This window comes from Pantherophis guttatus, chromosome 1 (assembly GCF_059756535.1).
Source record: "Pantherophis guttatus breed Tessera chromosome 1, ASM5975653v1, whole genome shotgun sequence".
Lineage (NCBI taxonomy): Eukaryota > Metazoa > Chordata > Lepidosauria > Squamata > Colubridae > Pantherophis > Pantherophis guttatus.
The window spans coordinates 55,863,678-55,935,766 of record NC_142063.1 but is presented as its reverse complement, the minus strand read 5'-3'; the positions used below and the strand labels follow the sequence as shown (position 1 = coordinate 55,935,766).

Here is a 72,089-nt window from a genome sequence, read left to right as displayed (position 1 = left end):
GAGATGAGAAGTCAAATTAATGAGTCCTCAGGACTGTAATTAGCTGTCAATTATCTCAAATTAATCAACTTCTTGCCTAATTAAGCATTATCTGCAGGTGGGCAAAAAACAGCCCATTGTGTGGGAACCATGAGAAAAGCATAGCTGGCAAACTTGGTTAGTATCAGCAGTGCATTCCCTGCCTCACCACATCACGGATAGCAGGACAGCCAAGCAACTCTTAAAGGCATACAGCTCTCTTTATTTCTTTTACCTCCAATCCCAAATTCTGGTTGTTGGGGAAAAATTACATTTTTTATGGCCTTGTGATCACACACTATCACTGGAATCTGGAGGGTGAGACCATTTTCTCTCAGTTCAGCTATAGAACAGCTCAGCTTGCAGGGACTGGGGGCTGATCTATTTCCATCTGTGGGAGATGTCATGAACTTCCATCTTCTGACTGCTTGCCTTCTCCAGCTTTGACGCTAATGACCTGCATTATTTTTTCTTCTCTGCCTCAGAATCAAATATAGTCCAAATCAAGTATGACTGCAGAAAAGTGAAGCACTTGCCTTGGGAATTTGGACACTCCAATTTTGGTGCTTTGTATAAATCACCCTATTCCAACTTCTTACAACAGCTAGGACAATCACAGAAATACTAATTCGGAATAGTTGGAGAGTGACCATAGAGGCTCTCTGGTGGTGTTCAGTGCCATTGCAGCAAAAGAAGAGGGAATGTTAAGTTGGCAGAGGGGGGAAAAGCTACAGTCTCACCTAGATAGAAAAAAATGATTGATGGGATCCACTTTAGATCTCTCTTTGGAACACCATCTCTGAAGTGGCTGGAAAAAAAGTGTCAGATGTAAATGCCTTATTCTCCAATGTGTAAATAATGTATATATGGAACATCAGAGGTTAACTTATTCTTTGGACTTTAATGTATTCATAACTTACCACTCCCATTCCTAGCTCCACCCCTTGTATATATAAGGAGCCACCCTCACCATTCTCGTTGCTTCTACCTTGAATATTCAGTGAATATAGAATGCCTATCATAATTAAAAAGAAATATATTTAAAGCTTTAACTTCTATTATCTTTATTGAGTCTGATCCTGGAAATATTGCAACAAGCTGGTAGCAGAGGATGGTTAATTGACTCAATAAGTAATTAAAAATGTCCAAGAAAGATAGGCCCAACACCAGGGCCTACAGCAAAGAAATAGAAACTGATCAAGAGATGATCAACGAATCCACCAATGCGATTTCGAGAGAATCCGAAGAATACACCACTGAAGAAGAAGAACTAATGAGTGAAAATAATGACCAGAAAGAAATCGAAATAGAAAATAACGAACTCAGGTCAGAGATATTAAAGATACTAAAAAGCCAAAAGAATGATGAAAATCTCATCGCGGACCTCCAGGAGATGCTAAAGAACAGCGGAGCAGCGAGAGAGAAAAACGTCATTAAAGAAAAACCCAAAGATCAAAAAATCGTAAGTGAGATGACTACTGAGAAAATAGTTGTTAAAAAGAAAAGATGTGATCCCGCGCGAAATTTTGAATGGCAGCCATCTTGGTTTCAACGAACTTCAAAAGAGAATGGAGCAGAGCCAATCAAAACGCTCAGTTCAAAATTTCTGGCGCGAAAAACACTATCAGACGAAGAAAGTGAGAAAGAAGTCTCAAACTCTTCAGATGATCCAAAATCAGAAAGTGAAGACGATTTAACAAAATCTCAAGTAAAATCAGCAATGAAAACGCTTTTTGCTGCTTTTGGGCCAAGACTGAAAATTACCAAGACATCTACGAAGAAGCAAGAAATCAAACCGGCGACTCAAGACCTGCACGCTCCCATCCTGACTTCGAAAGCGACGACGCCCGAGCCCAGAGAGCCATGCCGATTTCGCCCTACACCACAGACAAAATCGAATACCAACGCACACAAAAAGAAGAAAAGAACCGTCACCACCACCAGAACCCCAAAAACCGAGCCAGAGACCGACTCATCTGAGGAGGAGCGGATCGAGAGAGCTGAAAGGGAGAGAACCTTCCACGACGCCACCAAAGAAGAAATGAACAACGCGCATGTGCGAAACTACGTAGACGACCCAGAAGGACTTGAACTGGCCAGAGAACCGCGCAGACTCATTGCAAGCATCCCAATGCCGTTCTGTAATTTCCTGCACTTGAGAGATCACGGACTGCCCCAGGTTGTAAGTAATGGACAGAATAATGTAGGTAACTTACCCAGTGACTTCCCAAAACTTAGAATTGATGGCATTAATTTACAAGAGTGGTATCAACAGCTTCAGGTTATTTTCATGAAAGAAAATTTACTATTCTTTATAACTAGCCCTCCAAGAAGACCTTGGACTTTAAAAATAGATTGTTTACATCATAGAGCATTTTTCATAATAATATCTAGCGTGTCTCCTGCAATGTATCATAGCATCAAACCAAACCTAACTGTATCAGAAATAATTCAATGCATGTTTAATCTATTTCACAGCGATAGCGTAGCTACAACCACAAGAATGTCTAAGGATTTCTTTTCCTCTAGAGTAAAACCAGGGGTTTCTATAAGTGAGCATTTGATAAATCTAAACAAAATAAGAGCTGAGCTACAATTGAGGGGGGAAGTGATTTCAGATCAAACAATGAAAAGTGTTATTATCAATTCACTTGATCCATCATGGGATAGCTTTATGTCACACTTAGATACCATTAATTTGGGATATTTATCCATAGAAAGTCTATCTAACAAATTGATAGCAGAAGACAATTCAAGAAAAAATCGATCCAGTAACCAAACAGACCACAAACCTTTTAGGAAAGTAGTCTTTCAAGATAAACATAATGAGACCTTTAGATGCTACAATTGTGGATCCAGGGAACATAGTAGAAGAGACTGCCCCAAAGTCTCAAGAGAGAGACATAGACCAGAATATAGGAGCAAATATAATTACAGACAATCTTCCACAGATAGACACAAATATAGAAGCCCACCAAATTACAAAGAAGGTAGAGGGGGTAGAGAAAATTCAAAAGAGAGGAAATCTGGGTCACTGAATGGGCTAAATAAACAAGACAGCACCAGAACACAGCAGGATGAGAATAACAATTGGCTTATTGATTCTGGTGCAACAAATCACACCACCAACAACAAAAGTATATTATCTTCATTTATAGAAGATAAGTTTGTGATAAAGGTAGCTAATCAAGAAAAGGTTCAAGTACTAGGCAAAGGAAATGTGACCTTGCCTGGTCTAGGGAAAATAGAGGGGGTATTATTAATCCCAGAAATACCTCACAACATACTAAGTGCCATAAAATTAAGCAGAGAATCTGATATCAATATAGTTTTCTCAAAGGGGAAAGCAACTATAGAAAAGAACAAAACAAATGTAGGTACTGTAATGATAAAAGGAGGTCTACCCTATCTGATAACTAAAGAAAGATGTTTACATAACATTGATTCAAATATGGAAGATTGTATTGAAGCAGATGATGAAAATGTCAGTAACAGTGACAATGATGAGTGTAGAATAACTCATGATCACAAAAACACATACAAGGAAAAGAAACCAAAAATAGGTAAACCAATTCATGATGAGTGTGCTCACATCTTACACAGGAAGTTAGGACATGCAAGCTTTCCTGTAGTACAAAAAATGACTGAACACGCAGAAGGTGTCAAAATAAAAAATTGTGAAAATTATTTGGAATGCTCAGTATGTAAGTCCACCAAACTAAAAACCAGTCCCAGACCAAAAAAATCTAACAGATCAACTAACAATATTTTTGATTTGGTACATATGGACTTAGTTGGTCCATTAAGTCCCTCAATTACCTATAGAAAACGTTACTTCCTAACAATAGTGGATGACTACAGCCGATATGGTTTTGTTTACACATTAAAGCACAAGGATGAAACATTTCAGAAATTTAAGGAATTCTACAAACGTATAGAAACACAACATAATATCAGAATAAAGCAAATTATGACAGATAGGGGATGTGAGTTCATGTCTAAAGAATTCTCCCAATGGTTAAAGGATAGAGGAATGTTACATTTCACGTCCAATCCTTTTTCTGCATTTCAAAATGGAGTTGCAGAGAGGAAAAATTCCACACTACAAACCATGATTAGGTGCACATTAGAGGATGCTGGTTTAGGCAAACAATTTTGGTCAGAGGCATTACATTATTCGAATTACACTCAAAATAGAACCTGGTCCAGTATTGTGAATAAGACACCATATGAGGTGATGTACAATAGAAAACCCAAATTATCACACATGCACATATTTGGAGTCACTGCAGACGTACACATACCTAAACAATTGAGGAGAAAGGGAGAAAACGTATCCAGGAGATTAAGATTCATGGGATACGAAACTGGAACCAAAGGGTACAGATTTATTGATAGTAATAACAAATTTATAGTATCCAGAACAGCTGTGTTCCATGAACAGGCCAATTGGTCAAAATTGCACCTTAATGAAATATTTCCTAATAAATGTAAAGATAAGATATCTTGCGAGGAAGGAACAACAGAAAATCAAAATATTAACAAAAGTAAGAACAAAACCAAAACTTGGACTAATAGTCAGCATAAAATAAAGACAGACACATTAACAAAAAAGGAAGCTAGATATTTGCATGATAACCATAGCAAGCCTGAAAGAACTATTAGAAACAATAGAAACCAAATACCAAATAAATACAAAGATTACATAATGCATATGAATGGAGAACAAATAACACCTAATACATATGAAGAAGTATTGAAACTTCCACATGAAGAAAGAGAAAAATGGGAACTAGCTATGGAAAAAGAGATGGAAAGTTTACAAGGATTAAATGTATTCACACCTGCGATCGCACCTAAGGATAAAACAATTATAGGTACCAGGTGGATTTATAAAATTAAGAACTTAGAAGGAGGCAATACCTTATACAAGGCTAGACTAGTTGCACAAGGCTATGCACAAAAATATCCAGAAGACTATACTGATACATATTCACCCACAGTGAGAACAGAGAGTGTCAAAACAGCCCTTGTAGTAGCATCTGCACTCAATCTGGACGTATTCCAATATGACATACAGACCGCATACTTACATGCAAAATTAGATAAGGAAATATATGTAAGAGCACCACACAGTCAATACACTAATAAGAACGAAATTTGGTTATTAAATAAGAGTCTGTACGGATTAAAGCAATCCGGCAAAAGATGGTACGATTGCTTGGTAAAAGTACTTAAGACCATGGATTTCAACGCCACCACTGCTGATAACTGTTTCTTTGTAAAAAAGAGTAATGATCATATTGAATTTGTATTAATTTACGTGGACGATATTTTATACATTGGAAAGCATAAAGAGAGCAGGGAAATCTTTGTAAATAAGTTAAATGAACACTTCTCACTGAAATCTCTGGGTAAAGTGAATAAATACCTTGGTGTGCAAATTAACAAAACTAAAAGGGGATTCAAACTTACACAGAAAGATAAAATCATCGAACTCCTAAACAAATGTAACTTAAATAATGCTAAAACCTGTGACACCCCTATGCAAACTGATTTTCTTAGAAACACTGATGAATCTTCCCCTGAGTTTAAAGACAACACATTTTACAGATCAGTTATAGGTTCACTCCTTTATATATCTAATTGGACTAGGCCAGATATTGCATTACCTCTCAATCTATTGTCAAGATATGTTAGTAAACCAACCTTGTATCATTGGGAAGCTGTCAAAAGAATTCTAAGATATCTGAAGGGTACATTAGATTTTTGTTTAATGTTGGAACCCAATAATGACAGAGAACCAAAAATTACTTGTTATGCTGATGCAGATTGGGCTGGTGATACATCATGCAGAAAGAGTACTTCTGGTTATGTTTTTCTATTGAATGATTGTCCAGTTTACTGGTATACTGGTAAACAAGAACTAGTAGCCACTTCTACTACAGAAGCGGAATATGTTTGTTTGTCCAAAGCTGCAAATAACCTTGTATGGTTCAATGATCTGATCACTGATGTTTGGAAGAAACCCACCTTACCATTTATTATGCATGAAGACAATAAAGCGGCCATTGAAATATCCAGATCCGATGCAATTGGACAAAGGTCCAGGCATATTGATATAAAGTTTAAGCATGTGAGACAACTGTCTCAAGACGGATTCATTAAAGCAATACATTGCGATACTTCTGAACAATTAGCTGACATATTAACAAAACCCTTACCTTCTAAACAACACAAATATTTAACTTCTAAATTATATGTATTATATTGTCCTGAATCAGAATGTAATTGGTGTTGTGTAACGAACCGGCATTTAGAGGGGGATTTGTCAGATGTAAATGCCTTATTCTCCAATGTGTAAATAATGTATATATGGAACATCAGAGGTTAACTTATTCTTTGGACTTTAATGTATTCATAACTTACCACTCCCATTCCTAGCTCCACCCCTTGTATATATAAGGAGCCACCCTCACCATTCTCGTTGCTTCTACCTTGAATATTCAGTGAATATAGAATGCCTATCATAATTAAAAAGAAATATATTTAAAGCTTTAACTTCTATTATCTTTATTGAGTCTGATCCTGGAAATATTGCAACAAAAAGATTCATAACTGAAAAACCACAACACATAAAGTATATATGTATATGTGCATCAGTGGTGGGTTGCTACCACAGCCCTCTGCAAGCAAAAACGGAACTCATAAGTGCCGCCTGTGGCCCTCCCAAGCTCCGTTTTCACTGGCAGAGGCACCGCGGGCCGGTCCTTGCTGTTTCCAGGGTGACCCTGCAGGGCAGATTTAAGCACCATGCGGGATCCGGCCCCGGGCCTTGAGTTTGACACCCCTGATTTAGCCTGTGAGGTGAGGAGGAAAGAGGACACAGTGTTAGTGCATGAACCAAAAGTCAGAACATCCATTCTAATGCAGCACTTATAAAGACTCAAGACCTGGTAAAGGAGAAAAGAGTAGAGACACTTTTTCTGGGCTTTAAAATCCTGATGATAAACCAGAAGCAAAGATTTAGATCAGCATTTCTCAACCTCAGCAACTTTAACATGTGTAATTTAAACTCCCAGAATTCCCCAGCCAGTCAACACTCATTTAGATGTCTCTGTATCTATTTCCTAACATTTAGTGGTCAGAGAGATTTCTGCAGTGCATATATGATATGCCAGGAGGAATGCCACAAACACAACTGCTGCACTTTACTAAAATACTCAATACTCTTTGCATTTAAAAAAATTTTTTTAGGCCAAGTGCATATGTTTGCCTCCGCCTGCTGCTTGGAGGGCTGGGCCAGCGGTTGCAGCACTCAAACTTGTGTGTTGTGCAGGCTGCAGCTGCTGTCAGACATCATTGGCCCCCATGTGCTTGCTGCCTCCTGTGCCGGCCACGCCCACCCCCCTGGGCTGATTATCTTAACTGGTGCTTATTTTTCAGGTAGGACCTATATTAGGATCACACTAAAACTAGGTCTTATTTTCTGGTTGTTATTTTCAGGGCAACACGGTATACTCTGAATTTTATTTATTATCTATTTGAATTTTTTCTGCCTTTATTATTATTTATAAATAACTGAAGGAAGTGAACATATCCCACACTCCTTCCCCTATTTTCTCCACAACAGCCCTTTGAGTTGGGTTGGGATGAGAAAGAGTGACTGGCCCAAAGTCACCCAGTCTGTTTTTAATGCCTAAGGCAGGACTAAAACTCACAGTCTCTTGTTTTCTAGGCCAGTACCTTAAGCATTACACCAAATTGGCTCTCATTGTCAAATTTATTAATCCAACTCTACAATGAATCTGAGTGATATACAATAAAACTAGTCATAACCTATGTTATGTTTCTGGTTCATGCCATAATCTTTTAATTTTGATTTTCAGATCTTAATGCTTTGTTATTTTCTCCAATTCTTTGTCTTCTATTCCACCATTCCCTAGTATTGCCATATCAATTATCCACATTTTCTTCTTTTCAATCACAGTAATTTCTGGTGTGCATTGAGACAAGACTGTGTTCAAAAATCCCACAATATTTTAACCTGCTCCTTTTTTACTAGTTTTTCAACTCTATGTTCCCACCCATGACTCATTACTGGTACATAAAAATTTTTACAGATGTTTATGTGAAACATTTTGGCAACCATTATTACGTCATTATTTGTGCAATCAGTTTGTGCAATGCTCTTGCACAAACTGAGTATGTGATCTACTGTTTCTTCTACTTCTTTGTACAATCTGCACTTTGAATCATTTGATGCTAATATATGGAGTATATTCTCACTCAAAACCATTATCTATCAATATTAATTGAAAAAGCAATTTTGCCATTAAAAATAGGTCATTCTATAAAATAAATACATACCTTTATGTCAAATTGAAGGCATCTTCCTTATATTTATTTATTTATTTTATTTGTCAAACACGTAAGATAACAGATATGAATACAGGATAAACATGAACATAAACATGATTATGAATACAGGATAAGGATACGAATAAATGGGGACAGTAGGACCTAGAACATCTGGACTAAATTTTGTAAATGAAAATAACTTCAGAGAAACCTACATTTATTATTTTACTTGGAGCAAAATTCTGGGATAAGACCTAATTATATGCAGTTTGCGTATAAAGAAAGAAACATGTCAAAGTATAGAAGCCAGAATTGACTTCCAGAAGTAGAAACTGGATAGAAGCCATTCCTATAACAGGTTATATGAACTAAGTAGTTTTGAGTCTATTAAAGCCAATTCAATATGTAAAGCTCTGTCAATACCAAAACAAGAGCACTAGGGATGATATAGCAGTTATTCCTAAATAACATTTTTCCCTCTTTTTAACCCAGATTGCATACACACACACACGGAAAAGGCTTTCCCTTTCTTCAGAGAAACACAAAAATCCAGTATCTGCTAGTCAGTCTGGAGAGGACTTATACCATTAGTAAACCTGCACCAAATAGTCTATGTATGATATGTCAGACACTAAATAAATAAATAAACTTGCACCAAATACATCTTTCTAAAATAGAATTATGAGTTTGTTAAGAACATGCAAGAGCAACTATATCATGGCCATTAGGTTTAAATAAAAAGATTAGAGCTCCAGTGAGAACAAAGACACAATGGGTAGGACAAAGGAACAATCGGTAAGGTGGTTAGTGAACTTCAGGCAAGCTTTAAAGGAAATCAGGAAAGCAATCTGAGTTGATCCCTCAAAATAAAACTGAACCTGGTGCCACTCTTATCTACTTATTGATTTTAGAAGTCTGTATGATTTTTTCCTGTTCTAGAATATTTCCATCTATAATTTGGAAGAGGGGGACTTAGATATTTTTTCCCTTTTGTACAACCAATCACTCTCGCAAGGAGAAATTCCAAGGAGCAAGAAAGGGAACAACAACAAAAACAAAATGTCCTCCCTTGCTACTTAACCTCAAGGGGAAAGGAATTGTTCTTGATCAGGCATTTGAAGTTTGCATTATGACATGTTCCTGTTGCACAATGAATTATTTGATAAAATTAAACATCAATATATTATATATATTCCAAAAGATTATTATTCTTAAAATAGGGCATTTGTTTGTTTTCTGCGTTATTATCCTAACCTTGAGATTCCCTCATCAAAAGGTGCTATGTCTCTGCTCTCTTTATGTATTAATTCCTGCTTGTTTTAATCTTGATTTACATACAGATCTAGAAGTGGGCCACGCAGTCACTTTAAAGCTTGTCAGTGACTCCCTCAATAATAAAGGAGGAAGCAAAAAAAAAAAAAAGGCTTAAGAAGCAAATCACTTGCATGTTAATGAGACTGTTTGCTAGAGTCAAGAGAGAAAACAGCAAACAAACAAATGGACTGAATTCCAGCGGCAGCTGTTTGCTCCTTAATCTCAGCTTGTCAGAGCTGCCCTTTGATGGGACACAATCTACACAAACGATTGTGCTAAATCTTCTAATCTACGTCCTCATTATTACATCCCTTCTTACGCATGTAAATCAGGGACAAACTCATTTTAATATGTAGATAGATTATAGAAGGAGAGAGGAAAAGGAGAACTAAGTAATGGCGTCTGTGAATCAGGGTCTAAAGGAGGGAGTTCCATCTGTGGAAAGGTACCAAGAGAAAAAGTGAATAGCTTGTTGGCCAAGACAACAAAGCTTTTTTGGGGGGAAGCTGTCATTCCTCTTGGGGGCAATAAAGCTAACTGCACTTTAGCAAGGCATGTAGAATGTAATTCAATTAAACAATATGGCAAGTCTACAGATGGGGGTGGGGGCTGAAAAAGGCAGAAAACACTACCAAATAAAATGAGGTTGACTATTGGATTAAGTTAAAGTAGCAACAATAATATTGAGAGCATGCTAAAGCAACATTTTCTCCAAAGGCAGAAAGATAGAGGAAGATAAAAAAGACCTCTACTTCATTTTATAACTATGCCAGTAATAGGAAGTTTTCAATTTCTGGAAGAAGACTGATAAATTGAGTATGTATCAGACTGAGTATAAGAGTATAAGACTGAGTATCATGCTATTATTTAATTTCCAGTTAAATGTAGGTGCTATATGAATGCTGTTATTAAATAATATGCAGATAGGTCAATGGATAAGCAAAAGCAGAAAGAATGTGGTCCAAGAAATAACATATAATGCTACATATTTCCTTCTTTTTCCAGTTTTCAACAAGGTCCTCCTATGATGCTGTCAATTCAATGTGAATGCCCCACTAGACTGCTGCATGTTTGCTTTTAAGAACATTGTAGTGTAGGAAGTTAGCACCCACCCCTTTCCTGGAAGAGTGAAATATTTTAGGAAATATGAAAAAGGCAGAATATTATATTTCCCTGGATGAGAAATATGAGAAGCATATTTTACAGACAAAGCAGCTCCCACCTTCCTGCCCCCCACCCTTTGTCAATGGGCCATTAAGGCTTGGGCCAGTCTATTCTACATAACAAAGATTTACCTCCTTCAGGCAGAGCCATAGTAGGAATTGCCAAAGATCCAACAAAGATAGGATTAGCCCTCTACATAATAGCAGCAGAAACTCACCACATGTGACCTGGGAAGCACATGTGACCATCAGCCAGCAAGGCCCCCACCCCCTGGGAGTCTGACAACCAATCAGGATACTCTTTCGGGGCCCCAAGAAATGCAGAGCCAGAGAGAGCATAAAAACCCAGGGACTCACTGTATCTGCCCCTTTTCTGTTCAGGAACTCAAGCCATGTGATCCTGTCCACCATTAAACCATCTTTCCAAGCAGTCTCCATGTTTCCAGTGTCTTTTTCCCCACTTGGAGCAGAACCTAGAAGGATGTTTCTTCCAACAGTAGCATCTCATGTTGCTTATAAATAAAGGTTTCCTTTGAATAGAGAAAGGATCAAATCCAACTCCTTCATCCTTTTTTTTTTTAAAGTTAGAAAATGTCCACATCTGGATAGTCTTTAAAATTTTGTACTTGAGACAAGTTAGTTGCACAAAAAATATTGATTCAGAAGCACACCTGGGGATGAAAAAAATATTGACCTTTGCCTAGAAAACCCTGCTTCAAATTATATTAAGCCTCAAAGGAAAACTACTGTAGAAAAGTGTATAAAAATAAAAACAGGACCCAGAATAGGGAAAAGCTAAACATTAAGAAAACAGTGAGAGGAAAAAATCAGGTTGAAAAGGGGAATAGTGGTTTACCAAATAGCTGTGGATCAGCTTTATTGAAGTGTTTTCCTTCATGGAACTTCCTAGATTGTTTCTATGAGTTTTTTTTCTTGGCACAGAAAGTTTCGCTTTTTGAGAATGATGAAAGAGCAACAGTGCATTCACACTTGGTACTTTTTATTTTTATAGATAAAATGTGATTTCGACATGACCAATTACCTTGTGAGTAGGTGAATCTACCACAACACACATTTAGAAATCATTTGCATAATCAGCTTAGTTGTTTTAATTAATATTTAAAGTGATACTAAAATACTTTTCTGGCTTGTGATGGATTTAAATGGAATAAACTTAGACTATCAATCTTTACACATTTTCATATATGCTTTACTGAGAAGAATAATGAATCTAGATAAATGATAATCCTCTATTCATGCAGGCATGTGTTATCCATCATACTAATATTGTTCTTTTGGATAGCCAGCCCCAGGCAAGCATGGCCAGGACGGAGGAGATACTTCCAACCTTCTCTGTAGTTGTTACATGTTGCTTCTTGCCATGTTCTACAATTTTCTCGCAGGATTGCTCCTCCTTAGGTCCATAATGATTATCCTGTACCTTCTCATTGGATCTGCTACTTGTCCACAAGATGGCTACAACATGTTCTTAAGAACAAGTTCTTCACTCATTCTAGGAGTCCCTTCTGAAATTTAGTATCTCTAGGAAGAACGATATTCAATCTGCCTCACATTACTTCTTAGCTGTGGCTGTTCAATGTTTGCATTAACCTCTTTTCTTATCACAATCTCTCAAAACACATAATCAATTTTTCTAAAATGTTTATGAACCATGCCTTGGCTCAAAAGTTTAAATGAAGTGTCAACTGCTTATAATTTTCTATATACTACCATTACAAAAAATATTGATACACAGTCAATGTTCCAATGCAAAAGCAGCAATCTATCATAACATTACTTTAGTGAAAATATCAAAGCACAATATCCACATGCTATCTTCACATGACTTATGATGACATGGGTTTAAATCCCATATTTTTTACCAAGAGAGCTCTTAATGTAACTAGCAATTTAAAAAGAAGAAAAATCTGATCGAAACCAGTAATTCATGTTGAAAAGCCTACCTCCAATTTTGGGCTATAATCCTCTGTGTAGCTGTAAGATTGTCACATGTAGGCTGCACTCAGCTATGACTGGCCTACTTAAGTAGGAACTTACACAAATTGAACTTAATGAGAGTTCTGAATCAGCATATATAGGATTATTCTGCTAAAGTATTTTTTAGACACTTTCTGGCTATTTCTTGATAAATTGTGGAATGAAGAAGGGATTTAAATAAAATAAATAAAAATAAATAAATAAATTTACCACCATCATTTTAGAAAAATACACAGAGGATCCAAAATGAATATGATCTTGAATTTGACCAGTCATCCTCATAGAAAGAGTAGACCCCCTCACCATAAAAATTAATACCTCTCCATTACTTTATTCAGAACAAATCTAGAATGGCCCCCTGATATTAAAGAAAGTAGAAATGCAGAAACTCAGTTGCAGTTCTACATGTATCTTAGAGCAGGAAAGCCATATTATGGCAGTACAAATTGTCATTAAAAAGTATTCTTTAAAATGCAAAAGAAAACTGATCTAGAGTACGTTGGGAAAAAATGATGTATGTAAGGTGAGCAAATGCTATATAAAACATTACAGTACACAAGAAATATATGTCGCCTTTTGCAACAATCCAGTTTGAAACAATCTGACACAACCTATTTAAGAATCCAGATGCTTAGATATTTTGCTGACCTGCTCTTCTTTTTCCTTGTATACATCTGAGAGCTATTGCTATTGATGTTGACAAAATATGTCAACCTCCATATTTTGATGATTCAAAGAGTAGATAGCAACAAAGAAATGTGGTTAATTATACAGGAACTCTGGTCCATTGTTTCACTGCTCCTGAGAGCAGGAATTTTGAACTGTTTTAAATTTTCACTGTCCAGAGAAATATGGTAGTAGTCAGATTTGGAATGAACAGTTGGGGGAAAAAAGAGAAAAGAATGAAAGAATGTAAATAGAGACAGAAAGATGATGACCAATTTTTAAAGTGTTACTGAGATTATAAATCTCCTTAATTCTTCTTTTTTAAGTCCAGTCACATCTCTTATTACATTCTGGAATAAGTTCACTAACTGCAACAGTTTTGATCCACAACAAATGATCTGAGGATTGCATTTCTCTAGTCCAGTGATGGCTAACCTTTTTGCTGTCGCGTGCCAAAAGCAGGGGAGCATGGGGAGGTCGCCCACGTGTGCCCACACCCATAATTCAATGTGCCCCGCCCCTGTGCATGTGCTTTTAGCACATGATGGCACGGTGGGCCTGGTAGGCTCATTTTTCACCTTCCGCAGGCTCCAAAGGCTTTCTAGGAGCCTGGGGAGGGCGAAAATGGTCTTTCCCACCCCTGTGGAGGCCTTCTGGTGGCCGGAAACAGTCCATTTCCCAACTTCCGGTGGGCCCAAAAGGCCCAAAAATCAGCTGGCCGGCGCACACATATGTGCTGGAGCTGAGCTATAGCAACACTTGCGTGCCCACTGATATGGCTCTGTGTGCCACCTGTGGCACTCGTGCCATAGGTTCGCCATCACAGCTCTAGTCAATCTTAAAGGTAAACACTACAGTGAGGAAAATAACAATCTGAATGTTTCAGCAGTAAGAATGCAAATTTCCATAATAGTAATTTAAATATGAAAGTGATATCATTATGTAGCTTCTACTTTGAGGAAGCTTTAAGAAAGCTTTGAATCTAACTTTATCCAACTAAAGTTTCTTTAATATGGTACAATATCAGATAATCTATTAATTCAGTAATTTAAATGAATTGTCCTTGATTTGAAGGTTTTTGAAATGAACTACTTGCTTTGGAGGAAACGGCTGCTACAGCTTCACACTAAAATAGGTCTTGTATAAATAGAGCTAGAATGTTCTAGAGCTGTGATGGCAAACATATGGCATGAGTGCCACAGGTTCCATGCAGCACATTCTGTGGGCACACAAGCCGTTGCCCGAGTTCAGCTCTGCTGCGCATGCGCATGTGCCTCCCACCGGCCAGCTGGTCATTGGATCTCTGCCACGCATGTGCAGGCCGCATGCAGGGCGGGGCATATGGGGGGGCTGGGCACATGCAGGGGGTGCATGCACTTGTATTTTGGGGGTTCGGGCACAAGTGCGTGCATTCGCGCGTGTGCACTTTGGGCACTCGGTCCAGAAAGGGTTAGCCATCACTGTTCTAGAGTGTTGCAGATTATTTATTTATTATTTATTTATATCCTGTCTTTTTTATATAATCATGTATTCTACCTAGATTCAGAGTATAGTGAATATTCAGATCTAGCCCAAGGGAAAGTAATAAATAAAACAGTGAGATGTTGGTATGCTCATCTGTTTTCCATATGTATGTGTATATATTTATTTCATAAGAAATAAATTAATACTAATTAAATAAAAAAATTGTACACATAACTGTTGAGGAGAGGCTAAGGGAAATAAACATACCAGAATGTCCATCTGCCACTTATCCTTAGAGTATTAAAAGGGCTGATTATACATTTACAGAGTTGCTGGCAGCAATTCTGTTTGGAAATACGAGGGGAGTAGCCCAGATCTAGGGAGGATTTCAGGGGAAATCCAAAAGCAATTTACTCTTAGCAGTATCTTTAGCATGAACTCCTGATGTTGACTCTTCATATACAAAACAATGTGGCTTCCAATGCAGAAAGAAAATGGTGTTCACGTAATATGTTTCCTGTATGAGGCAAAAAAAAAAAAAAAAAGAGTGACGAATGGCAACACAGAAAAATTAAAATGAGGAAAAGGGCATGGTAAATACAGTGGTGTTAAATTCGTTCACAGAATTGAAAGGGCCCATTTAGGCCATGTGGTCATCTCCTGTTTAATGAAGGAATCCAAACCGCAGCATTCTTAAAGGTAGAACATATCTGGTAAACATCTTAGAAGTTGCTGGGCGATTTGTTTCATTGTTGAGCTGCTATCACCTTGTGAGAGATGTCATAACTGAAAATATCTTAATCGAATCTTCTTGAGATTTAGCATGTCCTCGAGATAACATGCCAATGTTGATTTTTTTGATTCTAACTTTCTATATTGATTGTCTTACATCAATATAGTTTCTTTCTTCATTAGTTTTTATCAACCAAAGTCAGTATCTAGTAAGCAGAATATGATGGGAAACCCCAAATACTAAAATCCTGGAAAGGGATTTTAGCTGGTTAGTTGTATTGCTTTTAATGAAGCATGCCAATTCATATGATCATTTAAAATATTACCACACTTTTTGTGAGGCTCTGAACAATTGCCACTGTTGTGGCCTACAGCTTTAATGCCATAAAGCAACTGCAGCGGTCCCTAAAATTAATACAAACTATCCATTTGGGTACCCTGGTCCACTTACTCTAAAATAAGAGCAAGTTTCAGCAGGCCATGAATCCTGAAAAGGAAAATATATACATAAGGGATACAACATCGAGATGTAATATGAATGTTGTGTCCTGTCAAGCACTGATGCCTCCTTTGCAAACCAGTCAAATGTAATTGTCTACTTGTTGGAGATATGAACTCAGCAGGAGCCTTTGTGAAAGAAAATGCTTCTGAACATCAGCAGAATGCTAAAAGAATACTGAGTAATTAAATAGCAGGACACTCCATTAAAAATGTTCTTTGTTTCCTTAGCAAGAATTTGGGCAGGGCTGACCTCAAAGCCAGTATATTGCCATTAGTGCCACTGTGCTAAGGATATGTAACAGTTTTCTATGTTTTCCAACTAAGGGCTGTTCATTTTGCATCGTTTAAATTGAGATTTGGGGTTTTCATCTTTAATTTGTTTTGCCCATATTTTCTTTGGTGCTGTTCACTGGACCCTCTACCATACAAGTCATTTCCCCAGGCAGTGTTTGGCCATTCTGCATATATGTTCAAACAATCTCAGTTTTTATAATTCATCCTCAATTGTAGGTTGTTCACTGCATCTCAGTCTCATTTTATCATTCTGGAATGAGTAATGTAGAAAGCTCACAATATTCACCATATATACCACATTAGGAAAACACGAAGCTTGTCTAAGTCTGCTTTTAATACAGTTCATTTCGCAGAGCCATAAAGGAAGACTGGAAATAATCAATCAAACATGTTAGTGCTATTGCGTTCAGACAAACTAAAGTACCAGCATTGACAGTAACTGTGGCAAAATTCCGATGAAAAGTTTGCAACTGACCAAAGAATCAGGCATAGAACAAAGCATAAATTTATCATGTCAAAATTAGACATTGCTACTTGGAATGCATGCACTGAAGATCATATTCATTAAAAATAAATTATTGCCTGAGAATACAAGTTACAAAATTTCAATAGTTGGATTCTTTAAACTGAGACTAACTTAATTAATCACCAAAACCACACAAGTATCAGACATCAATGAAAAAGTAGCACTGATGTTGAGGCTCTAGAAAGAGTGCAAAGAAGAGCAACAAAGATTATTAGGAGACTGGAGGTTAAAACATATGAAGAACAGTTGCAGGAATTCGGTATGTATAGTTTAATAAAAAGAAGGACTAGAGGCAGAGGTGGATTTCAGCAGGTTCTGACCAGTTCTGGAGAACCGGTAGTGGAAATTTTGAGTAGTTCGGAGAACTGGTAAATACCACCTCTGACTGGCCCCACCTCCATCTATTCTCTGCCTTCGAGTCCCAGCTGATCGGGAGGAATGGGGATTTTGCAGTCACCTTCCTCTGCCATGCCCACCAAGCCACTCCCACAGAACCGGTAGTAAAAAATTTTGAATCCCACCATTGACTAGAGGTGACATGTTAACAGTTTATTTATTTATTTAGCATATGGCTGGTCACACACAGTATTAAAACAGTTCATTTTTACAGGTTAAAAACAATTAAAACAATAAAAAAGCAGTAAGAAAACCTAAAAGGAAAACAGAAATAACATTTCAAAGTTTAATGTCGAGTTTGGAGATCCAGTCAATAGCTGCCGTTGTTATGCAGAGGAAGTCCCTAGAATCTCCTGGATACCTTCTGTTAGGGCATTCCCTCACTATGTGCTGGATAGGGCCCCGCAATCACATTGTGCTGAAGGTGTCTTTCCCCATTTATACAGGGAGTCAGCACACACCCCATGAGTTGTTCTAATTCTATTATATGTCACCCATATGTGTCGGGGTAGGCTAAATCCTGGAGGTATACTACTAGGACTGATATGCTCGGAGACATCTTGGGGGGAACAGTTATTCCACGCCTCCATCCACTTTTGTGATGATCGGCCATCAACTTACGCGCTGTCAAGATTGGTGGATTTCTTGACTTTAATCGGCATCTTAAGAGATCAGGAATGTATCCATGTATGGGTAGAGAGGAATTTAACAGGATCTTACTATAGTCCCGAATGAGAGCTTCTTGTCGTCGTAAGTGCGGGGGGAGTATGTGACTAAGAACTGGTAACCAGTAACTAGGTGTAGATTTTATGCACCCAGTAATTAGCCTCATCGTATGGTTAAGTTGAACATCAATAAGTCCTGTATGTGAGCTGTTTATCCATACAGGTGCACAGTATTCCGCTGCAGAGTAGCAAAGCCCGAGGGCTGCACATCAGAGTTGGGGCTGAAGCTCCCCAAGTTGTTCCGCATAGTTTTTGTAGGATGTTATTTCTGCTGTTAACCTTGGCAGCCATATTCTGGATATGTTTCTTAAAGGACAGGGTTCTGTCTAAGGTGACCCTCGGGTATTTTGGTGTTGCCTCGTAAGGGAGCAGTTTGTTATTTAGGTATACATTGAGTTCTCTTTTTGCCAATTTGTTGTTGAGGTGAAAACATGATGTAACTGTTTTACTTACACTTGGGATTAACCTCCATTGGTGGAAGTATGTGCTCAAAGTTGTAAGGTCAGCTGTAAGTACACCTTCTGTAGCTTCGATGTCCTTGTGGCTATATACTAATGCCAGGTCATCAGCATAAGAGAACTTTTTTGATATCGTGGGTGGTATATCAGAAATGTATAGATTAAATAGAGATGGAGCCAGCACGGAGCCCTGAGGGAGTCTGTTATTCAAGTGTCTTTGCTTACTGATTTTGTCACCCATGACTTGAAAGGTCCTTGCTGAAAGCATGTTATTTATTAGGCGGCCCATAGTCCTACAGGGGACAGCGTGGAGGAATTTCTTTAATAGGCCCTCCCTCCATACTGTGTCGTATGCTGCTGTGAGATCCACAAATACAACAGATGTTTTCAATTTATTCTGATAGCTGCTTTCAATATGGCTTGTAAGACTAAGTACCTGATCAACACAGCTCCGACAAGATCTAAACCCAGCCTGTTCAATAGGTATTTGTTTGTTAATTTTCTGTCCGATTCTGTTAAGTATCAATCTTTCAAGTAGTTTATAACAGACACTTAACAGAGCAATGGGGCGATAGTTTTCTGGCTTATTGCTTTCTTTTCCGGGTTTTAATATGCCGATTACCTTGGTTCTTTTAAATTCTGGAGGGAGCCTACTGGAAGTTAGGATATCTGTATAGAATTTTGCCAGCCATTCTCTTGTGCGAGGTCCAGAATGGATGATAAATTCTGGCATTACTCCATAAAACCAGGAGATTTTCCAGCTTTGACATTCTTCAGGGCAGTGTCTATTTCAGCTGCTTGGAAGGGTCAAGCGTATTCCTGGTAAGGCAATCCCAGAGTTTTTAGATGCTTCTATGCATAGATGCATCTATGCATCTATGTTAACAGTGTTCCAATATCTAAGGGGCTGCCACAAAGAAGAGGGAGTCCACTTATTGTCCAAAGCACCTGAACAAGACAAGAAGCAGGACAAGAAGCAATGGATGGAAACTAATCAGGGAGAGAACCAACCTAGAACTAAGGAGAAATTTCCTGACAGTTAGAACAATTAACCAATGGAACAACTTGCCTCCAGAAGTTGTGGATAATCCAACACTGGAGGTTTTAAAGAAGTGATTGGACAACCACTTGTCTGAAATGGTATAGGGTTTCCTGCCTGAGCAGCGGGTTGGATGAGTAAACCTCCAAAGTCCCTTCCAACTCTGTTAGTCTGTTATATTCTGCCTTGCTCTGCGACAAAAAACACCCAAACTTTCACTATAGATGGGAGCAATTAAAAGTAGGTTGGCATTTTAACACTTTTGAGTTGCCTAGCAATCTTAACATTTGCAGACACAGTCTCAATATATGTGTGTCTATCCACATTATACTGGATGACATTAAAGATGATTTTTACACACAACTTCAAAAAAACTTTCAACTGTGTTCTCATGGAGAATTTAATCAGAATGGCTGGTGACTTCAATGCCTGTAGAAGAATAGATAGGAGATTGGGAAGAAACTCTTGAAAAACTTGGCCAGGGATTTCAGACAAAGATGTCAGACTTGGGCTTATTAGTAGAAAACAGCCTCTTCTGTCACCCCCAAAAGAATTGGCTCACATGGCGCATCCCAAATGGGAAAGATACAGTATATGGTTCTAGTCTACACCAATCTCTGATTATCCATTAAAAATATGTTCACAATCTAGTTGTCTTTAGTGCACACTACGGGCTTAGCTCAGCTATCCGTGAATGCTAATAGATACTAATATCTGAAATAAAAGCTAGATTCATTAAGACAGATAAAACTAGCAAAGCCTCACTTTTACCTAAACTATCTTGAAGAGAGCAAAGCACAAGATAGACAATAACAGGAAGTCCCTTTCAGTGGTGGGTTTCACTTACCTTTGCTACCGGTTCGCTCGTGCACGCACGCTTGCTTCGCTCGCGCATGCGCAGACTGTATTTGATGTCATGCGGGTGGGCAGAGCCTCCCGCCGCTGCAGTTCAGGCAAACCGGTAGCAACCCACCACTGGTCGCTTTGCATCTTAAATACAGAGATTGATTTAACTAATAATAAGGTAGATGACAGAAGACCCTTCCCAGCATCTATCTCTCACCATCTGTCCCAGAGGTCAAAACAACTCAGAAATGAAAAGAGTTGCTGCAGACACCAATATTACTGTTTTGTTAACTTTCCTTTCCTCACTTGCTGTATGTGCTACATGCCCTTCTGTATTTTCCCCACTTTTGTCTTTTGTCTTTCAAAGCAAAAAGAAGAAATGGACTATAGCTCCATGATGCCTTTTGATTTATTAGTAACCTAACAGAAAACTTACATTTCGGGCTGATCAGTCCAAGAAAGAGATTTTAATTATCTTCTCTCAAGAAAGCATTTATCCCAAAGTAAATGGCTCAGTAAAGGACATTTAATGTATTGTGTTGGTGCTAAATGCTAAAAATATTGCTGAATTTTTACAATTATGCTCTTCAAGGGGCAGATTATGTCTGTTTTCTCACTGTTGCCTCTGCCTATTTTTATACACATATTTAGTGCTTCCAAACTAAATTCCATGAAACATGCGCTAGAATTATACCACTGTTGCTTTCAGTTTATAATAACAAATAAGTAATGATTCTGACAGCAAAGGGAGCCTCCTAAGTGCTATTTCTGCATTACATTTGGCATGTGAAATTTGGCCTTTGTGCTGTGATTATTGCCCAAACTCTTGCAAAATATGCCAAATTGAAAACAGAATGTAATTTTGACTACAGCTTGATTCCTACGCCAGAACCCAAAGGACGTAATCACTTGTGGACTGGTTATTGAAGAAACATGTCTGAACTTCTCTCCCAGAATGGAATATATGGGTTGCTGTAACCTTCTTCTAAGCCTTATCTCTGCTGCTGGTGGGACACATCAACCATCTGCTGAATTCATTGCTACACATTTTTTTAAAAATTAAAAAAACAGAAATAAAAGATCCTTCATTCACAAGCTGACCATGGATAAGGATTTGGTGAGCACAAAGCACAACTACTGAATGAGACTAGGGGCCTTTATTGTCGCAGCTTCCACTGGCACTTCAAAAGAGGCAGTTAAGGAAAAGCACTTAAGAGTATGAGCAGAAATTTGACAACTTGCCATTTTAATATAAATTTGTATGTCACAATTCATAAACTTTTTAATGCTCTTTTGTTTCTCTTTTACTTTAGGCAACCTAGAGCTCTAAAGGAATTAAATGGCCTTGAAATTGGTTAAAATATATAAATATAAATACTTCCAATATCAAGCTCTTCTACCAATATGGGCTCTGGCCCTGGGATTCAAAAATTTTTACGACTGGTTCTGTAGGCATGGCATGGCTTGGTGGGTGTGGCAGGGGAAGGATACTATAAAATCTCCATTTCCACCCCACTCCAAGGAAAGGATACTATAAAATCTCCATTCCCACCCCACTCCAGGGAAAGGATACTGTAAAATCTCCATTCCCTCCCCACTCCAGGGGAAGGTTACTGCAAAATCTCCATTTCTTCCCAATCAGCTGGGACTTGGGAGAAAGAGAACAGATGGGGGGGGGCAGTCAGAGGTGGTATTTACCAGTTCTCTGAACTACTCAAAATTTCCGTTACCGGTTCTCCAGAACTGGTCAGAACCTGCTGAATACCACCTCTGCTGCCTATGCCTGGAGTAGAGCCCTCATGCAAACCTTAAAACCAGTGGAAGTTGTACTGACTTAAGGAAACAAAGTTGATGATGACTAGAAAAAAAATAGTAGAAATTACAGAGTGACTCACTGTTTATTTCAGTGAAAGCAGTTTATTTTTCTGCTCCCATTACCTCTGCCCAGTTTCCTCCAGATATGCTATTTCTCATGATAAATAGATTATGAAATTCTAATCCAGTCTTCCCCATCTTGATGCCATTCTTCAGGTTTACAAAATAACAATTTCCTTATGATATTTTTATTTTTGTTTTAATATACAAAAAGGATAATAAACAACCACAAAAACAGCAAGAGATATAACAGCAACAACAAAAAAACTCTGGTTGTACACAAGAAATCGTACAATTAATCATTAATCCTGACCACACAAAATAATATTCACCAGTCTCTTCATTATGTCAATAAATAGCCTGCTTATAATCAGAAAGTGAACACATGTGTAATGAAAGACCGTAAATTTAGAGTTACTCTAACTTTTCAGGATTGCACAGTAATTTTGTTTTGCTTTCCACAACGCTTGATAACGTTGATATGTTGATAAACATAAGTTTTCATACAATAAGTGTCAAGGTTTTATTATGAAAGCATATAATTATTCAATTGCAAATTTATTCCTGAATTAGATTCAAGGCAAGTCTGGTTTCCATATTTAAATCTACCCTGTTGTACTATTTTAAAATGAACACTATTACAGTATTTTACTGGAACTGCTAATTTTTATTTTACATTAACTTTTACATTTAAAAAAAGCTTCTAAATAATGAAATAAAACATAAATAAAAATAATTTCTATTGAAAGAAGAACCTTTTACCTATCATGGTTTATTAGAAATAACTGCATTTATTATGCGCCTTGTCATTTTTATGTACTCAAAGAAGTTTAACATCAGCACAGTTGATAAACACGATAATTTTCTATAAGGCAAAGGTGCTATTTCATTTGAAGGACTACATCTCCTGCTAAGTATATTTCTGAATAGTCTTAATTTTGAAAATATCAGATTATACAGTAACTAGGTTCATACATCACATTAATCTAGGCACAAAATTTGGTTCCATAATCTCCTGTCTTTGGCTATGAAAACTCTACCTGGAGAAAGTGAAATTCAAAATATCTGCAGGATACCAGATGATTTACTTCTGATAAAGTGCTTGATTCCATAGAGTTATTGGATCTGATGTTCTCGTTTCTGTAAGAAAATGGTAAAAGTCTATAAGACTGATTAAGCTGACAACATTCTTATGTACTCTGAGGAATTTTTAGAACATATCTAAGAGATATCTCGAGACAGGCAATTGATTTTTAATTGATTCAACTGCCATGTTTTGTCCATGGAAGAAAATGCCATTCCTCCAATTTACTTTCTTATGGAAAACATCAGTTTTCTCCTCAGAGAAAAACTCAGAGCTGAAAACTATACAGCATCCAGCAGTTCTTAGCCTTGATAGAACAGCAATCTTTCAGCTGCACCATTTCCTCTTACAGGAACTACTATATCTCCTTTTACTGCTTTCATTTATTCAGTTCTTCTCTTCCCAAGACTGTTTTGACCTTGAAACCACTAGATCCTGAAAAGAAGCAGGGACCGGCTCGAAGAGATTCCTGCTTAGGTCACCAACCTGATAAAAGCTCCTCCCACACTTCTGTGCACCACTGTTACTCATTTACATAAATTGGTTCTATTCAATTATCTGTCCAGATGTCCAGACTGTGCCATCAGTGATCTGTGAATTAATTAAAAATGGAATATAATTTAATAATAACTGATTAGAAAGAGATTAGTTGTTATATAAAAAGGAGAAACCAAGAGATAGCTAGTTGTCCTTAATACGAGCCAATCTACAATAATTATAGAAAATAGTCCCTCTCTCTCCCACAATCCACCTTGAATCCTCCCCTCCCCTCTTTTTCTTCGTCCATTTATATTTTTCTTTCTTTTATGTTTATTTGTTTGCTTTCTCAAGTTTCTTCTGATTTTTAAAAAAACTTTTTTTCTTTCTTTTCCCAGGCCAGCCTTATATCGTTGTTTCCCTTTCTCTTCTTTATTACACAGGTCTTTATTAAAATGAATAAACACTAAGCTCTTTCATAAACATATGTTCATAGCAGAGCTATGACTAAAATCCAAGGCAGAAGAGATTTTGGCAGGGTCTTCTGTCCAACAATTATTTCTTCAAATATTGCATGTAACATTATGATATTCTCTCTTTCTTCTCCTAACAGCTAAGTACCAGTAGACTTTGTATACTTACTACAAACTGCATTTGCAATCATACACTGTGAAATACAGTTTGGTGGGATTAGTATTCATGCTGGACAGACAACATGGATGGATGACAAATAGGTAACAGAAATTGGAAAATTGTTAGGAAGGTCAGGTAGCAAAAAAAAAAAAAAGGTACAGGAATGATCAGAACTACAGAGGTGTAAGTACAGAGTAAGAACTGCTCCAGTGTGGAAACATTGTGGGCCAAGGAAGGAAATAGCAGATAAACAGGAGTGCGTACAATAAAACAACCAAGTAATAAAGTATGGATTTGGGAAACACAAATGGTGAAGTCTACAAGCAATAACAAGAGAGAACAGACTATAGGTTAGAAGTATCTAGTTTGCTATTTACAGAGCCCTATAATTCAGCAGGCTGAGGATAGTACAAAAAAACACATGCTTAGAATTAAAGATTTCTGAACAGAACTAATGGAACCTGCATTTCTTCCATCGCAGCAATATTGCTTAGTTTCCTCTTCCAGTTTTTTTAAAAAATTGTAGTATAAGTCAGTGCAAGAAGGAAGAACAGTTTTGCTGTTGCTATAGCTAATGATGGGGGGCTCGACGTATTTCCTTTTTCCTTTATATGCAAAAAGAGAAAAAAAATGGAAGAGGAAAGGATCCTTTAGATCCCGATCTATCATTTGCATACCCATGGATGAGAATGTTGCAATGTGTAGAGAGAGACTTGAGTGTCTTAAAAGATGATATGATCATGAAAATAGCAGGGATGAGAAACGATTTTAATCGTGGCACTGTAAAATGAATTAAGAGAGGAATTTGACAAAAGGAAAGCTAACAGAGAAGGGGAAACACTTGTTTAAACAAGATAAATCAACAACGTGCAAATTGATAAAAATTATATTGATAAAATTGTTGCTGAAAAAGAAGAGCAAGACTTTGCAGCTGACATCAGTGAAAATACTGCCAGATCTGGTGACTGTTTGAGAAGAGAAAGAACAAAAAGGAGTCAAATCAAATACCATCCTGAAGACTAAGCTTGCAAGATGTTGGGAAGAAGATAACTCTTTATTTGTGAAAATATTTGGAGCTAAGACTTCTTAGATGAGAAGCGAAACATCTTCAAGGAAAAACAAAAAAAATCCCATTGCCTTTTGAAAAAGCACCTCTAGGACAACCATGACCTGGATGACTGAGAATCTCCATAGACATATGTGAGGGAAGAAACGGAATGGCTTCTGTGCACACATGTGCACACACATACACATCTATCCATGGGAAATAAAATGGTTCCATCTTTCAAGCAGGCTATAAAATCATTCGAGTTTACTTAACTTCTGGAAGTTTTTAACATGAAAATATTTGAATTCCATTTTTGAGATTTTTAAATTTCTTGGATGTTTTGACAGGAGGGTTGGGTCCTATGGGGTGGGTGCAGTTCGCACCACTTCAGGAGAACCAGTTGTTAACTTTCTGAACAGTTTGGCAAACTAGTTGTTGGAAGAAATCATTAGGGCAGAGAATCAGTTGTTAAATTACTTAAATCCCACTGTTGGGTGGGTGGATTATGTGCCTTTGGGTTGAATCCTGGTGATTCCCTGGATTAGTCCCTGCAGTTTCCATGGTAAGATTTCAGAAGTGGTTTGTCATTTCCTGCTTCCCAGGGCTGAGAGTGACTGGCCCAAAGTTACCCAGCTGGCTTTGTGCTTAAGGTAGAACTAGAACTAACGGTCCCCCAGTTTCTAATCTGATGCTCTAACCACTACACCAAACTCTTTTGTCAGAAGTAGCGATATATCATTTTAAATATATATAATTTGTTATTTTATCAGATCACAAAACAATACACTCTACATAATATTGTAAAAACCTAAATTCATTTTCTAAATATGTTTATATAAATAAATAAAAATAATCAAACTTCAAAATTTAAAAAACCTGATGTAAACAGAACAGTAGCAATTGGGAAGAAGAGAAGAATCATGGAACAGTAATTGAAAGGGAAATAAAGAAGAAATATTTTTTTCTTTGTAAATCATCTTAGCTTTCCTTGATTTGTAAATCTAGAGTTTGTGCTCTGTCCTGTCTGCATTTTTTTCAAAGGACACTGGCTGGAGTCCAATTAAAGACAGTCACATTTAAGTCCAATTGAATTTAAAGTGTTTTAACATAATTGCAATAACATTGACTCATTGATTCCAGTAGGACTTAAGCACAACTAACTTTAATTAGATTGAAATCATTATTTTTAAATTGGAAGGTATACAATGTATACAGTTTGAGCCTCTGGACAAATGAGACAATGCTCAGAAATGTGAATATTAGCAAATTTTGATCTGAGTTTTCCTCCAAGTAAATGTTATTTTTATCTAATGTTTCTTATTTAATAAGTGAAGAATACAGAAATAATATTATTTAATTTGTTTGAATTGATGCTTTCAATAACTGAGCCGTTTGAAAATAGTTTGAAGAAAAGATTTTATAAGATAGCCAATAAGTTATTTAGATAAGCCAGTGGTACAGTACAGAGACTGAGGCTCCATGTAGAACGTTCCATGTAGAAAGTAGACGTTCATGGCAGTTTGGTTGTCTAACTGGAAAGTACTACCTAATTGTAAAGTCTAGATGAACACTTTAATTACCTTTTAAAAAAAATTCTCAAACTCTATCACTCTGTTAATAATGGGTTATGGAATGGAATCCTACACTAGGAACATAGAACAAGAGTAAATTTGCAGTAATACAGACCCCACAACCACAAAAGTACATCTCAATTAAGCTTCCACAATGCGATGGTGAATATAATCAATTACTCTTTTAATTATTCATTTGGCTGATACTCTGTCTTTCCATCCTGGAAAGTGTACTCCATTACATATTCAATGCTAAAGCATCTAGATGATTTTTGGAGTCACAGAATATGTAACTATGGCTAAAGTCAGAGATCCGAAGCATTTTCCAAGTTGTGGTAGCTGAGATAACTGTGGAAAATTATCTTTTCATTTCTGGATTTCAACCACTGATATCATCTGGTATTGTATATAGCCACTGTGATTAGGAGTTACTGATAATTTATCATTGCTACCTTCTCCATTTCCTTGAGGTAAGCTTTTAAAATCTCAGCTCCACAATCATATGTAATTGGTGTACTGTATAAAATAAGACCTCTGAAGCATTAAGGCCACAGGAATGATCAAGTGCACTTACTGTTACAAAATATCCGATGTTTTTGATATGATTAATAGGCTTGTCCAACTGTCCCCATATCTCCCTTGCACTTTGCTCCATCATCTCAAAAAATACTTACTTGCCTCATAACATAATTTTTATCTCATTGCAGACTTCAAAAGAAATTAATATGCTGTTCTTACACAAATTGAGTAATTAAGCAATCCAGTTAGAAGTGGCCTCAAACATTTTCCAGTCTGAACGAAGCCAGGCATATACCTTTGTTCCACTCCATCCAGGAGACTGGCAGGCAAATCTTACTTCAGTTCTGGAGGTAGAACAAAGTTCTCCACTCCACCTAAGAATAGGAGTCTATGTGACAAATACAGCTACGTCACCTTCCCTTTGACACCTCACTTTTCCAAAACCTTTGCCAGAACTGGTTACCCTATTTGGCAATTATTGGCAGGATTAGAAAATAATAACAATAACAACAGATCTAGCCCATCATTTTCATCCCCCCCTCCCAGGAACAGTAATAAGTAGTGACACCTTCTCTTCAAAGGTGTAAGCATCTCTTGATAGAATTTAATTCAGAAGAATTATGAGTGAAAGAAAAACAGCAAGATTCTTTATCTGGAAGTGCCCTAATTGTGACAAAGATGCAGGTAGGTTTTTCTGCCTAGAATGAAATGAGCATATTGTGCAAACTACAGAAAGGCTACCAATGGTATGCCAAATGTTGCTGAATTGAAGTTTCCAGCCTTTCTCATTACTGACTATGTTTCCTAGGGAGACTGGGAGTTGTAATTCCAGAACACAGGGTGTTCCATAGTTCAGCAACTTATTTAGGCACAATCCTCCAGTATAATGAAAATAAACTATAGATTTATTCATGATTATTCATAACTTGGCTGCAGATTGCTAGTAAGATATATTTGGCAGAAAAAATGTAATTAGGCTCAAACATTTGAACTAAGTTTCTCTTAGAGAACTTTTAGTCATGGGGCATTTTAGTTTAAAGCACCAGTGCTGGGTGAAAGGCACAATAGTGTACTGTAAAAATTAGAAAAAACTGTATCCTATTTCACAGGATTATTATGAAGAAAATAATGGAGAAGTATTATATATTTTTCTGTGTGTTTTATATTTCATTCTTCTTTCAGATCATGAGTCTACACATAGACCTCACCTATTCCAATGTTTCCCGGTAACAACAACCCTGGGCTGAGAGCAAAGGTGGGTTTCAGCAGGTTCTGACCAGTTCTGGAGAACCGGTAGCGGAAAGGAAATTTTGAATAGTTCGGAGAACCAGTAGTAAAAATTCTGACTGGCCCCGCTCCCATCTATTCTCTGCCTCCCAAGTCCCAGCTGATCGGGAGGAAATAGGGATTTTGCAGTAACCTTCCCCTGGATTGGGGAGGGAATGGAGATTTTACATTATCCTTCCTCTGGAGTGGGGTGGGAATGGAGATTTTACAGTATCCTTCTCCTGCCATGCCCAGCAAGCCATGCCCACCAAGCCTGGCATGCCCACCAAGCCACGCCCACAGAACTGGTAGTAAAAATTTTTGAAACCCACCACTGGCTGAGAGTGAGTGATAGAATGAAAGCCACCTAGTAAGCTTCCATATCTCACCATGGTCTTATCCAACACTCTGTTTGCTTTTCATCAAATAATAGAAAATAAAAATAAAATAAATGTGAAATAAACTAGGGAGCAGAGATTGCAGAGTAGTTTAGAGCAGTGCTTTTCAAACTTGGAAACTTTTAAGATGTATGGAGTTCAACTCAGCATGCTTGCTGAGGAATTCTGGGAGTTGAATTCTATACTGTACATCTTAAAGTTACCAGGTTTGAAAAGCACTGCTTTAAAGCCATCTAACCTAGTATCTAGACCAGTAATGGAGAACCTATGACATGAGTGCCAAAGGTGACATGCCATTACTTTTTAAAGGATGAATGTCAGCATTCACCAACACTCAACTATACTCAAAAGCATGCCCCATTCTGGCATGATTTTCAAAAGCATCAGAGTCTGCATGAGAATGGAGCATGCCTTGGGTAAGCCGCAGTGCCCTAACAACAGAAGTGAATACCCTTGAAGGTAAGAGATACCTAGTGGTAATGGTGGCACTCAGGGTGAAGTCAATGTCTGGGCTCAAGTTCAAGCCCAGCCTCGGCACTGCCACAAAGTGACCTTCTTCAGGATGGACTAGAATGGGGGAAAAGATAGAAAATTATTTCTCTTTTGTTTATGGGATATGTGTGACACTACAGCAGTCAAATTAGGCATTTTCCAAATTTGCTCGCCATCACTGATTTAGACTAAGGAAATCTGTTGGGTCCCATTCATTCACCATCCAGCCCTTGGTATTTTTGTTGACCAGATTTGAGAAAAGGCAGTTCTGAGTTTAAGGCCTACGGACAGATAGCATTACTTTTTTTGGGGGGTGGGGGGGTGGTGATCATCTGGAGGGACACAGTGGAGGTCTCATCAAAATCTGCCAGGCAGAGCACTGGTTTGACAGAAACCTGGGACTGGAAATGGAAAAACGTGGGTGAAGGCCATGACAAACCTCTTCTGTAAACTTTGTCAAGAAATGTACTTGCATGCAGTGAATAGGAATTCTTACCTTATAAGGTTGCCATATATGGACTGCAAAACTCTTATACTCCTTTAGAGTTTACACTCTCAAACTACCTTAGAAGCAAAACATTTCCTGCTCTGATCTCCAATCCTGACGTTACAGTCTCGACGCTTCCAGCCCTGCCTTTCCCCCTCCCCCCTCCTCTCTAGCACAGCAACAGCCAGCTAACCGGCCGCCGAGCCTCCTGCCGCTTCCCTCCAGCAAGACGGGGAGGTTCCCCTTCCTATTTTCCAGCAAATTATTAATTGATTCTTTGCCATTTGCCTTAAATGCTGCTAATACGAGGGGCTCCGTGTTTGCGGTTAACCTGCGCCGAGGCCGAAACTCGGTTTTGGGGCGGGTGGAGGCGAGCCCAGGGAGGCGACCTCAGCAGCGGAGCGGCTGTAATTATTCCCCAGATAAATCTCTGCCAATCCAGAAGACCAGGGAAATCGCAGCCCATATTGCACGGCCTACCATCCCCACCCGTAAGGATAATTTGAGACTCAAATCCCAGCAAAGTCCTGCTACAAATTGCTGCAAATTAAGCTGATTTTGCCCGAATGAGGGATTTTCTGCTGCAGATCAAGCCTTCCTGAGAGTTGATGAGGCGGGGGATTAGGGAAAGGGCTGAAATCAAAGGGGCAGGACGAGGCGGGTGGCTGAGTGGGGAATCAGAGGGAAGGGAAGACGGCAGATTGGCCTAGCAGTGAAAGTCCTGGAGCATTAGCATTTGATCGATTCTTACTTTAATGACATTTTATTCCATTATCAAATTTATGATTAGCCTAAACAAAAATGGAAGGGATGCAGAGAAGACTTGGACATCGGGGTTATTTTTATTTTATTTTGTTTTATTTTATTATAAAAAATTTCTCACTTTGCCAGTTTGTGCCCTTTTAAAGGAAAGACCAAATGAACCAATTCCCTCAAACATCTGTATCTTGAATTTATTGGCACTTTGTCAAGCAAGATCTCTGTACTAGTCCCAATACAGGCACTTAAGACTGCTGCAGTTTTCATTTATAGGAATGCAGTTCTTAAAAGTAAAAATGGTATTATTGGAGTTATTTTGTGTGAGAGGCTGTAAACTAAACCCCTTCTTCTATTTTGTATCTTTCCTGCAATAAACTCATTTTTCCTCTACTCTCAATAATTGTGTTTTTTAACTCAAGAGTTGATGGTTGAACTCTGTTTTGTTGTACAGAGTATTCTTTTATTTGCAAAATTATCCCACTATTCGCATACATTTTTTATTATTTGAAAAACTTTGATCAAGTTTCTTGACCAAAGATAACAATAAGATAAAAATAATTAGTAGTTATCAAGATTTTCTTTTTTCTATTCAATAGTATGTGATCCTCAGAGAGTGCTTGGACAAGTCCCTGCAGTTTCCTTTGCAAGATTTTTTTCAGAAGTGGTTTCCTTCCTAGGGCTGAGAGAGAATAACTAGCCCAAGATCACCCAGGTTGCTTTGCGTTTGAGGTGGGGCTAGAATTCACAGTTTCCCAGTTTCTAGCCTCATGCCTTAGTCACTTCATCAAATTGGCCCTCACATATTAAATAATAATGTCTTTATCATACCGGTATCAGTATTATTCTACCTTAAAAGTTATGGCTGTTCCAGCAGACTAAAAGCCAATTATTTTGTAACCAATTAAATCAATTATATTCCCAATTCCTAATAAAGACATATTTTATGTCTTTTATCAGGAATAAAATCACTGTACTTTACTGAAAGGTCAAACACAGGGACTTTACAAGAATAAGACAAGAATTTAGCCAAAGGATCAAATAGGCAATAAAGGAAACCATTTATTTTTTATTCTTTCCCATCTCAACTGTATCCCTTACTTTTCATCTGTTTTAAGAGGGATGCATGTTGCAGCTATTTGCAATTGCACCATTAAAGATTTTATGCTGTGCATGTTAAAGTTAAAAAGATATATGTACTGAGAGTCACTATGAATGTAATCAACTTGATTTAATACTAATAGGAAACAGTAAATGGAATTTATGACTTTAAAATAAGTGATTTTTTAAAAACACAAGTACTTTGTGCATAATGGGAAAAAATCTCAATCTGAAGAGTTTATTAGAGTCTAATCCCTCATCAACAAACGAAACCAGGGCTGCCCACCCAATAATCCGAACTGCCATTAAAATATTAAAAATAAATCTAATCGTCTCTTTATCCAAAATAAGCAACTTTTATATGGAGAGAAAATGTCTAACCCTTTTGGAAGAGAATTATTCCTAGTGTTGTAAATGAAATTCAGTCAGGAAATTGAAGCTGCATTTAAAATCAGATGAAGCAGTATAGTAAGAGATAAAATATAATATGACAAATTAAAAATATTCATTTAAACACACTAAATTTCCTCTAAAAATTGTAGTGTTGCAAAAGAGACTCCACTGAGATTCTTACTCTCTGCTTATTCAAGGGTGATCTATTCAGGTTTAGAATTTAAAAAGGCTGGATAGGATCTTGGGGGAAAAAAACAGTTATCCAAACCATGCGAATTATTCTTATCTTCTGAAATTTATTCTTACATATTGCATGGTATTTCCTTCATTGCTGGCATATCTTCACTATTGACAGTTCCTGGGAAAATCAAATGGCGTGCATAAGTGCACCAGTGTGCCTACTGTCCCTGTCCTAATATTCCTTTTTACTTACTCTTTTCATGTATTCAAATTATGTTTATACTTTTACCTGTTATCATATATATGCTTGACAAATAAAACTTATGATTATGATCCTTGAGTGATAGAGATGTGCTTTTCAAACTCAGTTTAGATTTTGCTTCGGACTATACTATACTAATTGGGTGGCCTTACAGGGAAACCTTAGGTCAGGCTTTTTCTACATTTGTTGCAATACTGTACTATAATTGGCAGAAGTTCTTCCTACTCTTAGGTCTTGGGTTTTTTCATGTTTCACCAGTGGAAATTATTTTAGATCCAATTGTTCAAGTGAACCTGGCAAAGCAGGTGCTTTACCTCTGAGTTATGCCTCTATTCTTCCATCTCAGTTTCTGTTTGATATTGGGAGACTTAATAATAGCAGAGGTTTCTATTTGTGATCTCCTAAATATTAGTGTTCTTCCTGAAATGTGTAGGACATCCAGGTGATCTGCTAGCATTTCTGACAATGAAGTAGGCTGTTCTTCTTGCTGACAGTGATGATGTAGCATCTAGCTTGTCTTGATTTTCTTTCCTAACATGTCTGGCTGGACTTTATTCCTTCAGGAATCATAGTACATCCTTTCCAGTTTTTAAAGTTTTTCTTTTCTTTTCTACAACTCCTTACCAAATCAAAGCAGCACAGAAAATAGCTGTGAGTTCTAAATTGTCTTTCATCTCTGAATTCTAGATGGCTAATAAGAAAATCTAAACCTAAGCAAAACTAATAATTTTGTGATCTATATTAAAATATTTTATTTTATTCTTAAAATCTTTTATAATAATTTAATTGCCAGTAAGTTTTAGTCATTATTTAACAGAGCATGAGAATTTGAGGAAAAACATCTCTCTGCAATTGCTTCTGGTACCACTTTTTATGACAGATTGTTTTCTTTTACATTTGTTCACAACCTTTTTCAGTTCTTCTCAAAACAGCATGTTTTGAAAAAGTTTGTGTAATTCTTATTTGCTTTACCAAAAAAATATGCAGCTAATAATAAGAATGAAAAATTAAAGAATTTCCTCAAGAACGCCATTCAAATTCATAAATAGTTTTAAATATTGTTGAATAGAATAGAATAGAATTCTTTATTGGCCAAGTGTGATTGGACACACAAGGAATTTGTCTTTGCTGCATATGCTCTCAGTGCACATAAAGAAAAAATAAAATATAATCATCAAGAATCATAAGATACAACACTTAGCGATAGTCATAGGATACTAATAAGCAATCAAATCATACTAGGAAACAATAAAAACAATATAAGTTGTAAAGATTCAAGCAACATGGATATAGCCATAAGTACTAGTAAGGATGAGAAGAAGAATAGTAATATAGTCTTAGTAGTTAATTTGACAGTGTTGTGAGAATTAGTTGTTTAGAAGAGTGGCATTCAGGAAAAAACTGTCCTTGTGTCTTGTTCTGGTGTGCAGAGCCCTATAGCGCCATTTTGAGGGTAGAAGTTAAAACAATTTATGTCCAGGATGTGAGGGGTCTGTAGATATTTTCACAGCCCTCTTTTTGACTCATGCAGTATACAGTATACATTGTTTTTATGAAACAAACAAGTGTGCTCTTCTGTTCCCATCTTAACAAATTATTACTGTTGTTGTTGTTGTGGAGATAACCTGCACCTCTTGATGCCAGGCAATTTTTTCCAATTCCATAGATAGAATTTTTATTTGGTTAACTTTCATTCTGCCTTTTTCAATTTTAGCTTAGCTTTTAATTACTATGGGTCAAATTGCAGCTCCTTCCCTAGGAAATATAATTGAAGGTCAATAGAAATAGTTTCAGTAATAAGTAGTAATATCCAGAGTATCTTCAATTGGGATCAATCACACCGCTGTCGTGAATATCAAGTCTGTACCAGTACAGTAACTTGAGGAAGTGTATTTTGTGATGCTAAAAAATAGTAATTACCTTGGGTTTAAAGATTCACATGAGGTGTTGCAATTAAACCCAATGGGCTATTTGGCTTTGTATAATTAATACTTCTTTCTTCTCGCAAAATTAAAATATACAGTTTAATTCCCAAACTTTAAATCATTGTCAGGTACAGTTTGCAGAGATGGATAGAACAGTTAAAGAAAAACAAATTGAAACCCACTAATGTTACAGAAATAATTTAATGAAACTTAACACCACTAATTAACAACTCAGGTTTTATTCTCAAGTGCTTTATAGCAATATTAAATGGATGAACTCAGTTTTTGAACTGTTGCCATGTTGGACATCAAGGTAACAAATCAACCTTCATGTGTTTTTATGTCATGTATAAAAAGATGTGAATTCTGTAATTAGCTATCTATCCTTTGTTAACAACATATTATTTTATGACAAAATTATAGTTACATTTTGCTTCTCTTTCCCTATATAAGCAAGGCAAAATTCTGAGAAATAATAATCTATTACAATTTGATGTCAAACCTTTGAATTTACTTCAGAAACTAACTTGAGATAGAACAATTAGATTCAGAGAGACAATTTTAATCTAAGTCTTTAAAAGAAATTTTATATTAATTATAATTAATGTTTTTACTTTTAAGACCAACCATTTGTCTGAAATGGTATAGGGTTTCCTGCTTGAGCAGAGGTTGGGCTAGAAGATCTCCAAGGTCCCATCCAACTCTGTTATTCTGTAAAAGAGGTATAATTGCTATGAACTGTTCTTGACATTTTTGGAAGTCATACTGCATTTTATTAAACTAGAACTACTGTTAAGTACAATGTACACTTTCATTAAAAAAAGAATGTACCCTAAAACCCTCCCTTTTCTTCCATTAATATATTGCCACTAGGTAATAGTGCAGTCATTTATATCAGTTATGCAGAAAATTTAAACTTTTCAGAATATTTCATATATGAGAATATAATTCAGTGTATTGTAGAACTATAGATATTTGTATCTCAATTACTTTGACAGTCTGAAAGGTATTCCAATTTTAGTCCTTTGTTTATTGAAACGTAATATTTTTTAGTTATTCAGCTATAATAGTTTGGGCTGCAGTTTTTAAGAAAAAGAAAAAACTGTTAAGAATATAAACAATTTCTTTTTGCCCAACAGTAGTTTTAAAAAATAGGGATGTGGTGGCTCAGTGGATAAGATGCTGAGCTTGTTGATTAACTTATTTAATTGTTCAAGCTGTTTAGATGGAATATTGTTTTAAATGGAAATTGCTTTGGTGAACTAGCAGTACATTCTAAGTAACAGGATCAACTCATTTCTTATTTCTGTTAAGAGTGGTAAATCTAGAAACACATTTCCTTTGAAAATTAAATGGACCACGAGTTGTAGATGACCCTCATCTTTTCCAGCCTCATATGTTTGTGCAGCCACATATTAATGCATTTATTGATTAATCGATGTAGTGTCATGTTATAACAATGATTTCTGCTAAATCCCAAAGTCTTTTAACGCCCTAGCTTTCTTGCTTGGTGAGTTTTAAAGTGTACGGAGACTGCTCTACCAAGTGAAAATGAAGTCGGCATAACTACAGCATTGGCTTATTTGAACCCTACTTGAATTATTTTCCATAAGCAAATAGTTGTTGCTTTTAACTGCATCAAATTTGTATACAAAATCATGTATGAAAGTTACCTACACAACTGTAATTCACAAGGCGCTTTGTGTATTTTTACACATTTATTTATTAATTACACTTTTTATATTTATTTTTTATAATGGTCAGTGTAACTAGTTTCACATGCTAGCCACATAAAAATGATGGAAAGTGAATTAAAAAAACCAATTTCTGACCACTGAAATTAGATGGAAAAAATTACAATCCATCTCTCTCCGTGTAAGCTGCTTATTTTCTAGTACACAGAGAAAAAAGATATTTTGTATAATTGGAAGAAGAAATATAGAATATATTGAAGGTCTTTTAAAAACAATTTTAGAGGACAACATTGAAAAGATATTTCATTCCTGTAATTTTTTCTTCTCCTAATTTTTTTAAGTAATACTGTCTATATCTGCATGTGGTCAGATTCATTTGGTGTTTGGTTTCCAAATCTCAAATGACACTATTGTATGGTATAATAAGATAAGAACTAAAATTGGATGGTGCCATTTATTATAAATGTTTCGTAAAGCTCTTTAGACTATCCACACATATTTAGTTAATTGGAAAGTTCTGAGTTCAAAATAATAGATTAGACTTATTTTGTGCCACTATTATCTTGATTTAAAAATGGTAGAATACCGTATGTGGAAATTTGCATTGTGAGGCCTTTTCTCAAGCTAATTTGATCCTATGGCATAATCCAGACTTTAAAAATTGGTTTTAAGCAACCTGCTTAAAGCTTTGAAGGGACTTTAGGTCAATTATTGGATGATAATAATGATTTGTTTGTTTGTTTTTTATACTGCCTTTATTATTTTTCTAAATAACTCAAGGTGACAAACATACGTAAGACTTTTTCCTCCTCCTATTTTTCCTACAACTGTGAGATGGGTTGGGCTGAGACTGATTGGCCTAAGGCCACCCAGCTGGCTTTCATGCCTAATAATTTTCTGTGTTAATGAACAAATATAATTTATATGTTTCCACCAACTGACAGGTATCACAATTACAGTATTTACTAATGACCCATGACCTGTTGGATTCTTTCCACATATAATATAGAGTGGAACTATTTCGCCTTCCCTCACAGATCTTAGCAGAGCCCCAGTGAAGCTTCCTCCTCCTCCTCCTCAGCTGACCCATAGAACTGCCTGCCACTTTATGGGGGGGGGGAGACAGGGCAAACAAAGGGACTATGAGGAACACTACAGTTGTGGTCCCATCCAGGTGTGTCTCCAAGATCCGCTCCCTTCACTTATTGACCACTGATACCTACAACTACAACTAGCCCTACCTCAACAGTAGCATCCAGGTCACTCCCTCGTCCTTCGCTTGCCACCCACCACTGTTAATAGGTTTCAGTTTTTGGCCTTGGTTCCAAAGCAATCAATCACTGCTTGCCCATCAAGCCTTTGCCACTAGCTGATTAGGCACAGGGCCACAGGGAACTAGGAAAGATGGAGATATACTGCATCCCCCTCCCATCTTACCTTGAGCCACACAGTCTACAAGTCCTGGGAAGTATAATAGAAAATCATATTCGTGTGACCAGAACTAACTGCAGCAATGCTGCAGCAGCCACAACTTTGCAAATACAACTGGTATAAAAATCCTTGAATTTCAATTATGCAGACCTGGCAGGAGGTTCACCATTTCGCAGGCCAGGAAGGATCATAATATCAGTCCCACCAGACAGATCAAGCCACGAAATATATTCCTTAGGAAGACTAAAACTAATTTTTTTGAGAGGGGCTATAAAAATAGAATCTTGCAAGTTTGTACTATACTTCCTCTCCTTTTTTTAATCCCCTTATGAAATAGAAAGATCTCTCTCCAAGTCATTTCTTGTGCAGTTCTTGGTGCTCTTAAGTTTGGTCGTTTTCTTGCAAATGTTTCATTACCCAACTAGGCAAAATCTTCAGTGCTAGCCTAGCTTAACAATTACCCAACTAGGTAAACATCTAGCTAGCACTGAAGATGTTACCTAATTTGATAATGAAATGTCTGAAAGAAAACAATTAAGCTCAGAGAGCACCAAGGACTCCACAGTTCAACTCCGAACTACAGAAATATTCTTCTATTGGCAATCCATTTCCATATACTTTCTGGTGGTTTGGATGTCATCTATGTTCTTCTTTGTTGCTTTGATAGTAAATCAGGTGTATCTCTGTCAAAGTCATCTTCTTTAGGGACACATGGCAACAGAAAGGCTGGTGGTTGAAGCATGTTGATCTTCCAGCCAGAAATGACAGATTGAGGTGCTACAGTGATAAGTTTGGGCAGAAGAAGTGTAGTTGGACAAAGTGTCAGATTTGCCCTTGCAGTTGCTGAGGGATAGACCTCTTACACATGCAGCCAAGGAACTGTCCATCTTGATCTAGATCATCTTTTCACAAGATATAAATGGAATCAAACTTGACTGAAGAAAGGAAAAGAGAAAAGGTGAAAATTCAGTTTAAGTAGTCACATGGAAAACATTAAGAAGCAGGGGGGAAGAAACATATAGAACTATTAAAAATACAGCTAGCTTCTGGAAAATGCCTCTAAGAAAAAAAATATAAGCCTCTGAGCAGATTATAGTACAAGTGGTCTTAAACTCATTGAATATGCATCGTACTAGGAAAAGTGAAAAGGGAAGAGGAACTAGAGAGCCTCTTGATGCGGGTGAAGAAGGAGACTGCAAAAGTTGGCTTGAAACTCAACATAAAGAAAACTGAGATCATGGCATATGGCCTTCTCAATTCCTGGCAAATAAATGGGGAAGAAATGGAGGTAGTGACAGATTTTATTTTCCTGGGATCCAAGATCACTGCAGATGGGGACTGCAGCCAAGAAATTGAAAGACGCTTGCTCCTGGGGAGGAAAACTATGGCAAATCTAGACAGCATACTAAAAAGCAGAAACATCACCCTGCCAACAAAAGTACGTATAGTCAAGGCTATGGTTTTCCCAGTTGCAATGTGAAAGTTGGACCATAAGAAAGGCTGAGTGCCAAAGAATTGAGGCCTTTGAACTATGGTGCTGGAGAAGACTTCTGCGAGTCCCTTGGACTACAAGGCCCGGAGGACCCGGATTGTGGGGGCAATAAACTGACTTTGTATAAAAAAGAAGGGGGGGGGGCGAAAGCCCTACTAAGCAGGTATATGCAAAAGTATAAAGGCTATTGCTTAACGCATTGTAAGCCGCCCTGAGTCTCCGGAGAAGGGTGGCATATAAATCGAACCAATAAATAAATAAATAAATAAATAAATAAATAAATAAATAAATAAATAAATAAATAAATAAATAAATAAAGGCTATCAAACCAGTCAGTCCTAGAGGAGATTAACCCTGATTGCTCTTTAGAAGGCCAAGTCCTGAAGATGAAACTCAAATACTTTGGCTACCTAATGAGAAAGAAGGACTAACTGGAGAAGAGCCTAATGCTGGGAAAGATTGAGGGCAAAAGAAGAAGGGGATGACAGAGAAAAAGGTGGCTGGATGGCATCACTGAAGCAGTAGGCGTGAGTTTAAATGGACTCCAGAGGATGGTAGAGGACAGGAAAGCCTGGAGGAATGTTGTCCATAGGGTCATGATGGGATGGACACGACTTCACAACTAACAACAACAACATGATCACTTTCTTTATTTTGCCCCTACCAACTGCCTTCTAACTAATTTTCAGCTAATTCAACTAATTTTGAACTTAGTACGAGATTTAGAATTCCTAGTGGCTTTAATAAAAGTTAACAAGTGAGTAAAAGAGATGTATGGGTTCATGGCTTGAGTATATATATAATTGTTAGTGGGCATTTTTGTTTCTTCCTAGCATTTTCCTGCAAGTGCAGAGTCTTTCTTTTTCTTTTTCTTTTTGGATCAACCAAAGGTTGATCCATTGGTTGTGACAAGAATTGACCATCCTGATGTCATGACACAGAGTAACTGGTCTAAAGTTACTCAGCTGGCTTTCATGCCTAAGGCAGGACTAGAACTCATACCCTGTTTCCCCAAAAATAAGACCTCCCCTAATAATAAGTCCAATCAGGCTTTTGAGCACATGCACTAAAATAAGCCCCCCCAAAAGTAAACCCTCCCCGAAAATAAGCCCTCCCTGAAAATATTTAAAGGCATGTGCAGCCGGTCCCCGCCATTTCCTCTGGTTAGGGAGACAGAGCTGGAAATCAGGTAAGACGGCAAGAGGAGCCTGTCCATGCGCTGTCCATGTGCCCCAAAATAATAAGACCTCCATGAAAATAAGGCCAAGTGCTTATTTCGGGGTTCAAAAAAAATATAAGACAGGGTCTTATTTTCGGGGAAACACAGGTAGTCTCCTGAATTCTAGCCTGGTTAGCAAAGCAATTAAATAGATGTCTTTGCTAGCCACATCCAAAACAGCACAGTGGGAACTGGAAGAGCTTATCAAAGCCTGTTCTTTGAATCTCTCTCAACTTGTTGCCATCCAAAATTTGGTGGCTAAGGTGATTAAAATTGTTATCTACCGTAACATATACATAACATAAATTTCCAGAAGGGTGTATTATTGTTTTTATTATTGTAGTTGTTCCATGTTTCTACCTATAATATGATTGATGATGTGATAGTGTGGGATTTATAATTCATCCCTCTGACAATATATTCCAGTAAACTAAGTTTACAATGCCCACTTGAAGGAGATGAGGTGGTTCTTAAATATGATAGATGACACACACACACAAAATTTGTGGTCATAAGAATCTTAGCTTCTTGTTTGTTCTTGTTTGTTAATTGTTATACCCTGTATTTTGTTCCGGGAAGTTCGGGGGTGGGGGGGGAGGGTAAGGAAGGGAGGGGGGAGGGGGAAATATTTGTAAAAGTTTTTGTAAAACTCTTTAATAAAAAAAAAGAATCTTAACTTCTATTTTCAGTCAACCCTTTGTATTTAGATCTCATGAGTATAGTTCAAAAGATGCAGATATGTGAATTAACAGAAGGCATATGATGTCCCCCCCCACCCTCCTCCTTCCAGATCAGGGTTGATTCCTGGAGATTGTGGTCGGACAAGTACCTGTAGTTTTCTTGATAATATTTTCAGAAATGGTTTGCCATTCTCTTTTTCTTAGAGCTGAGAGAAAGTCATCCAACTGGCTTTGTGCTTAAGACAGGATTAGAACTTACAATTTCCTACTTTTAGTCTGTTGTCTTAATCATACAGACTCTCTTATATACCTTAGCTGTATTTATAGTTTAGTTATACTTGAAGAAGCCAAACACATGTACATTGTTGACTATTTAATGGAAACTTCTACCTTGAAATTACTGGTTGCTGGATATGAATGATTAATTGGAAAATGGGACACACAGTTGAAAGGTTTGTTAGTGGTGAGGAAAAGATATGTTGACAAAAGGAGCAGATAAACTGTACAAAGTTAATGAAGTAAATATTGTCAGGGGGTATACGGTAGGTGCCTAGGGTTACCCCAGGGGCCACAGTTTGTTCTTCAATCTTTAAAAAGCCAGACTTTGTTAGGGTACTTGCTTGGCCAGAATTATCTAGCAGTGATGGAACCATGGGTGGGGCACAGAGCAGCAGGTAGTTGCAGACTGTGGGCTAGTGTGATAAATAGTATGGACTGAGAGTACTGACTAAGATGAAAATTATAAAATAGCAAAGAGATATTTAAAAAGCTTTTATTTATTGCCATCTAATAGTCATCTGGATTTTTCAATGCAGTTCAAATAGCAATAGCACCCACTTAACTTGCCTGCGGTGCTTCATACAAACAAAGCAGAATTCTGTTGTTTCTCCTGAAAACAACTTGTGGATGCAATTCATGGGCACCAAAACAAATGAGGAGTTCACCTTGGAACTCCATGGTTTCTAAATGATTCTCCTATATGGGCTCTGTATTGGTGCTGGAAGGTGTGAGGTGAGGGAAGGATGGTGCAAGGAAGCAATTTATATGGATTGCCAACTTTTCTAATTTCTATGCAACTTTACAAAACCATTGGGCATATTTCTAATACAATTAAAGTTTTTAGTGTGACTTCAAAGTGTTTGTAAAGCAACATCTTCGTATGTTGTTCAATGGCTTTATAATGTGGATTAGATATTTCACTCATGGATGAAATATTCAAAGTCATTTCTATGAGAGAAGTTGCTTTTCTGATGTGTAGGAAATAATATGAACCACGAACATATACTGGTAGTAGCCATTTATTTAACAGACTTTGTTCAAGCAGACTTCAGACTTAACAGGCAAAATTTGCTGGATCAGAGTTCTGTCCAGATTTCAGACAATAATAGCATTATTCATTATTTAGCAAATCAGTCTGGATATTATTCATTGCTTGCCCATTCACCATTATCAATAAAGCAAGGTTTCTGATGGCACTCCAAAGATCCCATTCACCAATTAACAGACATTCATCTTTAACAGACAATCTACCGTAGTTCTCCATTCATCTGTGAAATTCTGGGTTTACTGTAAAATCAATGCACAAGTAACTAAAATTCCACACAATTTCAACAGGAAAATTGGCATTATAAAGTGGCTTATAGTGACAAGGAACAGAGAAAACAGTTTTCAAAAATATTTATACAATTTAAGCATTAAGAATGATAAACAGCTCAAAGATACTGAAAAGCAGGAATACAGTAGTATGCACTTTCTAGTGTCTCTTGAACATATTTTGTTGTATACACCACTTAAAAAAATTATGGGAAAGATGTTTAAAAACACTCTCTAAATGCCCAAAACAAGGCTATATTTTTAAATTAAAAATGTGTACTCCTGGATAACTGTAAACTTTCTTAATTTAGAAAGCTTGTCCATGTTTACAAATTAAAGTCCAATTTTTATTTGAGTAGGTACAAATACCATTTGAGTAAATATAATAGATATTTAGAAAGAAAACATTAATTTTATCTTCCACTAAATTGAAAATAATGTATATTAATCTAAATGTGATCTAGTTATATTTAAAAATCTAGCTGCCATAATTTTGAAACCATTAAATCAAATTTAAATTGATTATGAAGATTATTGAGAATTATTGAAAATTATTCTATACTCGGTTGAAGTAAACACTATTAAATATATAATTCGTTTTAATATATTTAATATATTTCCTTCAGCCTCTTATTTTGCTATGAAAAATAAACTTGCCCAGTGGTCAAATTTAATTCCCCCCCCCACTTATCCTATTGAAAAGTATATATATAAATAGGGCAGCATTGAATTTACATGATAAAATCTAATTATGGCAAATCAGCAAACGAATTCAACTACCTTTTTTTTTGAAGGTGGACTAAATTAACTTTTCATAGCTCTTTGACATCGTTTTTACATTTTCATTCAGCCCAAATGCTGATTGAACCATCACTGTAATCTAAAATTCACTCGATGGCACCCATTCAGAGCAAAGCTCAAAGTACTGCATAAACGATTTGGAAAAAAAAATAAAATCTCCCGGTCGCTCTTAACGATCTTCAAAACGATTGAATTTTCACTCTTCGATCGTCTCTCTTTTTAAAAGTCTCCGTTCGTTTAAAATATGCCACCGGCAGCATACACAACTTCGTTGTTTCGTTGGGCTGTCCGCGAAATTTACAGCTAGAAGCCCGCCATCCTCTGCGGAGAGGGGCATCTCCCTGACAGTGGCAAATGCCCCGCCTGGCACTCCGCCGGTCTGTTTTTAAGAAGTCAGAAGTCAGCCAGGACTGGCGTTTGAATAAGCCTCGAAGCGGCGGGAGGCGATTTTATTGGTGAATGGAAAGGAAATTCACCTCGGTGGCTGGGCGCCCTTCCGACCAGGCAGCGTTTGCCTTCCCCTCCGAAGGAAGGGCGGGGGGGGGAGGCGCCCCTTGCTTTGCCCCCCCCACTTCTCCCCCCCCCCATTTGCTTAGCCAAGGGAGTCCCCCTCCCCCCGCTTCTCTTCCTGCTTTCTGCCGCTTCCGGGCCTCTTTCCAGCAATCCAAGTTACGCGCTGTCCCCTCGGCGATGGTGCTAATCGGCGGAGAGACGGGCTTTCTCCCAACCGCGAGGCGCCCGAGGGCCCGGCCTGGAACGACGCCAGGCCGAGCGATCCTTCGCTTTTTCTCTCCCGCGGAGTCACCTGGCCTTAAGCGCTCCCACACCTGTCACCAATCGGGAGGCGCGCAGAGCTTCTTTCTGGTCTTGGTGGCGGAGGCTCTTTGGTGCCAGGCTGGGGCTGGGCTCCTCCGTGCGCTTCTGCACCCGGCGCGCCCCAGGCCGACCATCCCCTCCCGCCTCCTCTCTTTTCACCTTCTATCTCTCTCTCTCTCTTGCCGTCTCCCTCCCCCCTCCCCCCCCCCGCTTTTTGGAATTCCTAATCGCGGATGGCCTCTGTGATTGGCTGTTGGGTTCTGATCCCGCTTGGGCACCAGCCTGGGCGTATAAAACGGGCCTGAGGCGGGGGCTCCCGAGCATTCCCCGGAGCGGGCACAAGGGACCAGTCACAGCATGACGGGCAAAGCGGGGGACGCGCTGGCCCACAGCCTGCCCGGCAAACCCCAACCCCCCGAAGGCGCGCCTCCTCCTATGCCGGCCTCCGGTTCTAATGGGGCAGGGGGTGTAGTGGGGGGCTGTGCCGCAGGGGCCAAGCCTAGCTCGGGCCCTACAGCACCACGCTGCACCGGCTTCGGCATTCAGGAAATCTTGGGCTTGAACAAGGAGCCGCCTTCCCAACCTCGCGCAGCCCTGGACTCCTTACCCGCCGGGCACCTGCTGGCGGCCCGCTCCGTCCTCAGCCCAGGCGGGGTGGGCGGCATGGGCATGGGCTTGCTCAGCACCGGCAGCCTCCCGGGTTTCTACGCGCAGCCCACTTTCCTGGAGGTATTGGCCGATCCGCCCAGCGTACACCTGCAGCCGCTGGGCAGAGCCCCCGCGCAGCTAGACACCAGCCAGACGGCCAGCTCAGGTAGAGCTCTTGTGGCGGAACAGAGCAGTGGGGAGGAGGGCCCTGGGCCCGGGAGGAAGCTGGGGGACAGCTGGGAATCGCTATCCCGGGAGGTGAGATCTCTGTCCTTGACCAGGTGCTGCGAACCACTCCAGACAGACCTCTCTGTTGCGGCTGATCCCGAAGCGGCGATCGCTGCGCCCCCCCCAGCCTATCCGGCAGGGTTTAAGAGTCTCCCCGATGCAAGGGATGCATCTCTGAGCCAGCTCGTTGTCATTTCCAGACCTTCCCCGATTTTGTCAGACGTGAGCAATTTTCGGCTAAGCGCCTTGCAGTCACACAGTGTATCGAAATAAAATTAATAACACCGAGGGACAAAATGGTGAGATGTAGAGGTGTAGGAACCAAACCTCGCTCCAAGTACTCTTCGGCCTTTTCTGGACAAAAATGCAGCCGCGGTGCGGCTTGAATTACCCTAAAAGTCCCGTGCATATTAATGGGCACTAAGGCAATAAGCATGAATCATTTGATGTCTTAAAATGTAAACCAAAGTAATATAAAGAGAAATGCAGTAACGGTAAGCATTAAAAATAACACAATGCTCCGGGAAATCTAGTTAAACAGGAGAGAGAGAGGCGCATGATTAGATTAGGGATCCTAACAAGAAAATGCCCAGCTGTTTTATTCTATTCCCTTTTTCCAAAGTCCAGAGTTTTCTTTTCCCGACCTGTAAATACAGGGAAGATTAGAGGAATAAAAAGCTCCCTGAGAAATTTAGTTCCTGCCTATGGAGTGTAAAAAGCTCTCCCTCTTCTACATAACTTTTGCTTTCCCGTCTTGATCGTTCTTTCCGTTTTGTTTAATATTTTAAAATGCCAATGACAATAATTCCAATATTTTAAAATGCCAATGACAAACGAAATCTCAGTGTGGGAGAACGGTCTGATTTGAAAAAGAGAACTAGAACCCAGGCCCAGGAGGGAGAAAAGATGTGGGGAAAGTAGCTAGAAGAGAGCGAGGCGTCTCCCGGCTGGAAGGGTTTACGGGGCGCCCTCAGGAAGCGAAATCCGATCAAACGAAATCCTCCCCACAAAAGCCCCGATCCGAGAAAGGTCGGACAAGGCCTGCGGGTGACAGCCTGACGTGTTCCGCGGAGCGGGGGGGGGGGACCCCCCCCCCACCCCCCCCACCCCCCCAAAGAAGCAACCCTCTCCATCGCTCCCGCCTTTCTGTCTTCAGATTCCGAAGATGTTTCCTCCACGGACAGAAAAATGTCGAAATCGACCTTAAACCAGAGTAAGAAGCGAAAGAAGAGACGGCACAGGTAAGGCAGCCTTCGTTTTCAAGGCCGGGATTTGCGCTTTGGGGCAACAGCAGCAGGACCCGTTCCTCCGTCCTCGCCTTGCCGCCGGCCCGGTGCGCTTGGCCGGGTTTTGCTGGCGGGCCATTTCCCTCGCCCACCATGTATCCCCCTCAAGTTCAAGTTTCTCTTTGGCGGTGCTGGTGGGGGCTCTGGGGAGGGGAGGGGAGGGCGGGAGAGCGATGATCTAGCGATGTTCCAGCAAGTAGCGTCACAGCCTCTGTCAATGGATCCTGAACGATCCCTCCTTGGTCTTCAGGTTTTACTCTGAAGCACAATTCCAAAGAAGACAGAGGCTGCGTTGGGGGCCAGATTTTCTCCACGCCAAGCTTTGCATTGTTCACCTAATTTTTATTTGTCGAACCGTCAAATCCAAACATCTCAAAGGGGGACCTTCCTATATTTCTCGCTGATCTCCAGCGCTTTTCTTTCAGAGCTGCCCCAGGGAGCTGTCCAAAGGGTTCCCCATACACTTTACTTTCCCTAAAGCCATCGAGGGCTGAGAATAAAGCAAAGAAATTAGTATGCTAGAGCAGTTTACAAATCAAACTATTGCTTTACCCAACAAGATCAGCTTTTAATTCAGGTTTAATTTTCTGTAAGTGCTTGGCTTCTCAGCAAGGGCATCACTGAGTTATCAAGATTTCCTTTTGTCTGTAAAATAAATTTAATTTCTCTTTCCCATTTGGTAAGGATGCTGTTTTTTTTTTGTGATTAGCAATAAAATACAATGTCTGAACTGACAAGAATTGTAACCCAATCCATCTAGAGAATTCTAGATAGGAGAAAGAAAAATAGTTTGGAGACTGAAAAACACACCACTTTACAGTAAAGCTGGGGGAATCACCCAAAGAAAAGTCTGCTGTCCTTTCTTACTGATTCAGACTCCAAGAAGGATCCTGTCATTTTGCTCTCTCCCCTCCCCTCCCAAGTAATCAACAGAACAAAAACAAGTGTTGGGCACCCCTATTGCATATTGGTTCTGTTTTGTGTATTCAGCAGCAAGTCCACCTGGATATGATTTGAGAAGATTAATTTTGCTAACAAGCAGAATATCTGTATTATGTTAAATGTCCCTGTGCAAGGCTAGCTGTAATGAAAAATGAAAAAAAAAAGAATGGTTTATTTGCTTTGAGAATTACAACAATTGGAATTGCAACAAATAATTCTCAGTTTTATTGATATATGAACAAATGAGGGCAGGAACTTTTCAATGAATTGGGCCAATATACAGGGATGTACTTGCTCTGTAGTAGATCAGTGTTAGAATTCTTGCAGGTTTTATATTTCAGTCTAGAATGAATGGTTTCAGAAATTTGAGGATTTTAGTGTTGAACATGTTAATAATTCCATAATTTGCAAAATGCAATATTTTTTTTAAAAAGACATTGTCTTCAGGAAATGTTCAAAAAGTAGTAGCAATGTGGAGATGAATTACACCTCTCTATATCCCGAGCAAGAGAGGAGAGGTTAGCTATTAGTAGTACTGTTTTTACATAGAATCTGAAAGAATCTGTTACAAACAAATTTTAAGATTACATTTTGAAAGGGTGGATTTTGCCTGTATTTTTTGACAGGAATTCTATCTCCCCTCAAAAGGAGTGGACAAATTTAAAAATAAAAATCCTGCCACCACTCTTGGGTCCTAAAATAATGCACAATAAGCGAAGCAATTTGTTTTGAGAGAAAGGCAAGTGAAGCATTACAGAAGGTTGCTCCATCTATATAGGTGATCATTCTGGGAGAGCAAGACGAGATTGGGAGACAGCAGAACACAGATTAGATGGCAGAAGCAGCCCCTCATAATGTTAGCATTATTAAGATGATGGAAGTGTTTAATATTTGCATGTTAAGAAGTAATTCGGATAAATGTAGACAATGCTCTTGGGAAATATGTAGATATTTAAAAATCAATGCTTAATCTTTAGAATCTTGGCTTTGACTTTTTTTTCTTTTTGAAGCAGTTTTTTTCCTCTCGGAAGGTTGATTTCATATTATTTTCCAATTTGCTTATATGCTTGTATGTGTGCTTAGACACTTGCAGACACAAGCTTTTATATAGAGATGAAAAACATTGAAATGCAGCTGGCTTCCATGGAAGGTTAATCTCATAACCAGAGAATTTTTATGCTTAAGAAATTAGTCAGGATGTTTATTCAGATTTGGAGCACAACATAATCCACACATTTTCGCCTCTGCAGGTATCTCTCATCCCCTTCTGGAGTTGTGCGTCCATTTCTTTTCAATTCCAGGGGCTTTTTTTATGCCTAACGTGAGGAGAATGCCTAATTTAGGCTATTGAGATTTAGATGAAGCATATCTTTACTATGAAATTAGTTGCTTTGACCCGGTAGAGTCACAGACTGAGAAACTAAGCTAAATTCCTGAAGATAAGTGTTCTTACATTGTAAAGTGTTTGGAGTATATTCTTTACAAACAAAATATTAGAAAGGATTGGAGTTTCCAAATGTTAGGAAAGGAAATAATAAAGGATGATGTTACATCATCAGTAACACATTGGTTACTCTACTCTGCCAATTAAGGATTGGAGGTAAAATAATTTCTTTTGAAAACATTAATGTGAACAATATTTTGCAACAGCAAAAGCAGACAAATAAATAGATGGATTTTGTTCTTGAAAACTTGAATGTTATCATAAAATCTGTTGTTCAGTGTCTCGTTACAGCTAAGGGAAGCCCCACATTTCTCCACTTCACAGAATTTAAAACTACTTAACAGGAGCCATAGTGATGGAGTTTATGGAATCCTCTTGTTAGGTTTTGTTGCAGCACCATGGAACTCTTAATGAATGTTAATGCTCCACTTCACAGAAGGAAATGATGATAATTCTAATTTGGAACTGTTTTTAATCCATACCTATTATTAATTCAACTGATTCTATAGTACCTGGAACTAAATTGTGCCCCTTATTTTTAACAAGGTGCCAAATTTTTGTTTGAAAAACAAAACAAAACTGGCTTAATCAGGAATAAATCTAAAGACCAATAGGAGTAGCTTTTATATTTGGTGACACTGTACCTATTACATATAGGTACTAAATTTAATTTCTAAATTTAGACTAAAACACATTTATTTGGGTGCAAGCTCACTAACTTTCACATTGGAATGTTTAGGATCACAGGGTACATGAGCAAAACCAGATTCTATTTACTATCCCAGAGAAGAGTATCTAAGTAGAGAGATGGTATGAAGGAACCCACACTATAAATGATAGCTATTCAGAAATATTAGAGGTAGTATAGGATAGGATAGTGGTAAATGTATGTATCTCTCCTCTCTCCCCCTCAAGTTTTTCTGGAAAAGCTGGACAGATATTTTAGATTTCTCCTCTTCTTAAAGAAAATAATGTCTTTGTTTTCATAGAAACATTTGATTAATTCCTGTTAGAGGGCAGGGCAGGGCAAGAAGCAATAAATAGAATCTTGTTAGAAGGAGACCCAACCTGGAACTAAGGAGAAATTTCTTAACAGTGAAAACAATTAATTAATGGATCAGCTTGTTTCCTGGAGTTGTGGATGCTTCATTGCTGGAGGTTTTGAAGGAAAGATACGACAGCCATTTGTCTGGGATAGAATAAGGACTCCTGCCTTGAGCAAGAGGTTGGACTAGAAGACTTCCAAGGTCTCTTTCAGCCCTATAATTCTATTTCTATTTCCACAATAGTTACAGTTTTGCTACCCTCTTCACTTTAATATTAATGTACTTTATGAAAAGAGTGCAATCTTCATTTGCTTTAATAGTAACCCTCTTCAGTTTTTCCTCTACAGTGAATGGGAAGACCCAATGTCTATGGAGATTCTGTCATCCAGGTCATGGTTGTCCCAAAGGTGCTTTTTCAAGAGGCAACTGGAATTTCTTGGTTTTTCTTTGAAGACATTTCACTTCTCATCCAAGAAGCTTCTTCAGCTCTTAAGAAGCTTCTTGGATGAGAAGTAAAAGGTCTTCAAAGAAAAAACAGAAAGTCCATTTGCCTCTTGAAAAAAGCACCTTTGGGATGGGAAGACCCAATGTACTTTCCTTGGCCTTCTTTGTCCTAAGAATAACTCTTTTGTATAATGTATTCCTGTTCTTATTTTTTCCTTCACTGCTGTGTTTTTTAAGGTGCTTTTTTTCTTTTAACTTTTTTCATCATTGAATTTTATTCCCTTTAGGACAATCTTCACATCCTACCAGCTGGAGGAACTGGAAAAAGCATTCAATGAGGCTCATTATCCTGATGTTTATGCAAGAGAAATGCTGGCTATGAAAACAGAACTTCCTGAAGATAGAATACAGGTAATCATATTGCTGTGAAATTCAATCATTGCATGTCATGAGTACTCACTATTTTTTTTCAACATACTTTGCTTTCTTTGAAGGGAGTGATATACTCTGTAAGATATGAATTCTCCCATTTGATGCCAGTGAATTTGATAATGTGGGCTGCTGGATTATTATAATCCAACACATTTGGAAGGTACAAGATTTAGAAAGGTTGTTTTAAAGGACTGTCTTGTAACTGATTCATCCCAAATCTCAAAAGGTAATGCTGAATTGGTGTGCTTTCTTGTGTGCCTAAGCCTGCACTAATTGTTCTAGCTTTTATTAGTTAGACATTTTATATATTGCTTTTGCATGCTGAAGATTAACAAAATGTTGAAATAAGTATTAGTTTTCTGTAAGACTTCATCAGGATTCAGGATGCATGACAAGTTCTGTAACTGCAAGACTTTTAATCCAAATGGAATAGAAGGTAGGCATGTTGTCCAAAATAGTTATAAATCAGGATCAAGAGAGTAATAAACAATCAGGAAAACTAAGGAATATTCAAGGTGTAGTGACACTTAGAATAATTGGACCAGCTTGGAAAATAGACCTTCATAAGATGGAGAATAGGGACTGGTCCTTAATGTTAGCTGTCTTGACATTGAGAAAAGTTGATCCCGAAAATAGATGGCACTTTTCACATCCAGAGCTCATACATCCAGTTGCATTGGAAATAGAATGCTGGTGGTATTGGAAGTAATGTAGTGAAGTCTAAGAACTCAGAATTTTTTGAGGCCCACATATGAAAGAACACCAAAGAGAAGTGGGAACTATTGGCTATGATAGGAAACCATACCTAAAATGACCTTAAGAGCAAATAATTGGTTAATACTTTGGATCTTCACTAAATTCCCCCTTTTAAATACTGTATTTTTAATTAATTTTGTATAAAGTTTTATGGAAGAGTAGAATAAGTCACTATTTCTAAACTACTAAATTTACTTAATTTCCTCTGGAGAGACATATGTTAAAAAATTAACATAAATGTTATAACATATGAATTTATCCTAATTCTTCATGATGGAAATAATAATTCATTCAGACTTTGTATGTTTTAGAGGTGTTCATAAACAGCCAAACATCAAATAACTTAGTATAGCCAGAGATTACAGTTTTCATATAGCAGTATAGTTGCTTTATGAAATAATGGTTGATGAACAAAAAGGCTCAGCTCCATTACATTTTGAACCAGGGTTTAGATGTCATCATATTATAACACTTAACGGCATTCAACACTTGACTTCCATACTTATTTTGTTTAACTAACAATTTAAACTATTTAAACTATAAATATTGCACTACATCACACAGTATTATAAAGATTGTATAAAATGAAGTTGATATATTGTTGGAAAGTCTTGGAGTGCAGTTGCATAATGGGATAGATCTGCCCTATTTATTTTAGGTAAGAATACATAATTTTGTTAGCATATCTTACTCCATCTTTCAATGCAGTTATAGCAATGGAATAGATAAAGCTTTCAGGCATCAAAAGACTTGAAATATAGATAAACCTATGATCTTCTGCATTCAAAAAACAATTCTCTGTAATTGACCCATGATTCCTTCTACCTTGTTCCTTGCAAAGGAATTACTTCATCAAGAAATTATTTTAAAAATGAATAACATGGCCCTGGACAGCCCCATAGATTTTTATAAAAAATAAAGGAAGTTTGTTATTTATATACAGTACATTAACAACATTATATATTTTATATGCAGCCCAAGACAATTCCTTTTCATTCATGGTGGCCCAGGCAAGCCAAAAAGCTGAACAACTATACTATATATAGTCTGAACGATAGATGGCTAAGCAAGACTAAGAGTTATATTTTAAACATCTAGACATTATTTCATGAGGGCTTCCCCCATTAAGTATTAATATAGCATTGGCCTTTTTGTTAGAATAATGATGTGAAAACTACAATTTCCTGTTCTTTACAATTGCATTCTTCATATATTTGCATATATTCTGCCATCCTTCTGCCCATTATATTTTGGGATCTCATCTTCTTATAGCATCCTCCAATTCAATGTGTAACCAAGCTATAAAACTGTTTACTTAAATTATGCACAATAAATCATTCCTTCTCCAGCTCTTTAATCATTTGGTTGCTCTTTACTGAATTTCCTTCAATTTGTCAATCTACCTGGCAACAAGACATCAAGTGTGCAATGCAATACACCAAGAATGGAAAATGGAAGGGGAGGAAAGAATTCTACCCTTGAAGTTCATTGGTATCATTGAACTGATACTGGCTTATATTAGTTGAGATTCTAATATCAGAAATCAGATTGTACTTCATGCTCTTTTAACTCATAGCAATTATTTTATACGGTATTAACACTTGCTGTTTTTTGTTATTCCCGATGACTCATTTGTTAGAACTCTAACTTTTTTGGCCAATGGGCATATTTGGAATTTTGGGAGAATGGTGTCAGTTGCTGTGCCTGTAGTGCATAGCAAGGTTGCTTGCCCAATCACAAGAACATGCAGCATGGCATAGGTCTGTTATGGTCATGTTTTTGTCAGTGAAGATTGTAGATTTACAACTATGGGGACTGTGATCCAGAAGATAAGCAGTAATCCCTGAACATTTGTGTGGCTTCTGAGAGGCTTTCCAGTTAATGCTTTATTTTGTGCTAACGTTGTAAATTACTGGGAGGAAATTACTTTTACCCAATTCTCAATTGTTAAGTTGCAGTGCTGGAGAAAAATACATTTTTATCTGAGCTAGCTTTCTAGTATTTTTAGCCCCAATATGCTTTAGGTAAGTATAAAGTCCTTCCTTAGATACTAATTTAACAATCTCAGTCCTGAACAAACAGTCTTGTATCACAAGATACATAATTAGGTCTCCCTAATAGTGATTTTTCTAGGACCTTCCTCTCAAGGAAGACCTGTCTGAGCTCTTTTATCAGGTGAGATTATTTTTAATGAGTCCAATAAAATCTGGAGAATGTGGATGCCAGATCCTATGTATATTTTCTTTACTATTTCTGAGATATTTTAATTGACAGTGATATTTAATTTCATACTGTATTTTTTAATTTTGCAGTACTATGGTTGATAGTATTATGGATGCAATATTACTTCAGAAATTAGAATGAACAAAACCTCTTGGATTTTAGTCAGGGCCATGTTTTTTGGTGAAATTTCTTCAAAGAAATTTCTTTAGATGGAGAATCAGTTTAGGGAATTAAATGTAAATGTAAATCAGGTTTTACTAATGCTTGTCACACCAAGGAAGACAATGTATTACTGATTCAGAAAAACGGGTGGATAATAATTGGCAAAAGAGATGGCAGACATCTTCAATCCAGATTTCCCCCTCAATCCAGTTCATGTATGTTTTGATTGCCTAAGGAGCAAATATAATCCAATCTTTAGAGTTCACACAGGAATGTTAGATTGTTAGGCAGGAGTGCAAATTATTAGTTTTTAAATTATTCATATTATATTTTAAGGCTGAGGTAAAACATAATATCTGGGGGATTTTCTACTTTTGCTGAAATGACCTGATTGGCTTTGGGCACTATGATGGATCTCTTTATCCACTAATCCAAGTATTCTGATTTCATTGCAATACTATATCAAGAAGAGATACATCTTTAACTTTAGGAAAAGTACTTGGACTTTTACAATTGGATGTATTTGTTCTTCACTGTTATTTTTTTTTCACTTTCTCTAACCTGTTTTCCTCAAATATGTATTTTCTTTCATCTATTATTCTTCAGGATACTGCTTGTATTCATCTGACTTGCTTAACAATATATCCATCTTCATGTTAGAAAGTGAAGCATATTTTAAAGTTTTACACCTAAATTTACTTCTTCCTTTGTTAGGTAATTTCTTCCATTATTCTAGGCCTGATATCAAACTATAGTGTTTCTCATCCAGGTTTCATTCATTATGAAAGCAAGGCACCAACATTACCAATGCATCTTAAAAAAAAGAAAGAAGTATATTACAATTTATCTAATATTTTGGTGATATTTTTAATAAATGAATGTCTGTAAAAAATTTTTATGTCAAATGTTAACTAGAATTGCAACAAGTGAATTTTGGATATACTAGTTTCAATTAAAATTTTAGGTTTATAATTAGATACATCACTGGCAGGAAAGATTTAGGTTTGGAATTAGATACATCACTGGGAAGAAAGATTTAAACCACAGTGCCTAATGCTGTACTAATACTAATTTCCCTCTGCTTCTGCAAAGCAACAGGAATAAGAGCAGCTATCTGTTTTGTGATCAGCCATGCAGACCATGTGCTTCTTTTCCTATACACATTTAACTTCATATCTTTTTATAGTGTCATAGAAAATGATAGCACAGTAAATATTGCAAATAACTGTGATACAGCATATAAATAGGGAGACACAATGTATTTCCTGGTTTATACAACTTTTTCAGATCTCTGAAATAACATTCCAAATTCCATATTTTCTAAACAAGTCCAAATCTGAGCAGATGGGAAGGTTTTGAAACCACACATCTGAAAAATGTCTCATTTAAACTCATGTGTTTTCTTAAATGAGAAATGAAAATAACTAGATACCTTTTATTGACAAAGTAATTCTGAATAAGTAGGTTGCTTCTATAGAAATCCAGTAATAGCCTGTTGCCCTAACTCTCCCAATATGCTGAGATGTTAATTTTAATTAGCATAGTTTCTGCAATGTGTGTGCTTGTGTATATTTGACAACATATTAGGCAAAACTAGACTTATTGAATTAAAATTCAATCATCAGTTTTACCATTACAATATAATTTCCAGAAAAAAATAAATGAAATCTGGCCTAAAATGATTCAGTCTAAACAAATAGCTGGGGTCTTTTTAATAGTAGGAAGGGTATATTAATTTAGTAAAATGTACATTTTGTATACACATATACATTCAGACCATATACTGAAGATAAAAAGATCAAATCATAAGAGAAAGACCAGCTGTCTAATCATAAGAGTTTTAAACTAGGTGCTACAACTGCTATAAGAGGAAATTATAATTATAAAATTATAAAAGGACTTTGTTTCAGAAGAATCAGAATATGAAAGGAAAATATTAAATTGAGCCTAAGAGACAAGCTGGAAATCCAGCATATGTATCAGTTACTCTGCTGCTTGGCGGTTTCTCTGCCAGTGTAACCTTGGAGGTGCTGAAGTTATTCAACTTCTATACTTTGGAAGATGGTTCAAGCAGAGGGTTTATGGACTCCAGGATGAGCATATGCTCCTCTTTCACTGATTGTAATTGGCACCTTTATTTACCAAGAATCAGGAATTGGATAGAAGAGGATAGAATGATAGAAGAGATGCCTTGAGTGCTGGTGGAAGAAGAAAAGCAAACTTGACTGAGCAGTTACGAACTCAAGCTCAATCCCATACCATAATGGAAGTACTTCTACTTCTACTCCTTTATTGCTTAGGTGACTGTCTGGGAGTGTCCAACTCCATTTTAAAACTCCTGCCTGGGTGCAGTGACTGTTTCACAGGGTATTTTGCCCATAACATTGCTCAGATTTGAGAATCTTTGCTCCTAATGGATGGACTCTGTTCTGACAAGTAGGGCAAAGTCTTGCAATAAAATGGTTGAAGCAAAAAAGATGAAGGTGCTGTTTGTCCATTCAAGGTTCCTTGCCTTTTGACCACCCGTGAAGGAATAGCTTCCATGACTTGGGCAGTTCTCCTGGATGGGCACGTAAGGGCTATGGTCAAGGATTCTTTGTCCAAGCTTCAGCTTGTGCACTGGTTGTGGCCTTACTTGAAGCATGAGGGGTTTGCTGTGGTAGCTCAGGTGATCTTCATCACCTCTCATTTAAGGTACTGATACACAATACTCAGTATGTGAGGATGCCTGTGAAGTCCACCAGGAAGATCCAACTGACTCAGAATGCAGTTGTTTAAGGGTGCTCATCAACACATTTCATAATCATAAGTTTATTTGTCAAGCATATATAAGATAACAGGTAAAAGTATAAACATAATTTGAATACATTAAAAAAGAGTAAGTAAAAAGAAATATCAGGACAGGGATGGTAGGCATGCTGGTGCACTTATGCACGCCCCTTATATACACTTATACACTCCTTTGGCAGTGGAGTATTTGCACTATTACCTTTTATGACCTGCTTTATCCATTCATCTTGTGTAAATGGATGAGAAGCTCTTTTGGTTCTAGCACATATAAATAAATACACACAAGTTCTTGTAAAGCGAGGAAAAGATCTGACATATTTATTACAATTAGTCCTTGTTTAATGACTGGTTGCTTAACCATTGTTTGGAAGTTAGAACATATTTCGAAAAAGCTACTTATGACTTGTCCTGTAAGTTACAATTACCACCCCTCCTTGTGCAGTCACGTGATCATATTTTGGCACTTGGCAACTGGCTTGAATTTATGATTGGCTGCAGCATCCTGCAGTCATGGGACCACAATTTTTTATGGTAGAAAATGGCAAAAAACTCTGCCCATTGAATATGCTGGATTCACTTAATGACCATATGATGCAGTTAACAACCGTGTGATTTGTTTAATAACCATGGTGACTATGTTAGTTGTAAAAACAATAATAAAATTGAATCTGGGCATGTGGTCCCTTGACTTGCGATTGCAATAACTTATGACTGAAATTCTGGGTCCTATTGTTGTCATAAATTGAAGACTACATGTGTACAAAAGATCTAATGGTGTTCAGACTAGTGGAAAGGGACAGTGATTTTATATTTTTAAGAAGATACTAGACAACCATTTGTCTGAAATGATTTAACGTTTTCTGCTCAAGCAGGAGGTTGGACTAGAAACTCTGTTACTGTTATTGTCTGTTATTTATTGGATAGGGTTGATAGGAACTTGTTGGAATAAGAGACCTTACATAGATTTCAGTACAGAAAAGGAAGAGGTAAGTTTCAAAAATAAATGTAAAGCGATTAGAACATGTCAGAACCTCAAGAAAAAAGTTTTCCTACTCCATCCTTAAGTAAACAATATGAGCTAAATGGATAATTAGTCTGGTATTACATAACACAGTGTTTTACTTCTCTTTTGCTGTTGCTGTCTACTACTGATCTCTAAACTTATTGAGGGAACTACTAGAAAGCACTTGGACTTTTCTAATTTATATATGCAAAGGAAAAGTATATACTGTATAATGAAGGAAGAGTAATGCATTAACTGAATACTCAAACTCCCAAAAATCTATGGATTTTATTATATGGTAAAGAAGAATCTGAGAACATTTGGATATCAGTTTGGCCCTCTGGTGGTGGATCTGAGATCACTGGATAGCAATTTCATCCTCTGGTGGACAAATTAAGTAAACACATGTCAAAGTCCTATTAAGTGTATCATTTTAAGTTTTCTGCTGAAATGTTCCAAGGATGCTGAATGTAATCTTCTATTTATAAGCCAAGAAAGCTGCTGTTAATCCTTTATAAAAATTGGACCATTTATTTAAGAAATCTTAAATCTCTTTATAAACACTGTAAAACTAATTTAAAATAAGCGAGCTAGAAACAATATAAAACAGAATAACAAATATAATATTAAACATAGAATCAAAATAAAATTGTATGAAATGTAAAAAAGCAAGTTACTAAAAGAACACACAAAACACATCACCTTAGAATCTGGCATACAGTATAGCAGAATAAATTATTCCAAAATAAAGGCCAGTCAGTGAAAAGCAGAAACAGGAAGCTGCAGTAGAATATATATTAACCTTGGAGTAAGATCTGTTTATGTGCAGAACACATAAAAAGCATTTAGCATTATAACCTGAAAAAATGTAAGATGGTGTACCTCCAACCACATACTAAATAAACCTAACAGAAAAATGCTACTTGCAGTCTTCACTTCATCCAGGAATAGCCTCCACTTGTGTTTATAGAATTAAATGTCTGTTTAAATTTCAGAAGTAAGCAAAGTGAGGGTTAATGTGTGTAATATCTTTTTCTTACAAGTTAAAAGAGATATCTTGTATTTTTGATTATAGCCGAGTGGTAAACTGGATTGCTGCGATGAATGAATTTCTGATATTGTTTGAGGTAACAAAGGATTTGTAAATAATGCTTCATATAGCATTTTCTCTAGATTAGCTCTATTCCTAAGGTGTCTTACCAGGCCCTCCAGTTTGAAGGAGAGTTTGGTAGATTTGGTTGGCCTAATTTTGGAAGGAGATATTAACCATACATATTTATTACATTGGACATTATTTGCATTGACAAACAGTACCACAAATTTTAAAATAGTGCAGTGTTGTTTTTTTTAAAGGATAAAAAGGTTTAAAGGGTTTTTAAAAAAAATTTGTTCAAGAAAGTGGCAAAAAGGCATCACTTTTTAAACAGTATATAAGTATTATTTAACCCTAATTCAACAGAAGCAGATCAGTTTTCTTGCAACAGATGTTCATCCTTCTATAGACTTGCTTACTTGCTGGATTTTTAAAAAAAAGCAATATATTTAGTTTCTGCTGCTTACTGATTTTAAACCAGACATCATACCAGTTATATTCATGTTACTTTAAATAATTTTTGGAGGGATGTCTATCCGCATGCTATATGTATGCATATCTGAATATGCTGACTTTAGTATTAAAATTTTAATTTCCTTTTCATACATTGTAATCTGTCACAACAGATTAATCATGCAACAGATATAAAATCCATATGTATACAGTATATAAAAGTTTGCTTCCTGTGCTGAGCAAGGCAGTACTCTAGAATAATTCCTATTCCCAGGAGCGCAGTGACATTTTCTGTACTTTAATTATAAATATGCAACATAGCCTACTAATGTGTAATCATTCCCATTGAATCTCTGTTCATAAATAAGACCTACAGTTAACATTGTAGATATTCAAGTTTTGGGGTCATAAAAATAAGGCTAGATTTATAAATAATGGCTGTCAGAAGAAGCTCTTCTAAATATTTTTAAAGGACATGGCAAATGCTTGGAATTTGGAGAAACATTCCATCATTCTGACAAGCTCTGGAATCAATACCTTTTGCTCTGAAATAAGCAGGAAACTGTACCTGATTCATTCCATCGATGTGGGATTTATCCCTTAATACAGAGCACTTCTCATGTTTGAATTTGTACACTGATGGAATAGGAAAGAAAAAAATATAGTACTGGATAATGTAAAATCTCATTGCATGGAGCCATCTAGCGGACAAGACGAAGACAACAAGAAGAAATATACTATATGCAAGTCTGATCGGGGAGGGCTGAGTGAAGATTTCTGTTCAGACGTTTTCAGATGAGGAATTATTTTTATATGAACTGTTTTGTAATGCTCTTATAACATTTTTATTAATTAGAATACCAACTTTATTTTTAAACATGCATCTTCTGGTAGCTATTCTACAGGCATAACATTCATAATAACTCGTCCTACATTCAGACGAGAACACACAAACATTCAATATAGGTTCATGCAACAAATATATTTAGATTGGCATTTTTGGTTATATTAAAAATCCATTTAAATACACATATCATTATATGGAACAATGTCGATACAAACACAAATTCATGTGTGCTTGTGTGCATTAACTACGTGCATATGAGCCTGCTTACATATTCAGTTTTATTTTAGTGTACCTTGGATGCATAAAAATATATCAAATGAAATTTATTACAGTTGCATTTAATTTCTTCATAAACTGTTTATCGGTAATATTTATTTTATTTTATTTATTATTTTTATTATTCATATTTCTATGCCGCCCACTCTCCGAGGACTCTGGGCAGCTTACACCAAAGACAGTATACTAAATAGCATATTGCCCCCAACAATCTGGATCCTTATTTTACCCACCTCGGAAGGATGGAAGGCTGAGTCAACCTTGAGCTGGTGAGATTTGATCCGCTGATCTGCTGAACTAGCAGTCAGCTGAAGTAGCTGCAGTACTGCACTCTAACCACTGTGCCACCTCAGCTCTATAGTTTGTTAAGCAACATGGTAAATTGTATCCTTAAGTCTTAGTTTTCTGGTTAAATGCAGAGGTGTATAATAGGCTGTTCCTCCCTACTTAATTCACGATTGTCTTATTATCACAGTATGATTACACATAAACAAGAGTAGTAAATTACCACTTGCTCAATGATTGTTCCTATTTTTGCTGTGTATATGAATGAGATGGGTAGACCAGAAGAGAATTTTCTTTTGAGATCAGAAGGCAGTTTGAAAGACAGGACATTTTAGTTACATATGCTTTTTTCCCTACAATACAGGTGATCTTCAACTTACAACCATAATTGAGCCCAAAATTTTTGTTGTTAAGCAAAAAATCTGTTAAGTAGTTTTGCCCCATTTTATGACTTCTCTTGCCACGTGTCTTAAGTGAAACACTGCAGTTGTTAAATTAGAAACAGGGTTGTTAAGGGAATCTGGTTTCCCCATTGACTTTGCTTGTCAGAAGGTCACAAAAGGGAATCACATTACTCTGGGACACTGCAACTGTCATAATTGTGAATCAGTTGTCAAGCATCCAAATGTAAATCACGAGACCATGGGGATGCTAGAACGGTCCTAAGTGGGAAAAATGTCATGTCGCTTTTTTTAGTGCTGTCGTAACTTCAAACAATCACTAAATGAACTGTTGTAAGTCGAGGACTACCTGTATACGCACAACAACTATTTCTCACAGAGTGTTTCCAAGCCTCATTGAACTAGATATTACCCTACTCAAGCTCTTTTGAAAATTGTTATTATTACCTGTGATGTTATTACCTGTTATTATACCTACTAAGAAAGCCTAATCAGCTTTAGCTTAGCTTAAAGTTTATACTACCTTTTTTACATGAGTTCAAAATTGTTCACAATACTTAAAGTGAGAACATTAATTTCTACAAATCATTCACAGTCCTTTGCTACTTTGACAATTTTAAAATATTTTGGTTCTAATTGAACGCAGATTACTTATGCAATTCAATACATTTTTAATACTGGATTTATAATAATGCTTATTTAGGAGTAAGAATTAATGCTTATTTAGAAATAAGAAATTAATATCAAATTGATCATGATTAGTATTGCAAATATCCTTCTTATCCTTATTTAACCCAAGTGCATAAACTTTTCATATACTTATTGCTGTAACAAAGGAAAAACGGGTTTAAATAATAATTTGTCATTGTACGTGTATACACAGTATACCCATACAACAAAATTCACTTAACACCAAAAATGAGCATGTATGATAATGATGACAAAAAAAATACCCAAAAGAAAAAAGTCACAAAGGGATTTTGATCTGTGTTACCTGTAACTTTTATGTAAGCATAATTAGTTTTGCAACCTTATTTTAATATCCAATCGGCAGTGGAATTCAATAAAATGTGTATGTATAATTATGTATTTTGTTAATCTCAGGGGGCTTTCAATGGGGAGGGCTATGTTTCTTTCTCTACGGGGTTCCACCCAAAATCTCTCTTACAAGAATTTGAAGTTTCCTTCAGCTGCCACCTCCCTTTTTCGGGGACTCGTCCTGCTCTACCCTGCCTGATTCTGCTGCCGCCCAGCGGAGTCATCACAGGGTTAAGCTGTCAGCGCTGTAATGTTAAACAGGTGTCAAAGGCGCTTCGATATATCTGCAGATTGAAATCAAATTCTTTGCTGTATAAAAAGATAAATTACCCAGGCGATTCCCGCCTCGGCCCACTCATCAGGACAGCGCCAGACGGAGAGCAATTTTTTTTTTAATGTGCTAACGACCTAATCAAGCAATCAAGTCGGAGAAGATTGCTGAGTGACCCCCCGAGCATCCATCTGCCAGCGAGCCCCCACCATTCATTTCCATTCCGCCGGGGACGGCGCGTGGCTTCCCTGGAAAGGAGGGAGAGAGAGAGAGAGAGGAAAGGGAGGGAAAGAACAGGAGGGGGGGGGCTTAAAAAAAACCCACCCCTAAACAAATTAACACCCAATTTTCTAGCTTAATTAGTTAAATGAGAAAAAGCTGGTGGCTGCGGTGTGGGGCTATACTTGCCGCGGAAGGGAGGGGTGACTGTCTCGTGGAGAATCGAGCGAGAACTTCACTACCACCACGGCATTAATTAGCGCGGGTCAATGGCGCCGATCCCCAGGGAGCAGCCGCTTTAATTTCCCGTGGTATTTCAGTGCCTGAGGCCCATCGATTCAAACTGAAATTAACTTATTTTTCAATCAGGCCTGGGCTGCCCCTGGAGCTGACTCTTCCTTTACCTCCTCCTGAATAGACCGCGAGCAATTTTTCATCTCAAAAGCTGAGGCTTCTCTCCGAAGCGGGAAAAAGGCGAAGGGAGAGCAAGTGCGCCCCCCCTCCCCACTCCAGGCTCTAATAGATTTCTGCTAGGCTCGCGGCCGAAATGGTGGAAGCCTTGATGCCGCCAACGGGATGTGTTTGCGCTACCCAAGAGGGTTAAAAAGCAGTCGACATTGTACCCCATCTCTCTCCATCGCCTGGTGGCCTCTAGAAGTTTTTATTGCGTTCCCTATATAGTCCGAGCACTCCTCGTTTTTCCTTTCTCTCTTTTTGACCTCCGTTAAATAGAGGCAAAAATCCAGGCCACTTGCCCAAAAGACATAATGAGAATTAATTATAGTCCTGCACTGAGCTATCTGACTCTGTATTATCATACTGTTCAGTTGGAAAAGTATGCACAGTTTTACTTAGACCTTGTATGAAGTGAAGTCTGAGATTGCACTAAGAGTCCATTGGAATTTGCAAATCACATTCAGTTCCATTGTGGGAGTGTCCATATATAATTTAAACATGAAACAATTCAGTATGAACCAGGACAGAGAATTCACAGTCTGGGTCATTATAATCTTGGCATTACCCTTTTGAGCAGAACAAAGGGATATTAAGGGGAAGTTATTTGTCCAATGGAATTCTTTTGCCTAATTTTGTAAAAAAAGCAGATTTTGGCAATATGCAAGCAACTAGGAGGCTGTGCTAGTTAGGGTATGTGAATGGCAATGAGTTACGAAAACAATGAAATTATGCTAGCTTGATCCTGAATTAACCATCTGTATTTTATATTAGAGTATTGTGAACTCAGCTGTTACATTTTGCTTTCTCATCCAAAGTATTCTGCAAATTGAGCTGAGCAAACCATGCTTCAGTTAATTGTGTCTATCTTCCCATCAAAATACCATGGCCCCATATGCAGCTTTTACCTTGTTCAGTCAAAACAGATTTTGGCGAGTCAGTTTGCAAGTAAATGTAATGAAAATAAAAGCTATTAAAATATCTAGCTGTATTTGGTGGCGGCAGGGAGAGTGAAAAATTCTGCCATATGTCTGACTGGGAAGTTATTACAGGAAGGGAGGGAGGGAGGGAGGGAGGGAGGAAGGAAGGAAGGAAGGAAGGAAGGAAGGAAGGAAGGAAGGAAGGAAGGATGGATAAATGGAATGTTCTGGGCTCAGAAAAAAAAACAGTTTTGTTTACTGGTCCCATTCTCAATCAAGCCAAGTGGTTTCATCTCATTCCCAGTCAAAGAATGAAATAGTCTTGGATCATCTTTAGGCATACTAGTTTTAAAATACAAACAACCCTTCACTGGACTAGTCAGTGCCTTTTATTCTGTTTTACGTATTCATCTATTTAAATTGGACTCATTAGAGTTCAGTAATCATATGACAAATAAAAATTATACTTTCCTTATTAAACAATCTTTTTTATTGCAGGTTTGGTTTCAGAACCGACGGGCCAAATGGCGAAAGAGAGAAAAATGCTGGGGAAGGAGCAGTGTAATGGCAGAATATGGCCTGTATGGTGCAATGGTTCGTCACTCCATCCCACTGCCAGAATCCATACTGAAATCAGCCAAGGATGGCATAATGGAATCCTGTGCTCCTTGGCTGTTGGGTAAGAGTTCAGTCTTGAGAACAGATCTATATTTTGTTATAGCCAGAGTCCCTGGCAGGGTTCTGACAGAGTGGAAGGGAATTAAAGTAGCATTTCCTAGTACTGTGCCCTCTATGTGATTTGGATTACTAGCCATGGTAGAAGGTAGATAATGGGTCTTTAGGCTAACACACCTGGAAGATCTGTTCAGAAAGCTTTTATTGTGTAAAATAGGTAGAATAGGAAAGAAATATCTGTACATGGATTACTTATAGACATAAAGCTCAACTATGGCCTCTCTACTGAATCTAGAGGTTGCACAGATCAGCATGTATGGCTACCAGTAACACTTTTTAATGGAAGGTTTTATTAAACTTTATGGAATATAAAACCTTTATGTCTAATGCTAATAGTCTGTGTTTTATATTATGCTCCCACAATGTCTTTGCTAAAAACATTCTTCATATTTTCTCAGCAGTTTACCACATGATAAACTGTTATTATGGTGAGAATCCCCTGCCAGATGTTCATGCTGGCTTTTGATAACTTTGATAAACTTTTGATAACTTTGAGCAAAACATTTGGAGATCCTTTAAAGGTTTTTAGAAGCTTTCTAATTCAGAAAATAGTAATCACGATTCATGGTATAAGAAATATATTTAAGGGTTTGGGTAGATTTATGCAAATAAATTGACCTTGATTTACCCCCATTCATTTAGGTAAATTATTCAAATTTACCACAGCACTGTAAAAAGAGACTTATGACTTGTCCTTGCACTTATGACTATATGTCCCCACAGTCAAATGATCAAAATTTGGGTGCTTCACAACCAGCATGTATTTACGATGGTTTCAGCATCCCGGGTTCATGCAATTGCCATTTCCAATCTTCCTAGCTGGCTTCCAACAAATGAAGTCAATGGGGGAACCTGGATTTGCTTAACAAGTGTGTGATTCACTTAACAACTGCAGTGATTTGCTTATCAACTTTGACAAAAAAGGTTGTAAAATTGGTGTGACTCATTTAACAACTGCCTTGCTTAGCAATGGAAATTCTGGTCCCAGTCATAAATTGAGGACTACCAGTGTAAGACGACCTCTGCTGGATCAGACCAAGAATCTTCCTTGTCCAGCATTCTTTTTGATGTCTCTGGAAGTTTACAAACAAATCTTGAAAACAATTGCATTCATAAATTCCAAAATTCTTGGTCAGCCTTGGTATTATTTAAGAGGAGACCAAAGGATAAATTTCTTTTCACCTCCACTCTTAGGCCTTCCTTTCAGGAGCATCCTAGCATGGCAGATTGATGCCTGGAGTGCAATCTGATCAGTTAGATGAGAGGTCTTCAAACTTGGCAGCTTCAAGACTTGTGGACTTCAGCTCCCAGAATTCTCCAGCCAGCATAGCTGGCTGGAGAATTCTGGGAGTTGAAGTCCACAAGTCTTAAAGCTGCCAGGTTTGAAGAGCTCTGAGTTAGATGGTAGTCAGATGAAAAGTCCATTCTCAACAGTGTTAATTGTGCATAAAGAAGCCTTTTTCCCTTCTCCCCTTCCTCCTGTGTGCCAAGCACTGTGGAGACTCAGCTGCAAACAAATCCTATATGCAAGTAACTTAACTATGACAAATTTGCCTGATATTTTAAAGCTATTTAAATATAGTAGCTGATTTTCTCATGCACTCCTGTTTCTTCCTTAGCTTTTCTTTTCTGCTTTTCAAGACTAATTTCTTCAAATTTAACACCTGGCTTCTTATAAATGTGCTGCTTCATTCTTCAGTCTACAAGAAAGTGAGAATTGAAAGGACGGGGTGGATGGTATACGTTAGGGAAAGGAAAGCAGCCTGTAGGTGTTAGCATTTCCCTCATCAAGCTTTGTTTCACATACAGATTCACTTCTGTATTCGGTGAAACTCTGCAGCCTAATGGGATTAGGGAGTGCTGTCTCTTTACTTTCCTCTGCCCTAGTCCACTAAACTGCAGGGATAACAGGTTTTGTCATTTTGCTACCTTAGAAATCTTTGTGTTTTTTTATAAACATAGATTCCTTTTGTAACCCTGCTTTTTGCGCTATTTAAGGACAGTTCATTCCCACACAGGATGTTTCTTCCTCCTCCAATCTAAAATATGCAGATTTGACCTCAGAGTTCAGACACAAAGATAAATATATGTAGGTGGAACACTGGTGTAAGTTTCTCCTCAAGCCTGGCTGTTTCTGTCAGAGAATTAGCTGGAGGTCTTCCTCATGCAGGGCCCCTTCATTGGGCTCTCTGTGTGACTGCTGTTTGAAGCAAGGCTTTCTGCTTTTCCTTAATTCTGGCCTTTCTTTATCTTTACTGTTTTCAGTTCAAGATGGCTTTCCCATGCCCAGGCGCTTTTCTAAACCCGAATACCAACAATTCTTTTTAGGGATGCACAAAAAGTCTCTGGAGGCAGCGGCTGAGGCAGGAAGGAAGCCGGAGATGGAACGCCAGGCCCTGCCCAAGCTTGACAAGAGTGACAAGGAAGAAAGGGGGCCAGATTCCAAAACCACCATTTCCCAGGAGGAACTCAGAGAGAACAGCATTGCTGCCCTCAGGGCCAAAGCTCAGGAGCATAGCACCAAAGTCCTGGGGACCATCCCTGGAGATCCTCCTACCCCAGTCAGGAAGCCAGAGAAAGAGGAAGAGGCAGCCACGGCAGAGGATGACCGGCAAATGGAAAAATCAGATTTATTACAAGAGGATGAAAAACTGGTTTAGAAGGAAGGGATGATGGGAAATCAGCCATCTTCTTGAAGACTGACTCATCTAGTAGCTTCAGCCTCCTCTCAGACTAATGGGGTCCTTCCTGTAGTCCCTTCTCACCTGGAGGGTGGATCCACTTGATCTCTATACATTTCAGGAAATCACAGGCTAAGGCCATCTTGTGTTGGGTGTGTTCAGAGACTGATTCCCGCAGGAGCATATTGCCCCTGCAATCTTTGCGCTCAGGAGCCCTTGGGCTCTGCCTCCCTCCATTTCAAGAAGGGAGAGAAAGGTGGACATTGAATACCTTCACAATTTATTATTATATTGCCCCCCCCACCTGCTATTCAGCCTCCATTACTCCATTTTCACTTCATCTTTAAAAATAGTCATCTCATTATCTAGATTCACACATTGTGATAAGCCATGCTTTATTTTAACCATGATGTTTTGAGTAAGCTTCAATGTTTTGCTGTCACATTTAAGCCATATATCTTAGTTTACAAGTTACAGTGTTTGACTCAGACAACATACTAAGCCAAAGCAAACAAACCATATAATGGCTTACCATGCTGTCTGTACTCAGTGATCAAAATAAGTATTTTTCTCCTTGACTCGGTCAGGTTGTTAGCTTTCCCAGAAGAGAATAAAAGGCTTAATTATGCATATTTATATTTTCATTTAAAACTGCCCATTGTCTGACATTAAGGCTATATAATAAAGGAACCAATCTTTTTCCAAAAAATCAATCCAAACTTAAAAATTGATCAGGTGGCAACCCTATCTCATACTGAGTTTGTTCGTGATTACGGTATCAGCATTGTTGATTGAAGAGGTTCAGCTGCCCTACTCTATTAACACAATGTGAACCTTGCCTAAATAATATCTAATTTTGGACTGTTTAAGGTATTCAGCTGTAGCTTGTCACAGCCTGCCTTTGCTTACTATCTTGAAATAAGTATGCCATTTTTCCCTAGAGCATTTCAGGAGAAATCATATCAATAAAATAAAATATACTTGTACAACACTGAGTTGATTCCAGTGAAGATTATATTCCATATATTGTAAAATAATCATGAATTGCTTGGTTGGGAATGGAGCACTTCGGTACCAAGACTATCTGGATGCCATATTGTGTAATTCAGATCCCAGCCATTTTTTCCAATCTTTTATGTTTAGCTTTAGATAGGGTAGTTGATGGTGTGAGAAATGCATCTAAGAGATAAATTCCAGTTGTTATACTTGATATTCAATATCCCTAAGTGACTGTGAATAATGACTTAATTAAGCAAGAGCGTGGTTTCATCTGCTTTTGAGCCTGGATGGCTTCCTTATGGTTCACAAATTCAAGTCAAGAGATAGAGAGTAAGACTTACCTCTAGTAGTGATGTTTCTTGAGAAAGAAACTTTCACTTACGTTTTAGAAACCTATTAGTACTGCATTGTGTTTAACATGAAAATTCTATCAGAAGTGTTTGATCATAGTGATCATTCATTAACTATCTTTGCTTGGTGTTGCAGTCAGCAAATGGTAAAGATAGAATCACAATACTGTATTAGCAAATACTTATAATCAGTTTATGGTCATTTAAGTAATCATAATAAAATCAAGTCATGTACACATTGCCTAAGAAATTCAGTTTCATAAGAACACGGCTCTCTTCTTTTTCAGTGAAGGCCCATGATAGCAAGTCCCCATTTTTTTTCTGTCTTTATTTTTAACCAGCTGTTTTATTTATGATTGATTTTCCTTGCTGATATAATCCTTTTCTATGTCCCCAAGTTATCTGGTGTTTTAGATTATAACCCATGGTGTGTAAATATTGTATATATGGTAAGAAAAGTTGGTATTTGAGGTGTTTTAAGATAAAAAGCTGTAACAACTAGTCTTTGAAACTTGTGATTTTGTGCCATTTTTCTGTAAAGATATAAATCAGAATAAATCCAAACTGAAGATGAACAAGAATGATGCTGCAGTATAACTAATAAGTGCTGTTTAGATATTGCAACACAGGCAGTATCTGAATCAAATAAAATCCTTTTTATGGCCTTTAGGCCACAATGGGCTGTATCTCAGCACAAGACAAAAATAATACAAAAGGGACATTTAGAAACAGCACATTAGTAACTCTATAGAAAGCTTCAATAAGATATTTGATTAGTATTGCTGCTTTTCTGGCCTTCAATGCATAACAGAAGCTTAAAACAGTGAAGCTTTTAAGAGAAATCACCAAGTTTAGATGAATCCCCCCGGCCTTAATGCTAAATGAGATGAACCACTTCCAACACTTCTCTTTTAAGCACTGAGGAAGACTGCATTGTTTCCAACACTTGAATCAAAATGCCAAGACACATTATGTCCAGTTGTGTCCATTCTGGATTCTTATAATTATATCGGGCTGAAAAAATACCCAAAACAAAAATCAAAATTATTTCTCAAAACAGCTCATGAATTTGTTAAACTTTACTATCCTTACTAATATTAGGAGAGAAAGCCACTGGGGACAAATTCATCAGCCACCATTATTTCAGCACCAGAAATAAGATTAAACATAAAGATGCCAGAGAACAGCTGACTTTTAATACTTTGCCATCATATTGCAAACTGCCTTTTTCTCCAATACTTGTCCATCCCTTAGATTTACAGGAAAATCTGGTTGAAAGAGGACCAATAATAGTCCGGTAATGTTTTGAATTCTACTGAATTCTAATATTACTCCCTCCATCTTTCTTGCTATTGGAGGAGAGGATAGATACGGAGTCACTGATTATTTGTTCCTATTGTGTTTTGATGTTTTCTGTGTCTATATTTGCATTGCATAATGGATTTTTTTTCTGCTCAAAAGTTTTATACATGAGTTTTGAATATTTATTTACCATAATTATAAATATTGAGTTCCTACTAGTTACTAATCCCATCTAGATTTGTTAACATGTTGAAGCATTACATATTTCAGAACCATCCATGAATACTTTCCTTGCTGATATTAAGAACGTACAAGTGCATTAAAAAGTTATACGTTTAAATTCCACAAAAAGCTACATATTCCATATTTAAGTTCCATTGTTTCACCTTATATTAATGCTTATAGTTTGCTCTTTTGATTAATCTTTTTGGATTTTTGTTATGCAAAATACATAAAGAAATAGATGTACCGGTAAGTATGTAGAAAAGAATTTGAGCATTTCTCTGTATCAATTATTCTATATGGTTGCTTTACATTAGGTTAAATTGCTGGAGTTATTGAAAATTAAAGAAGGCCATATGTTTTGAACACCGTTATTAAACTACTGTAGATCAGGATTGTTTAGAAATAGATGTGCAGATGATAAAGAGCAAAATGATTTTTGCCTTTTTTTATTTATAAGAGTGTTGTTGCTATATAAATAATGCATTTTTTAAAAAAGAAATATTAAACCTTAGTATTCAGCTGTCAGAAGTTTAACAGTATTTTGATACCTTGTCCCTCCATAACCTGGGCTCAATCTTTAAAATACCTACATTCTTCCTTTTTTCTTGCTCTGTTCCTCTCATGGTAGTACTCAACTATACAAGGCTAAAAAGAATATTGTTAAAATTACTGTCTGAGTCTCCTAATTATATTATTGTAGGCTTTTGACCTTAATGCAGGGGTTTCTCAATTATGAAGCAAATCTGGGGGAGAAGGGTCATGAGGTTGTAGACCCAGCCGAAACCTCTCCATCTTGTCCAGTTAGCTTTGCACATTGCTCACCCACTAGTACTCCAGAGATGCTGGAGGAAGTTGCACATAGCCACTTAGGCCAAGCAAAAGCAGTTCTTGTGAAAGCAGCCCTTGCTATAGTAGAGCCTCTAGTAAGTACACACAGTCTGAAAGGGCTCCTTCAGATTTGCATCAGGCGTGGGTTCTACTTCCCTTTACTACCGGTTCGCAACGGGATCGCGCATGCGCCTTCTGCACATGCACAGATCGCCAATGACGACATCCGGGGCAGTGGACGGGGCCTCCCACCAGTTTTACTACTAGTTCTTACGAACCAGTCCGAACCGGGGGCAACCCACCACTGATTTGCATGTTTTCACTGGAAGCATAGCTAGGATGGATTACTCCCAGTAGATGGAAAGCTGCTTAGTTGGAACTTTGTGGGGAGGTGTGGGATACTTATCTGCGCCTTTCTTGGTGATAGGGTGAGAGTGGCGGGAGCCCAATCCAGAAGGAAGCAATGCTGGCTGCACTCTATTACTGCTTCACCCTGGATGTGGACACCTGTGTGCTAAAGGAAAGTGGAATGGAACAAGTGGCAGGTGCATCTGCCATAAATTCTGTGAATTGTGGAAAAAAGCTGCTGCTGGATGATAACATGAGCTTTGGAGG

At 37.6% G+C, this 72,089-nt stretch overlaps 1 protein-coding gene and 1 long non-coding RNA gene across 3 annotated transcripts; one reads left to right on the top strand and one right to left on the bottom strand.

Annotated features, from left to right (window-relative positions):
• Positions 1–22,561: 22,561 nt before the first annotated feature.
• On the bottom strand, positions 22,562–25,277 carry LOC148116414 (uncharacterized). The gene is made up of 2 exons (XR_015733541.1): positions 23,947–25,277; positions 22,562–23,516 (listed from the first exon to the last, which is right to left on the bottom strand). It is a non-coding gene; the product is annotated as an uncharacterized LOC148116414 (long non-coding RNA).
• Positions 25,278–45,032: 19,755 nt separating this feature from the next.
• Positions 45,033–70,761, top strand: VSX2 (visual system homeobox 2). Of its 2 annotated transcripts, none has more exons than XM_034418090.2 (5): positions 45,033–45,508; positions 46,727–46,811; positions 51,020–51,143; positions 64,853–65,033; positions 67,418–70,761. In XM_034418090.2, exons 1-5 carry the CDS (start codon positions 45,052–45,054, stop codon positions 67,747–67,749), a joined length of 1,179 nt encoding a protein of 392 aa, XP_034273981.1. In that variant the 5' UTR covers positions 45,033–45,051; the 3' UTR covers positions 67,750–70,761. The 2 variants fall into 2 exon arrangements, with proteins under 2 accessions (XP_034273981.1, XP_034273980.1); XM_034418089.2 differs by having other exon boundaries at positions 67,355–70,761.
• Positions 70,762–72,089: the final 1,328 nt, after the last annotated feature.

Bases quoted from the DNA above. Each gene is read 5' to 3' on its own strand.
- VSX2 (XM_034418089.2), top strand. From the start codon at position 45,052: ATGACGGGCAAAGCGGGGGACGCGCTGGCCCACAGCCTGCCCGGCAAA. The intron at 45,509-46,726 runs GTAGAGCTCTTG...TTCTGTCTTCAG, and splicing joins CAGCCAGACGGCCAGCTCAG to ATTCCGAAGATGTTTCCTCC. The intron at 65,034-67,354 runs GTAAGAGTTCAG...TACTGTTTTCAG, and splicing joins CTGTGCTCCTTGGCTGTTGG to TTCAAGATGGCTTTCCCATG.